Source organism: Mytilus galloprovincialis, chromosome 14 (genome assembly GCF_965363235.1).
Source record: "Mytilus galloprovincialis chromosome 14, xbMytGall1.hap1.1, whole genome shotgun sequence".
NCBI lineage: Eukaryota > Metazoa > Mollusca > Bivalvia > Mytilida > Mytilidae > Mytilus > Mytilus galloprovincialis.
Window position 1 is genome coordinate 66115787 of NC_134851.1, and position 60948 is coordinate 66176734.

Consider the following 60948-nt stretch of genomic DNA (forward strand, 5'->3'; position numbering starts at 1 on the left):
TACTCGATCATTGATCTCATGCACAAATTCAGTTTCCACTTTTAACAGTAGTTCGATAACATCAGTATATCCATAAATAGCAGCAGTATGTATTGGTTTATTTCCCTAAAAACATAAAATTATTAAATGTTATGCAATCACAGAGTGCATGTGCTTCATGGAGTTTATGGAGGCTTTCTTTTTAAAAGTAAATCATACATTTTAGGCGTCGTAATAGCGTTTCGAATATTAACAAACAAAGTAGCGTTAATGAAAAGCGGTTGGCAGTCAAATATGAGTAAAAACAACTATTGTCAAAACAAATAATAAAAAAAAAACTACAGTATTAATAGCAACATACGAAATTAAGTTATATGTACAGTGTAGTACTAATTCTAAGTATACATAAATATATGACATTCCATACACAGGCTGTCGGTATCCTTTAAATTTGATTCTTTCTCAGACAGTTATATTGACCAATGCATTATTCATTTTGGCATCGAGCATCAATGGAGATATTTCACTTGTCACCATAGATACCTGGATTAACACTTTGTTTGAATGCGCTTGTTGTGGTCTACAACAGACTCATCAGCGACGCTTTAATGCAAGAAGTTTAAAAAGAAAAATACAAATATAAGACGAAGACCATTTAGTACCTTAAAAGGTTTTGCAAATAAGCTTGTCATCTACATCTATAATATTAAGTATTGAATATGACAGTGGTTTTTTGTAAAAGGCTTGTTTGATAAAGGCTTAGATTTGATTTTGTCAGTATATAGGATATTTTTTTGTTGAATTTATACCAATCGGTATTCCTATGTGAAACTTGTTTTCCTTAACATTTTGAAGAAGTAATAGTTCGTTAAACAGTATAACTATGATTCAAATAAATGCGCATTTGGACAAATATGAGAACCGTTTAATTTTTTTTCTTCAAATCTATAAATTATGTATATGTTACATCTCTGATGTAAAATCACTATGCAGAAGTATTGGTTGTAGATCAGTGGGAAATGGTGTGTTGCAATCGTGCATGCACATGATGCATATGATATTGTCACATGCATTTTTATTTTCTCTCCTATATGTAAACATTGAATATTTTAAGCCAATGTCGACATGTATTGTCATCAGCAACAAAACAATAATACATTTATACCCAATGAATTTGAATATCATCCCATTAGAAAACGAAAACCTGCATCGGTAATTTCCCTATTTGGTATTTGATTTATTTTGTCTTCGTGTAAAGGTATATTGCACTGTCATGTAACGGTGTGTGCTTAACAATCTTATAAAAAGTACTTTTTTGTCATAAAAAAGGACAACATATCTAAATAGGATGTTTATTGTTTTGTACTCAATCTAATGAGACACTGGGCATCATGATCCATTTTTTTTTATATTATACTAATTTAAACATGTATAAATTGAAAAAAAAGTCCATACCTATAATTGCATTGGATAATAACCACATCTTTTGGACGTGTACATTAAAAACATTTTTTTGGTAGATTTGTTTAAAACAAACAACGTTTTCCAAAAGATCAAAAAGGTAAAAAGTTATATTTGAAGAAAACGCATTTGACTAGTAGATCGAACAACGGAAGTTATTAACACTACTGAACACCATTGCAATTGCTAAATAAACGGGACATCAAATAAACCAAAATATATTGGAATTTTTATCTAATACCAAACAGAAACCAATAACCCTGCGGAAAAGATGGTATACCACAAATATGACGCGAAATTAACTGTACATCATATCTGTATTTCGATTTTAGAAATCAAAACGGGCAAATGATTCACCTCAATGCAATGGTTTACTATACTCATTTACATGTATACGCAGTAGACAAATGGGTTGTGTAACACTGAAACCGGAACGTATATTCAAGAAAATAATACAAGCAAGGAATGAACAGATATAATTGGCTCCAAAACATGTTATAGATAGGTCATCATATGTTTTCTTTTATTCACAGTGGCTGATTGTTACTTCACATGTACATGTACTATTAGGACATCTGAAAAAGGGCAACTGAAGGAAAAGTACTTTTATCACAAACATCGAGCAAATATTACGGTGAAAACAGTATAACTACGTCATAGCTAATTTTAAAATCATAATTTGTAATACTCACTATTCGATCTTTGATGTTTCCCATAACTCCCAGCAAAATCAGTTTTTCAACGCATTCTTTTTTCTTGTGTCGTATAGCAATATGTAGAGGAGTTTCTCCCTGTAAATATATCTTAATAAGTGATACGTCTAAAGTATAATAACATTTAACAAAAGGTTAAGATGTCTTTTTGTATTCATTGGTAAATATTGAAGGTCGTCTAAGGAACAATTATACAGTTAAAAGTTGTTTTCCTATGAAAGAACTTTGAGTTGCTCGTTTCTCGTTTTTTTTAATATACAATGTATAGATTATGAAGATGGTTTCCTATTTGTATCGTTTTACACTAATCATTTATTTACTATTCATAGATTGCTGTTCCGTGTGATCCGAGACTCCGTGTTGAAAGCCTTTTTTTATCTATATTATTCACATTGTGATATATCGGGATTGCACATGCGATTTCATATATTTAGTAAGTTTAAATAATTATAATTCACTTACGGTTTTGAAGTGTCTTCGATTGATTTCATCTTTATTGTTGAAGAACGATGCTTGCTTTTTAGAAAAATGTTCATTGATTAAATCTCCAACAAGTTCGTCAAGATTTTTTGTGTTTCTTCTGGGGGGTACAGGCGGAGGGAACTTATCCATCTTATCTTTCTTCATACATCCTGTAAAACGTATTTAAAAGACAGAATACAGTTTTACATTTATATTTAGTAAAGTTATAATAGTAGTGAAATCCAAAACAATAACATATAAAACATGTAAAAGGAATTCAATTTTCCTCCGTGTTGAAACTTGCACATCTTTATACCCCTTTTCGCTGAAATTTCATTATGTATCTGTGTATTATAGCACCAACATGTTGTTGGTGTCATACTTTGACGAAAAAACGTCAATGTCCGCCTGTAATTGTTTCAATCAAATGTTTAAAATGAAGGAATGCTTTAAAATATATTAACGTAGTGTTGTCAAATCGTACAGTTTTGACTAACCGGTTACTCGGATCATCGTTACATCGATTAACAGGTTAACCCGTAATTTAAATAGATATTTGAAGGGCTTAGAATCATATTCAAAACAGTGTAGCTGTGGCCATTGATTGACAACCTTAAATTATCCCATTGACTGGGGCAGATTCGGTGAACGTGTGTCTGTAACGACAACTGCTCACTACTTACTTATTATAGAATTTAAACTGTGGGGTCACCAAAGGTTCTTAACGCCTTTAATATTAAAATAGTTCAAAAAATTAATCAGGAATAACTTTATGTTTTGATTTATATTATTGATATAAATCAAAACATCGTGTTATTCCTGATTAGTTTTTCTAATTTCTTTATTTAGGTGTTGAGAACCTTTTGTGAACCCACCGTTTGACTGCCTTTAACAAGTACATAGTGAGCAGCGGTTGTTACAGACAAACGTTCACATAATCTGCCCCAGTCAATGGGATAATTTTAGGTTGTCAATCAATGGCCACAGCTACACTGTTTTGAATATGATTCTATCTATAGAACACTACAAAAATACTTGTTTATAATACGATGAATTGGATTTCGTCCTTCGGTATTATAAGGCTTGTTGTGAGTATTTTTACGCGAAGATTGACTTTTAATAATCCAATAAACCGTATTAACTATGGCTGTTTGTTATAACAGCGTTTGTCTGAATCCGATATTGTTTTGGATTTTTCACTTGATGTCTCAGAAAATGATATGGAAAGCTTCAATTTGAAATGATTTAGCCTCATTCTGTTACCCGTACCATCAATTATACATTAATAATATTCACGTTGACTTGCATGTCACAATTTTTCAGTTGTCATTTCGTTTACAGTACAAATATATGACAAAGAAATGCACGATGGAGGTAGCACATTCAGATGTAGGTCTACGCAATATAAGATAAAAAAAAAAATAAAGTAATGAAGTAAATCGTAAAATTTAATCAGATTTCTGATTTAAAGTTACTGTTTAAAAACATGTATACTAATTATGTCAACTTAAGATATCCCCTTAAGCTGATAGACAAGTTGTCTAAGTTTTAATTAAGTTTATGTTTTTTTATTACCAATTGCAATCAATATACCAGATAATTAATCTGAACAATTAATTACCATGACGATCATTTTTAAATAGAAAAAAAATAATTTAATGAGTTTAAAATAAATTTACACCAAACCTATTGAATTTTTTTAAAAAGTCCAGTTAACAGGTTAGCGATTGTGGTATTCGATATTCAGTCCTTCCGACGGTTAACCGGTTAACCGTCGTTGACAACACTCCATTTATTATCATCAATCTGAAGATTTTTTTTCAATTTTCAGTAAATCTTTAAGTCGTTTTTTTTATGAAACAAAATTACATAGCATGTTTAGCTTTTTAACTTGTTTTTTGTAACCCTTTATTAATAACAGTTATTCCTGGGTTAGGGATTTTTGTCAGATTTTTGTTCTCATTTGGTTTTTACTACGACGAGGATAAACTATTTTGCCAGCTCCAGGGGATTTAAACTATTCTTATCCCTTCATGGTATAATTCTATTTCTTCCAACAACAGTTTTACAATACAATATACTAGATTAACGGTTGAAGACATTAAATGCATTTCACTTTTGGGTAAATACAGTTTGACTTCAAAACTGATCGCTGCAAATGATATTTTGCCTGACTGTTCACTCTGGTTTCACAATAGTGACATATAAGAAGAGGATGCATGACATATCTGAGAGAGTGCAAATGTTTGGCATGCTTATGTAAACGGGTTATATAACAGAAATAGTGTTATCTTTAACATGTATTTGTTAAAAAATTGTGACCATATATTTCAATAATAGTAAAAAGTGGCAGGTGGGTGTGCTCCATCTGGTCGGTATCTGGTTTTATTGCTGATTTTGATAACATGTTTGAATTGCATTTCTTCTTTTCATGGTTCATTTCATTGTTATCCATGTTATCATTGTTTTTAAATTTAATTTACTTATTCAGTTCAGCTTAAGGCCCTATGATTAGCTATACAACCCTATTCTGTTATATTATACTATATTTTATGTAACATATTTGACGTTCCAAATTGTGTTTTAGTATTGAAACGCAACTCTCAACTTCTTCATTTTTGACGTTTTAATATTTATAAGGTTAAAATAACAATACATGTGTCCATTCACACAAGTTTTTATTTTTTTTCAATCGAGAATGTAAAACGTTACAGGCTTGCCATCATGAAGAAGTAAATGTAACACTTCAATGGGTTTCTTATTGTTGGCTTGCATTCCAAAAAACATTACACTGAGAAAGGACATTTAATCTGTTGAAATGTTTGTCAAAAGGATATTTTTTTTCACATATTTGTTTATCATTATCTTCAATCTATATCGTTTGACAAATTCGAAACTTGTTTAAATGTTTCCTCGTTTGTGCCGTGTGTGAACTCAAAATATCAAATATTCTTGGATTGTACATGTAATAGATAAAAATGCCATCGAAACTTAATTAACATCCTTTACAAAATTCGGATTATATTTAACATGATTTTGGTCAATATGTCTCTATTTCGTTATTCACACGTTTAGAACATTTACTCCCCTGGCTTCAAATATTGAGTTTTTAGCGAACATGAAATAGGTAAATACAGAAAAGTGCGTTGGACGCATCACATCTAAGAATGACTATCTTAATGTGTTTAACTTTTGCCTGAAGCATAAGTAGGTCCGAGTACACAGATTTTTCGTAGTGCATTTCTTTTAGACAATAAATGAAAATAAAAAAAATTCCACCTGCGCTTTCTCAATAATATTTTTACAGTATGTTGTACTACTTTTGGGACAAATTATATCAAAATTATAGAAAACTTCATCAGCTCTAACTCAAAATATGGACAATTTTATGTTAAGGGGTCTTGAAATCTTTTGACAGCTTCTGAAGTGCTAATTTTGACTTTTTTTCCGCTACACCTAATCACTACTTTACATTATTATTTATGACCTAAATTGTTTTACAGTGTCATTTCACCACCCAACTTGCTATATGAGGCATACAATATGGAGAATTAATTTTGGAAGGGGTATAACAAAAATTGGCAAGTAACACACTGTCCACACTAAGGACTATATTCGTGGACAACGAAAATCAAAGGACAATAACTGTGTACTTGGACCAATAAAGCATACTACATGTTTGGTAAGAATGCGCCGCTGGCTTTACATTTTGAGGTTTGAGCGTACATGATAAAGGCACATAACAAAAATTGTACTCGGTTACATGGTTTAATAATAAAAGTAAAAACTATTATGGGACCTCATAGTCTCTGCTTGGTCTGAAATAACTTATATCACAACATAGTCTTATGAATACTGAACACGCTTCTAGCGACTAAGCCCGTTATCATAAACTTGTACATATAATTGTTTGATAAAAGGTCAGAGAGAAAACAGTATAGAAACTGGACTGACATCATGTCAAGTATGACACAACCTGTTGTAAATATATATCTGATTAAATACTGTTGCTAATGTTAAACTCTTCCAATATTGAATAGCGTCATTAAACTTATACTAGCGTTATCCCTGTATATATATGTTCATTTAATCATTCCCATTAATTAAAAAAATGCTCAATAACATATTTTTCTATTGAAAATGTATTCTCCTTGGAATTTTAAGTAACAATGGTCTATGAAATTGATAAAAAAAAACATAAAAATATTGATATCGAGAGGTATGCTATAAACCTATTTACTCCAACTGCATTCTACAATACACTTTACTGAGGACATGCAAATATGTTTTATCAAGCTAGAAGTAATAGAACAAAAAATAACTATCTCAAAAAGGTAAGTCAATTGTCTTTTCAACAAAATTGCACTTCAAACTTGAAGCAATCAGGATTTGACTTCTATATGTTCTTAATAGAAAATTTGAATGAATTAAGTTAGATTATTCTGACTGTGTTACTGTTTTTGTTGGGTTTGTTTTTTGTATTGCATCATAAATCCTTTTTCGACCTTTATTTGCAGGTAGTACATAGCAATGATAACAGATAAGAAGAGTAGGCATGACATTACTTTAATATCAAAAACGATTAGGTAATCGGGGTATATAACAGAAATAGAGTTTCCTATATTACAATCAGAAATGGCATATAGATTTGGTCTAGTTGGTCAATATTATGAATTTTGTTAACTGTATTAACAATATGTTATTTAGCTGGTGTTTTGATTTAGTGTTTTGACTGGGGTTTTCCTTCAATCATTGTAATCATTGTATATAATGTAATAATTCAGCTCAGCTTTGGGTGATGTGATCATCAACAAAACACTAATTTCTTCAATTATCATATTCTATTTGACATTCATTAACTTTCTAATGGCTGTTAAGGTCATTGGTAACGTCTTTAATAACATCACACTTGAAATAATATTTTGACAAGACATAATACAACTGAACTTTTATTTCAGATGAAAATAATATACAAACATGACTACTTGTTAGTCTTCATGTATTGTATCACATAATTCATACGTAAATTTAAATGATTAAAAGGACAACTGAAAATCATCTGAAGTGTATCTTTAGCATCTGTGTCTTTATGGTTCAAGAGCGTATCGATGTCCAAGTTTCGTTAATCCATTTAAAGGATAGAAATAAACACCAATAGCGTACGAAATTGAATGAATTTCATCGTATATCAAATGTGTTCATCAGTAAAAATTTTGACTGGGAACATATTAATTTCACTTTAGATGCGTGCGTTTTTTTAACTTTTGACTTGTGAAGATGTATTGGAATACACTAATGATACTTTTTTATCCATATCGTTGCACAAATCTGTACACTTGAATAAATATTTCCTGTTTGTCCCGTGTGTGAAACAAACAATCAAATATTCTTGCATTGTTAATTGTTTCAAAATAATTGGATTATGGTATATATGATTTGTGTAATTTTGTCTATTTTGCTCTTCACATGTTTTGTACAATTACTCCTCTGGCTTTAAAGGATAAAAAAATAAACTAGAGTTATGAGCGTACATAAAAAAGCTAAATAAGGAAAAGCATATTGGATGGATCAAAGCTATGAAGGGCTATCTTAATTTGTTTAACTACCTTTCTTGGTAAAAGAAATATTATGTACATGTATACGTAAATCAAACTACCATAGACACGAATCACGTTAACAATGTTGAAGCTGTTATGTATGCATGCATAATATACATTTACACTTTATTTTCCTCTGTGTCCAATAAAAGAAACAAGGGTTTCATTAACACTCACCTCTCTTTCTCGAGTATAATAAGAAAGAGACTAATATTTTCAGAGCATACAACCATTAAACGTTACTTTACCCTCTCTCTCTCCTCCCCTAAACAAAGGTGTTGTCAGCAAAGTGGTTTCCATCTTAAGTGTGCAAACTTCACCGTAATAAAGTGCGGAAAGTAAATGAACCAAGATAATTAACATCAATCAAAAACTTATACAATACAAATTTTGAATGTAAATATAGAAAAGAAGATGTGGTATATTTACCAATATGACTACTCTCCACAAGAGACCAAATGACACAGGAATTAATAAATATAGGATATCGTACCACCTTTCACAACGAAAAAAGCCCATACCACAAAATCAGTTATAAAAAAGGCCTCGAAATGACAAATGTAAAACAATTCAAACGTGAAAACTGACGACCTAATTTATGTATAAAAAAATAACGAATAAGAAATATGTTACACATCAACAAACGATAACCATTGAGTTACAGGCTACTGAATTACGACAGACACCTACATAATGTGACGGGGTTAAACATGTTAGCAGGATCTAAAACCACCCCCTAACCTTGGACATTGGTGTAACAGTACAACATAAAACTGAACTATTAAAAACAGTTGTAAAAGGCTTAACTAATGCTGTTTCCAATATGCAAATTGTGCCTACCTTAATTTCATTCTGTAAGGTTTCATCTTTAAAGTCAATGACAGTAGTTATCAACCGAATGCGACATTTACCTGTCAAGTTGCCTGCGTGATTATATTTCACGGAACTTAAAATTTTGTATAAGTTAAGTTTTTAGTGTTAAAGGGATTTTTAAAGAATAGGTAGAGTGTTTTTTATTACCTTTTATTCATGTAGTAATATTTATTTCCATATAAAATTATAAACAAATATAGTAAATCGTGTTTACGTACTGTGTTGAGTAAAAGATAAAACAATATGTTTGTAATCTGCTGATAAAACATTTTAACGTGTATTAACATTTGTTTGTATGTATGTCGACAATAGTGGATAAGTATAACATACTAAAATCAAGAACTATAGTTCTATTTCAAATCCACTTTAAATAGTTATCAGTACTAATAATGTGATACGCCTGACACGCGTTTTTTTTCTACACAAGACTCATCAGGGGACTCTCAAATAAAATTATTGAAAAGGTGAAAGAAGTAATGTGTGTAAAAAAAAAAAAAATCCACAGATGTTCGGAAAAAACAGATTTCCAGAATATAACAAATTAAGAAATACTATACCTCAATTAGTATTACCATTATATAGTAAGAAAATGTCAATAGAATACACTTATTTTTGTTGACATTAATAATATCGGGTGTAGTTTTTACACAACTTTATTTAGTGCATATTTAGTGTATATTGTTGAGATATAATGCTTATCATATTTTGTTCATGTTATTCGGTCCTCGACTTGTGGGACCGGCATGCCCCTTAATATTTTCTGTCTCAATTATTAGACACTAAATATAATCATTATGCTAATTACCAATAAAAACAAACAGGAAAAACAGTAGTTTATTGATATCCAGACTTAATGATATGACACTTCATGCAAAAGCAATGGTGCCGATTACAGATGATTTTCTTATGATACAGTTAAGTCTAACAAGACAGGGGGTTTCCCAATTCAAACATAAAAACTGACAGAGTCAATGAATTACTGACGAGATGCGCACAGCTAACCTTACTTTGTTTTACCCTACAATTAGGTGTCTAACCATACACAAACAGTCCAACAGATGTCGCTACGATGTATCTGAATACTACATAGATATCGCTTGAAGCTCCACCCATTGCCGGACTACGTTTGTGTATTGCTATTGACGAGGGTTGTATGAGCCTTCGTGACCGCAGAGTGTGTATTGCGGTCGTATTCCAATGACGTATTGCTTGACCCTATGTTTGTTTTCAAGCATTTCCTTAGGGCAGTGACAATTTGAACCATTGTCTGATAATAGACAAACATAAACAACAAGATTTTCTACGACGCCAATCATCGATTTCAAAATGTGAATGTGGCCATGTATAACAAAATCAACCATGCCAATATCAGCATGCATGTTAAGTTCAGTTCAGGTCAAATTTATGAAGCGAAGGACAACTCGTATACTTTTTGTTTCCAATTGGACAATGTTTTGTTATTTGTTTCAACTGTTGATATTAGTTTAAGGGGCCAGCTGAAGGACGCCTCCGGGTGCGGGAATTTCTCGCTACATTGAAGACCTGTTGGTGACCTTCTGCTGTTGTTTTTTCTTAGTCGGGTTGTTGTCTCTTTGACACATTCCCCTTTTCCAATTTTATTTCATGTTAAAATAGATAATTATTCACTTTGTCCGATGCATTATTGTTTGCCGTTCGAGATGTGTATACTATTAGCAGTATTTACTTATTTAAGATTCAGAAGACAAGGCGCTCCAATTGAGTAGACAGAATGTTTAATATAAAACAAAACAAAAAGCAGGAGCAAGGGCAGGTATGTATTAGCGTTAATTATGTTTTCTTCTCCTTCTTGTGTTGAGCAGCACACCAATTGCTTGATTTGTACAGTGACATATATAGCATGGACAAACATAGCTTATATACCGAGTTTGTGTTTTTAACCGAACAATGTAGTCAAGGTCGTTAGTAATCTCTTGTTTTACATGTGACTGTCATTTCGTGGCCTTTTATAGCTGACTATGCGGGATGGGCTTTGTTCGTAATTTGAGGTCGCACGATGACCTGTAGTTGTTAATTTCTGTGTCATTTGGACTCATAGGCAATCATAGTCCATCCTCTTTTTATATATACAATGCAAATTTGATATAAGAACATGAATATCTTGAAGCAACCATTTTCGGTAGTTTATTTCTCAATGTAGAATATTTGGTATAATTCTAAAAATAACTCTTTTTCACACATTGGGGCTGGCTTGCTATTTTCTTGTCTGATAACAGATCTGTGATTTTTAATATTTGATGTTTACCCTTCTTTTGATATAATCTAAAAATTCCTTCATCAGTAACTGTAAATGTGAAGTTGAATGGTTAATTAATATTAATAAGTGAGGCAGCAACGGAGTAATATTTTTAGATTTTAGGAAAGCTTTTGATCTGGTTAATCATATAATTTTATTGCAAAAAGAAATGAATATTATAATGTTTCAAACTGTACATTTGACTGGTTTCAGTCATATTTGGTTGAATGAAGTCAAAAAGTGCAGGTCAATAACGTCCTGTTTGATTTAAATGCATAAAAACTGATGTACCACAAGGCTCTCACATTGATCCTCTGTTATTTATTTTATGTATCAATGATTTACTACTAAACATAGAAAATTAATAATTATATTTCTATGCAGATGATTTTACATATGAGCCAGTCCATGCGAAAAGGTACAAAAACGAAAAATTTACGAAATTCTAAAAAGTGTGCATAATTATTGGTAGTAGACTTGTAATTTATAAAACACATTTACTTTTCCTCATATCATCAAGCTGTGAGCTACACGCACCTGCAAGTGCTGAGACCCCCCCCCCCCCTTAGTTTTATCAAGATTTTTAATGAATTATTTCATAAATTTCAATCATTTTCAAAGTAAGGTTTAAATGGCTTGATTTGCCAATTGATAATGTTAACCCCGGTAGCAGTGGGGATAAGGCTCTCGCTTACAATGCTGATATCAATGTAATTAAACCGGGCAATGGTTCGAATCCCGTGCAATTGAGGTTGATTTATATAATATTAAATAACTTAACATAATCTTAAATAACTTAACTTAACTTAAATTTCAATTTCTAAAACACAAAATGTCATAGTTTTTGTATTTTCTCTCATGTTTTAATGTTGTCTTACTTTCTTTGAACCTGTAGAACTGACTAAAATTATTGACTTCTGTCTCTGTAGTATCGTATTTTTTAAAGTTTCTGGTCGGTAAAGCATTAGTCGGGGGAACAAATGATTTTACACTTGCTCACATACCAAAAATTCAGATATTTCTACGTCTTTTTCTGTTTTGATTGACAAATTCGGGATAGAATTGACAATTTTATGAATGTTTACATTAATGTAACTTTTTTCGGATAAAATCGTTTTTCAAAAATACGATAACAAACTTTGATAACGTGTCCTGTAAAGTTTACCAAAAGGACTTTTTGTACCTTTTCGCATGGACTGGCTCTGAGCCAGTCCATGCGAAAAGATGCAAAAACGAAAAATTTACGAAATTCTAAAAAGTGTGCATAATTATTGGTAGTAGACTTGTGATTTATAAAACACATTTACTTTTCCTCATATCATCAAGCTGTGAGCTACACGCACCTGCAAGTGCTGAGACCCCCCCCCCTTTTAGTTTTATCAAGATTTTTAATGAATTATTTCATAAATTTCAATCATTTTCAAAGTAAGGTTTAAATGGCTTGATTTGCCAATTGATAATGTTAACCCCGGTAGCAGTGGGGATAAGGCTCTCGCTTACAATGCTGATATCAATGTAATTAAACCGGGCAATGGATCGAATCCCGTGCAATTGAGGTTGATTTATATAATATTAAATAACTTAACATAATATTAAATAACTTAACTTGAATCCCGTGCAATTGAGGTTGATTTATATAATATTAAATAACTTAACATAATATTAAATAACTTAACTTAACTTAAATTTCAATTTCTAAAACACAAAATGTCATAGTTTTTGTATTTTCTCTCATGTTTTAATGTTGTCTTACTTTCTTTGAACCTGTAGAACTGACTGAAATTATTGACTTTTGTCTCTGTAGTATCGTATTTTTTAAAGTTTCTGGTCGGTAAAGCATTAGTCGGGGGAACAAATGATTTTACACTTGCTCACATACCAAAAATTCAGATATTTCTACGTCTTTTTCTGTTTTGATTGACAAATTCGGGATAGAATTGACAATTTCATGAATGTTTACATTAATGTAATTTTTTTCGGATAAAATCGTTTTTCAAAAATACGATAACAAACTTTGATAACGTGTCCTGTAAAGTTTACCAAAAGGACTTTTTGTACCTTTTCGCATGGACTGGCTCATATCATAGTAAAGGTAATACAGTAACTGTACATCAGTAAACTGCCAACCTTTGAAACGATATGTATGCAATTGAAACTGGTGTTTGAAAAATTACATAAAACTAAATGCAAAAGAGAATGTAAATCAATCTTAGTTGTTTCAGAACAGAGACTTTATTCAACTGGGGACAGCTTAGAAATCAATATTTCAGATGAACTAATAGATAATTTATATAGAATCAGCTTATAACAAAAAATAAGAACATATTTACCTTTGCATATACGTATTAATTCTTCTAATGCTCATATTCTGCCGTTTTATGGAAGTTTTTCAAGAATTAAACTGATGAGAGCACTAACAAGACCGGACAAACAAATTTAAATGGACACACGGACAGATGCACGGCCGGAAAAATATACGGATGGGCGGATGAACGCCCGGTTTTCCAAACCCCTCGAAATGCGTTATGCGTTAAAATCAATCAAAATATTTTTTTCCAGATAAATCACTACTTGAATTTGCGGAAATTACATTTACCGTTTTAAATATCGTTTCTGCCTTGCAATTGTATAACATGGTTCTAGTTCTGAATACTTTCAGATACCTCAAAGCCGTAAAACAATTATTAAATTTTAAAGGGTAATATAGTTAAATCGTAAACTGCCTTTCAATGGCAAACACAATCAAGTATGTACTATTTATAAATTTATAGATTAAGCTGGGAACGAGGGTAATAAGAGGACCAGACTGGAATCATAAATATGAAGACAACGGTGAAGGATTTTTAGGAACAATAGTAGCATTCGATTTGGCCGAAAGATGGGTCAAAGTAATTTGGGATACTGGGAGAAGTGGACAATATAGAGCTGATACTGGACATTATGATTTAAGAATATTCGATAATTCACCAACAGGTGAGTTTGCTAGCTACTTAAAACTATCTTTTAGTGATATACAGTCTTTAAATAGACGGAACATATCTTAATTGACTGCAAGTAGAGATGTCTTACACTGACAAAAAAAATACTGCCGAGTAAAATAAAGGCAACAGTAGTATACCGCTGTTCAAAACTCATAAATCCATGGACAAAAAACAAAATCGGGATAACAAACTAAAACCGAGGGAAACGCATTAAATATAAGAGGAGAACAACGACATAACACTAAAATGTAACACATATAGACAAAATCCCACGAGAATAACAAATATAACATATATATATATAACATCAAAACCAAATACATGAATTTGGGATAGACAAGTACCGTGACACGTCTTATCGCAATGTGAATTTACACTCAAAAATAAGAGAAAACAAACGACAAAACGTTATAATGTAATACACACAGAAACGAACTATAATATAACAATGACCATATTCCTGACTTGGTACAGGGCATTTTTAAAGGAAAAAATGGTGGGTTGAACCTGGTTTTGTGGCATGCCAAACCTCGCACTTTTATGGCCATATGAAATATAACATCAAAATGACAACACAGGACTACAATATAAATAAATTGGAGAACACAATTGACAAAGAATCACACGAACAACAGCCAACAAAAGGCAACAAGTTTAAAATTTTAATACGCCAGAAGTGTATTTTGTCCACACAAGACCTATGTGTGACGCACAGATACAAAAGTTTGAAAGCCGAAACGAGTACAAAGTTGAACAGCATCGAGGACCAAAAGATCAAAAAGGGTGTGCCAAAAACGGCAAGGGTTTTCCGTTAAGTTACCTGAAAATCCCTATAATTTAGAGTAATTTATACTTTTGTAAACAGTAAATTTAATAAAATGAATATTCAAAAGATGTACATGATAAAGCTGAAGTATTAACTAATTACAGGAAACAACTGAAATACATTTACATAACCAGACATTTGAAACACAAAAGTAGACACATCCGAATTACTTACTAAAAGTCTGAAAATGGACTGAAAGAATGAAATTGAATAATGATGTAATGTTTAATATTTTGAGAGTTATTCCGAGCAATTTATTTGTTTATATAAATATTTGTCATGATAAGATATGATACAAACCAAGTAATATATTGTTTTATTTTTTTCTGACCTTTTTGAAAGAGCAGAGCTACAATGTTTCTCTTTCTCATAAAAGTAATTAAAGATAGTAAGCGGGCATGTAAAACTTACAAGTCGAGGTAAAACTGACAATGCATCCGGAAAAGGAACGAACACCAACATGAAAATAAACGAATACAAATATCATTCTTATCTTACTTACTAAAGATGCGTTAAATGGAAAAAAAAACTTGAACCCATGAAAACTTAGTGCACTCGATAAGGTGCTCTGGCATATTTAGTAGTTCTAACTCCACGTGTGACATCATCGTGCTATTTGCATTATAACAACATCAGATGAAAAGAGAAACAAATTCAGTTAACGACAACTGGAATATCACAGAATATCTACAACATTCATTCGTTAACGTCCGTTCAACTCTCGATGAAATGACATCAAATTTAACTCTTGGAACTAATGACGTAATGTTTCCTTAATATTTTAAGTAGTTAATCTCGTTTTAAAGCAATAATCCTCTTGCATGAAAGTTATGACAAGAAACGCAAGCTTTTGATTTTAATAAATATCATACCCTTTGAAATATATACTCAATAGGCAGATGGTGCTATAAAGTTGCTACACGTATGTAGTAATAGAAAGTCCACGAATAGGGATTTGTTCATTCAGAAGTGAAAAACCTTTAATGTAGACCCTTTGGAAAATATTGGTTTCCTGTGGAGTTTACAATTGAAGAGCATCAAATGATTGATTGATTATTTTTTTGATAATGTTCAGTGTCTAATATTTCATGCATGTTCAGGACGAGAACAAATTAAATATAAATACAATAGGTAGGCTGATTTATAGAGGCTCAGGGATTAAGGTCGGAGAAATTTATACTGCAAAATGAAATTAGGGTATTTTGGATAGGGCCTCAATTTTAGCCTTGAAACATGCCACCAACCTACCATTCAAAGAGTTGTTGAAAATGTTATTAACGTGCGAACTCTCTTTACTCGAGGCATTGTATTAAACGTCTCATTCTGACCGGTTGTTGATGCATATATGTATATCCTGCACGGCAAAACTGGCTCACCACTTTGCCAAGGGTCTACTGCCAGTGGGATAAAGACCAATTGCGACCATATTTCTATTCTCGAGTCATTCATGAGGGGAGCATCATAGAAGCATGCAACTTGTGTAGAAGATATGCATTTTAGACGTACTAGAGTATGGTATCTGACATTTTAACGAATTTGTATTGTTATAAAAACTATATTGCAGGAGAATTGCATCATGGAACAATGTGTTATTACTGTTCTGATAGTCCAATTCATGGCATGAAATGGACATGTACACAGTGTAATATCGATATGTGTACTCCATGCTATATGAATGACAAACATGACGAGGCACATGGGTTTGAAAGGACAGATACTTTAGAATCAAAAAGGTTTGCATAGTCCAATTTATGTATCTAACAAGAAAATCCACATATTTGTAGCACCGCAAATTTTGCATTGTATTGCAATGATATCAATGGCACAGTATGCTTGATGTATTGAAATGAATAAATATCCAAAAAGTCAAATGTTCGACAAACGGTTATTTAATCATCTATAACAAGTAAACTATTATAGCATATTTGTATTTTGTACACAAATCATGCCGCTAGTTTTTTGTTTGCTAGTTTGAATTGTTTTACACTTTTCTTTTTTGGGCCCGGTGACATATGGTTGTTAATTTCTGCGTTATTTGGAATTTAGGAGAGTTGTTCCAATAGTTATCATGATACGTCTTCTTAATTGGATATTAACAGCAGTGACAATCATTTAGTGGGGATCTTAACACATATTCAAAGGTAGCATTGAACGCAGACCATACCAATCTATAGCTTTACTATTCAGTGGAAAAAGCTCCTACCATCATGAGATCTATTTTAGTTCTAAAAACTTGTATAGTAATGATTGTCTTTAAACTGTAAACTAAATTCGTAATTTGCATAATACAAACAAAGACACACAGTGTTGATCTTAGATTTTATGCAGTACCTAATCGCTTATATACAGTCAATCACAGTTAAGAAATATAAGTACACTTTTTCTTACTAAGACATCAATGAAATATATAAAACGGGTTAAATGTATGTATGTCATTACGCTTTGCCAACCTCGTAATATCAGAAGAAGTTTTTCAGTAAGTTCCTGGATATTGTTCAAATATTGTTTTAGTGTTTCAATGCTTGTTTTACCATGGATGATGTCAACAGGAATACTTAAAAAAACATGTTATACACATATCCTCTACAGTAATAAAGGGGTTAAATATAATAATGAAAACAGGATTATAATTTAAGTGTACTTCGAAATTCAGATCAATCTACCTGAAGTTATATATATTCTTCAATAGTTTATTCCTTCAAATGTACAGTGGATATCGAGCATGGCGATTATAATATACTTATACTGCATCTTCATTTGTTCATAAGCATGTGTGAAACAACTGGTAGAAAAATGGCTGACATAGAATTTCAACAATGATCAAACTCAAACTAAAGACAACATTTGACCAACTAATTTACAAAAATAATTAGCTAAATTCCAGATTGACGAGATAGCTATTGAGAGTTGGAAATTGTGATATTCGGTGCGGACTTGAAATCTTTTTACATAATAATCTTATTACACACGACAATGTTGAATATAAAAACCTTATTTTTATATAAAACATTTACAGTGTGAATTCTAATTTGATAGGATGTACTAAACCTCCTCCTCATTTTACTATTTGTAGACAGCGAATTGGACCACTGACTAGTTGCACAAAACGGGTGACTGTGAAGGGAATATTTAAGGGTGCAGAAGTAGTCAGGAATCCTAATTTGACACATGATTTAGAATCTGACGGTAAGACAACACAATTACATTAATTGTTATCTTAATAGTTAATATTATGAAATTTCATATATGAATATATATATACATGTAAACTTGCATAATTTGGTAAATTATTGAATTATTATACAACTTGCTCCTTAAACATGTGTGAAACATGTAAAATATCAAATTAATATATACTATGTTTCTTTATCACAAATAAATGAATGTTTGTCTTAAATAGATGAATTCATCTTAACATCATATAACGAAAATAAAAATGTATAGTCGTGTTAGAAATTTAAGTCCTTTGTCAATTATTTTCTTGTAAACTAATTGTTTGCATTTAATCAAATACAGTTCTAAAATCCTGTCGGTATTATTTTTTGAAATTTCATATCGCTTAACTGTTGACTCTTAACATACTTAATAAATAATTTAAACGTAAGTAGATTTTTTGTTTGCTTATGTTAAATTTTCTTTGTTGTTATCTCCGTGACAGATGGTGATGTAGGATACGTTGAGGAGGTCACACATTGGCAAAATAAATATCATCGAGGTATTGTGAGCGTTTTCTGGAAGGCTAATAATACAACACAGTCATATCGACTTGGAGCAGAAGGTTGTGTTGATGTTTTTTGTAGTCGATTGACAGAAACTGCTTCCGGCGGAACATGTTACGTAGATAATCTTCCCGTTGTTGGTAGGATTTTTTTATATTACGCAGTATTTATAGCTAAAACAAAAGATATCAAAGAGATTTTAAAACTCATATTCAAAATAAAGTAACAACACTGTGGCAAAATAAAACCAAAAGCGGATCAGACAAACAACAGAAAATAAAACACAATTTTGAAAACTACAGATTTTGGTGATATTAGGAGCTCTGAAAAATTGCAAAAGGGACAGAATTGTAATTGCATCAATTGAAGGATATTCATAAGCGTCCGCAATATTATGAATGAAACATTATTACTTAATTACTTGCAAGTATTTTAACAACAACGTTCTTATTTGCATCAACCTTCTTTCAAAGACACAATAAGGGGAAATACAAGTTCTGGAACATCATTTTAACTGAGAGGTTAGTTGGTGCTGTTGAAATGCTGCTACTTAGAAATAAGAAGTTTACAAATAGGAAGATGAAATCATCTCCTGTTTCAATGTTTTGTTTTTGAATTGTCCACCATTGGCAATTTTTAGATAAAAGTCAAGATAATGTCGAGTTCAAAGGGAAGGTTATGTTAAACAAAGTCACCAAATTTAAACTTATTAGTAGGATAACATTATCTAAACAACCGAAAAAAAAGTTTATCAGATAACATTGAAAACTTACAAAAATGCTAGCAAATTAAATATGTATTTTTTCGTCAAGAGGACTTTATCGTATTTTTTTTATTATATATTCTTATACATATTTCCAGTGTGTCCATGTAATTATCTTTGCGTATTGAACTCATTCGTAATTGAATATTTTACATGAAATAGTGTCTACACATGGAATAAAATACTCAATTATAAGAACTAAATAATATATTTAATCAGACTTATCCCAAGGAGTTTAACGAGTTTTTAAGAAAGTGATGTGGCACAATGGAGTGACCCGAGAGAAGCTCATCGTGAGCTTTAAAGCTTTAAAGAGCAGCTCAAAATACTTATATATTTTCAATATGTATATGCCCCCGAAATTAAACATAAAATAAAAATTTGTTCTACTTCAACCTTAACTCTTTGCCAGCTTCAGAATTCATTTTAACCGCAATAGTATGATTTGATACTGTTCACAGTCCCATGTTATGGCTCTATGTGATGAAACATATATATCATATCGTTGAACCTGTATGTCAACAAATCAAATTATCTATGAATATTATATATCTCCCCAAAAGAGGTTTGGTTTGAGAAACAGCTGTATTTAAAAAGTGCAACCTTTTAAGTAATCACAGTCGCAAACAAAATTCCGAAATAATGTTTAATTTCATGCATTTATCATACATGTTGAATCGCAATATTTTGATTCTATATTTAAGAATTCAGTAGATTATCCAATGAGAATGCAGACCATGTTACTATTAACGCAGGTATTTATATTTGACATGAAAATTAGAATTAATTTTGAAAATGCATAATATTTCATCGATGTTAAATCACTGAATCATTCATTACATTAAAAAAAATTAGACCAAAGATAATACGAAAAAAAATATCGATATACAAATCCTAGTTTTTTGTCCAGAAAGGAAACTCATTAGCCTCTTTTGTAATCCTTACCTGTCAGAATAAGCAAACATTTTTTTTTCAGACGTTAATGTTTGTCATCAAAATGGGACAAAGTCTCAATAAATTATTTAAATGCAGAATTTCTAACGACTGGTCCGATGAATGAAACCGAAAACCATATTTAATAAAAATGATCAAATACACCATGTGCTAACAATAAGACAGTATACGTAGTCAATACAATGTTTGACGCGGTTATATAAGTATTCATAGAGGTTTTTTCTTTTGTTAAAGGTTACACACTTGATAACTATATTCAACCAAGCACTTTCTTCTGGAAGATTTGAACAGTTGATATGCATTCGTTCTGATGGTTTTGAGAACTTTTTAGAAGTTCAATAATTTTCTTACACTTTTGTCACTCTATGTTGATGTTTTATTGATTCAGTTTTTTGACATTGACATCACCATAAAACTGTATTTGTTCAATTTACATATTAACAGATGAGTATCTTGAATGGCAGTTGAAATGGCGCCAAATATTACGGATATCCTCAACAGCTGTAACCAAAGACGTAAAAATAGAACATCATAGACCTGAAAATGAAACATGGAAAGGTACAGCATAGAATGATATTGAACATATGTTTTATTTGACTGTGTGTGTTACATTTTAATGTTGTGTCGTTTGTTCTCCACTTATATTTAATGCGTTTCCCTCAGTTTTAGTTTGTAACCTGAAATTGGTTTTTTTTCTATCGATTTATGTGTTTCGAACAGCGGTATACTACTGTTGCCTTTATTTAGACTATCACAGTCCTCATTACAAAGCCACATTTATAGAACTCACACCAGAAGATAGTGTAAATTAATGCCCGTAATATTGTGAGTTTGCCTATCAATTAAAAGAACACTGGCTGATCACGTATTCTGTAATAATTTAACCATTTAATCTTTACTTCGTGCATTTGAAGTGTATGCAATTCCCTTATATTATGTGTGTTGCCTTTATTTGTGTTTCTTTGTACGATCTTTTAAAATAGATAAAGGTTTGTAAGTTAATTGGACACATAGACCATCGTGCATCCTCGATATACGGGTGATACCAACGGGCTATCCATAATATAGACAAGCGTAACCATAGTTGTTAATGTCTGTGTCATTTTGGTCTCTTGTGGACAGTTGTCTCATTGGCAATCATAACACATCTTCTTTTTTACATTTATATTTTATAATTGCTCAAATCTCTCAGTATTAATAAGCCTTTTTTTTTCTAAATCATGTAAATCGTGTCTTTGCTATTAGGAATTTTACATCACATAATCCATAATTTCACTCATTACTTTCTATATTTAATCATACAGTCATGCCAGGAATATCATTTAATATAAAAACAATATGGGTAGGTTTAAAAGTAATATAATCACGACAGAAATGTGAACAAAGAGGTTAGACGACCACTCCTGGCCCCCTAAGTGTTTGTGTATAATCAGAGTAATGTAAGTTTTTTTTTTGTTGCATTTCCGTGTTTATGTTGTTCCGATGTTTCTTCTTATAGTTGATTTGTTTCCCTCAGTTTGAGTTGGTAACCCCGATTTGTTTTCACTCAAGGTATTGATGTCTTTTAAACAGCGGTTTACTTGTGTCTATTTGAAATGAATATATTGGAAAAACCATATAAATCTAGAAATGAAAATACAATATTTTAGGCATTTTTTAAAACAAATTATGGAAATTGTTTGAAATAAATCAGATTCATTTATTGGTTTTATTTATCATATTCGTATTTACTCAATTGAATGTCTGAGGTCAAATGGAGTTACATTAACCCCTTTGTATCGTTTTGTCTCATAAAAGGACACAGAACTAAAAAAATGACAAAACACATACTTCCAACCAGTGAAGTCGGCTTAGACAAGAAAGGAAGTTTACGTTTTACTTTCAGCTTGAAACATATTAATCTATCAATTAAACCAGAAGAAAATTGCGTCGAAAAAATGAATATAGAATATCTGATGTTTGCAATAATGGCATATAGAAAGAACTCGTTGATGAATTCATCCGTTTATAAAGTTATATTGAAAATGGTTTTATGTTACTCTTTATTGCTTTATGTCAGTTCCAAAAATACTTCCATTTAACTATTCTTATCATTTTGCAGGACACTGGCAAACACAGAGTGTGTTGCTGGAAGTATTTGCAACTGAAAGCTATAAAGATACATTACGACAGGCTAGCATTATGTGTATGTGTAATCATGAAAATATTGTCAAGTTTCTAGGCATTACACATGAATTACAGTGGATAATTATCGAATGGTTTTCCCCCAATAATCTATCCGAAATGTTATCGACAGATGCGAAAGAAATATTCAATATATCAAAAGTAGTGGATATTGCAGCACAGGTAAACAAACATTGTTTAAATGCATTGTATGTTTTTAAAATGATATATGCAGTCTTAATGTCCGCCAACAACTGAAATGAATGGACATACATGATATCAGTTAAAGTTGAATTCCATAGCTCTTCATAAGAAAGATGACATAACATTTTTGGGCATTTTTGTTTCCTCTAATTATATTAAGTGTGCGTTAGTTATGTTTCTAGGTGAATTTCAAATATTACATATCCAACATCGAAGGAAATATACAATGTAATGTTTTGTACGAACATTCAAATGTTTCAGAAACCTGTGACGCATATAATAAAGTAACCACATTACTGACCTCCAAGGAAAATTCAAATCGGAAAATCTCATCTCAAATTTCAAAATCTAAATCTCAAACAAATCAAACTACTGGAAAATAACTGTTCTATTCCTTTCCATACCATCATTGTCATGAGAATTGTAAAGACGAATATTATAAAATAATTTCGAGATTGCATGTTAGTTACTGTAGTGATTAAACGATGATTTTTTTAAATTGTTATAACGCAGGAAATTCAACCCACCACAAACCATACATATAAATTAGGTTAAAAGGCAAAATAGGGATACAGCAGTAAACATTGTGTTATAATTCTAATTACTATTTATGCAAAAAAACATGTCAACAAAGAAAAGGAAAATGACATAAAGACAGACCACATACGCAAAAAGTAGAGACAAAAACAGAAATATGCCCACCGCCAAACAACACAGTGGTGGAATGCATACACACAGAGGTATCGATAACACTAAAATGGCAATTCAGCAGAGGAATGTTTATTCAATGTGAAACAAGACAAACCGATTATAAAACCAATAACTGTTCGTTATCGCGACGAGCGAGTTGCTACAGGAATAACAAAATATATTTTCATGAAGATTGTTAAACAGATTTTTGAGACTTCACATCTTATCGACTATGTGTAATTTATAAAATGCAAGGTATTACCTGTATAAATGACGGCTGAATCAGTTCAAAGGTACATGCAAAACAAAACTGAGCATTCAACAAAAGTCCTCAAATCACTTAGTAGAATATCAAAATAAACATTTGAGTTCATTCAAGTGTATGTAGATGGTATTCAGTTCCAGTTATATCAGTAGCACACTTGGTTTTACGTGACATTTTGAGTTGTGGTGAATAATTGTTTAAATGCTTAAAAATATTTTATGAAATTGCCATAAACGGGCATACAACGTGTTTCAATAGATATTGACATTTGTTAACACAGGTTCCTGCTTTCTATAGAAGTCAAGAGAGTGTTTAATTGTATTTACGTGGTAGTAAGATACCTTCCTTGAAAGCAAACTGTGTCGTACAGAATGTCAGCTAGAAAGATTATAAAACTATAACTTGAGTACTAGTATGTGTTAACACCATCATGCATCTTAATTCTTTCGTTTAAGATTGCAAATGGAATGGCTTATTTAGGTACCAACAGAATAATACACAGAAATTTAAAAGCTTCACAGATCTTAATCGACCACAGATTTCAAACGAAAATTTCTGGTTTTCGTCTTGCTGTTATTCCACCTGACGACACAGATGTAGTGATGGATGCAACAACTATGAGTTAGCCTTTTTTATTACAATGTGTACAATAACCGCTTATACGTTCACAACGAGAGCACAGATTGTTATTCTTGGAAACAAGACACGTTAAGTTAACATCCTATCTAGTTCAAACACACATTATATTATTTGTCTTGCTTTATTTACCTTGTAAAACAACACAAACTTTTTTCAATAACGGTACAAGCAAAACAGGTATGTTCTATAAGTTGCCAGCGGGAAATTAATAGGAAATGTTGCAAACGGTACGTAGCCGTTTTCAATTGATAAAAACATATGCAAATTACATGAAATAAGTAATACATAGATATCTCAGACCAATTCAAACTACTTTATATCACTTGACATGTGTTTTAATTTGATAAACGATTGCTTACTTTACAAAATGCTTTAAGTAGTCTATTTTCCATGTGAAAATACTGAATAGCTTCCTATGTATGCTTTAACACGTTTTCGATCAAAGTTTTGTATGTTGCTATGAAGCTTCCGACTATATTTATTTGTGTGTACTGCTTACCTCCTCGGATGATATAACTACAACTATGCACCAATTTACAGATTTAAAAACATTGCCAATTTGTTGGACTGCAGTTGATGTATTTATTTGTCGATCAATCACAGTTAAAGCCGACGTTTGGTCCTATGGTATCCTTCTGACTGAACTGGTATCACATGGACGTCTGCCATATGCAGGTATGTTTTTATAAATATTTCTCTATATGTATGTTGACATCTTTTTTCTTTTGTGTCTACTTAAATATAGAGCCCCATGAGGTATCAAAAGAGCTAAACCTTAATGATATACGTTTGAAATACACTGAAACTTATATACTAGTAACAGACACTACAAAAGTGCAAAAGTCTGAAAAGACCAATTTTTGCCTTAATCTGCAAAACCACTAACTCGACATTCACCAACAGTTTAACTTGTGTCTTAATGTTTCTTGACAAATTCTGATTTATATTAAACATGTGAAATTTGTATGAAATTCTTGGCAAATTCTCGACATTCTGACAATGTTCTTACAATTTCATGGCAAATTCTTGAAATTTGAAAACTGTCTTGAAATTTCTAGACCGATTCTTCACATTTTAATTGTTTACCAGTATGGCTTAACACAATCTGAACATTTTAATTGTGTCTTAAATTTACTTGACAATTCTAAGTTTAAAAATCATGACCAATATACATGATATATCTTTATATGTATTTCTCTTTATATGATATACTGTTTTTTCAAGTTACACTTATTACAACGATAACAAAGGCATGTTAATATTGTTATAATTATAAAAATTGGTATATTAATATTTTATAAGTACAGATATTGGTATCAAATTGATACTAATTACTATTAAGAAATACATTTGTTGGTTCTATGATACATATATCATGCATATATAAATCAATTTTAATGTGGATTTATAAATAATCACAAATGTTGATGCATAAATCTTATAAACATTTATAAATGATTAACAGCAATCATGCTGTAGACATTTTTCATTTTCTTGCATACTATTCAATGTAAATATGGTAAAATAACATAAGTATAACATATACGAAAGTGTGGCTTTTCATAATTAGCAAAGTATTATTGTATCCTAATTCTTCGAAGTTTAGTTCAGTGATGATAGAAATGAGTATAGAACGACAAAAATAAAGTGTTTAAACAGTGCAGAATGTGTCTATACACAATTCAGGCGAATTTATAGAAAACAGACGAAGACCACCAATTTGACTTCAATGCAGCAAGAAACTCCCACATCTGGAGGCGTTCTACAGCTGGCCCCTAAATAAATATGTATACTACTTCAGTGATAATGAACGTCATACTAAACTCCTAATTAAACACTAGAAGCTAAAATAAAAAATCATACAAGACTAACAAATGTCAGATGCTCCTGACTTAGGACAGGCGCAACACAAATGTGTATGTATACATTTTTGGCTGCTCGGTCTCCATTCTTGTCGCATTTATCAATGTCCGTCTGAGTTTTAACCTACTATACATTTTTGCCTGCTCAGTCTCCATTCTGCATTTACTATTGACATACAAATAGAACTATAAAAACTGTAGTGCAAGTAGAAGGTTTAACTAGCTATACAAATAGGTTTTATTCTGTATTAACATGTTGTCAATGGTACGTTTTAATATTTTACTAACATGATGGAAAACATTATTGCATATCCTTTTTTTAAATTATGAAAATAACAGGCTCTTTTCAACTACCTTACTTATACATATTTTTCAAGGAATCTTTAAAGATGATCTCGAGCTTTTAAAGAATATAAAAGAAGGTTATAGACATCCACAACCAGAGAATTGTCCAGATGTTATTTACAACATGATGCTGAAATGCTGGAAAAAAAGACCAGAGGACAGGCCAACTTTCGATCATTTATATAATTTTTTCGATAGTTACGTTGTGGCCGCAGAACCAGTTTGGGCAGGTAATTTTCAAATATAGAAGTATACGAAATGTTACATACGATATAAAAGACAAGTGAAATACCAGCATTCAAACTGGTTTTTTTTTATCTTGATTCAGCCATTAGTTATCATCAAATTATTCATCATGCACTTCAATAGCATTCAAAGCACGGATCTTACGATAAACAACACTATTGTCATCTCAAAAGGATTCAAATGATGATTTCTTTTTAATATTTCAAATACTAGATAATGACTTTCTAACGTTGATGGCTCGACAAGTCAGTTTAAACCAGGTGATTGGGTTTAAGAATAGATACAGAATCAGGTTCTGACTTTTATTCTTGTACCAAACCAAAAGTGGTAAATAACTGAAAATACAAAATAAAGTACAATCTTACAATGAGTTAAACAATTATTAAAGTTTAAAATTCATCCGGTAAGGAGTAGCGACGTAATACGAGATGAAGCATTATAAAGCTCCAACACGACGTAGTCCAGAATGTAGACATGAATTACTCCCAATGTAAAAATAGATACATTATACTTTTGTTGCACAGTTAAATGTATCACGGGCAATTTGAAGTCATCAGTTTAACTTTTCAAATGTTACTCACGCTGATGTTAGCCACAAATTGTGATAAAGAAGGAATCCTGCGACAGTCCTTTATCCAGTGATGATACGTGGCAAGGTTGATTTGCAAAAGACGGATGTATAATATTGTACGGTGTAGTCTAGATCAAGTTCCAGACATATAATACTTATCGTGAATATAATGACTCTATAATTACACACAATATATAGATAAATTAGGGAATCCAAGGCAACACACTCGTACAACAACTGTTTGTTGACTTTGAGTTTTACCATGTTTCTGTTATAATATGTAGACGTGTATTTTCTTGTTTGTTTGCGTATTTGTGTGATTGTTTCATACGGTTTAATTTTGGATAATTTCGGACCAGATGTGCACCAGAATACGTTCGATTTTCCATAACGAAATAAAAATACCAAGCATGAAAACAAAATACGTATTGAAAACGCGGTTTGCGATAGGTCTTTTCTTACATAAACATGATAAAGAAAATAAACAATACCGATTAAGGAAATTTATCAAATGGAGAAATACAAAGCTCAACAACATCTAACGAAAAGATAGACATTTTCTGACTTGGTGCAGGATTTTTCTTATGAGTAACATGGCGACAAAGTGCAGTCACAAAAGTACTGAACTCAATAGGACATTTTCTAATCAAATTTCAAAATCAAAAGCTCAAACACCTAGTTTTAAGAGTAGCTTAATGTATGACATGAATGAAAGTCGTACAGAATTTAATTATATGGACAATAATATGTGAACAAAGCAAATGGACATTTCTCATGTTATAAGTAAAATGTCAAAAATTCGGGAACAGCATCTAATATTTTTTTTTTATTACCTAATAAAGAGTATTTTACTGTTTTATTAATATTTCAATATTATTTGCTATTTTTCTGCCATTTTTTTTGTTCCATGGTCTATTACACTGAAAATCATCATTCTATTGCACCTGTGTGAAGTCTACTGCACCGACCTGTAATGACCTCTTATTCTGAAATCTGATTATTTGAAAGGTATTCATGTTGTCCAATCAAATGGGTTTTGTCCGTTTATAAATTTTGAAATTATTATGAAACTAAGGTTTCAACTCCCTCAGGCAAAGTTGGCTTTAGATGAATTTGGCTATTTATTTTAGGTATTTTTAACATATAGCTCTTCAACGATTTTCGGTTCTTATACATCTTCGGATTTCAAATGTTTGGCTTTGAGCGTTCCTGATGAAGGTAAATCCAGAAAAGCGCTTCGGACGCAATAAATTATTAAACGTGTTGTTTTATATTTTTACATCACTGGGTCAATACCTCTGCTGGTGGACTATCAGTCCCCGAGGGTATCATCAGCTCAGTAGTCAGTGCTTCGGTACTGACATGATTAAACAAACTTTACTAAAATTGTCCGTTTATAAATTTTGAAATTATTATGAAACTAAGGTTTCAACTCCCTCAGGCAAAGTTGGCTTTAGATGAATTTGGCTATTTATTTTAGGTATTTTTAACATATAGCTCTTCAACGATTTTCGGTACTTATACATCTTTGGATTTCAAATGTTTGGCTTTGAGTGTTCCTGATGAAGGTAAATCCAGAAAAGCGCTTCGGACGCAATAAATTATTAAATGTGTTGTTTTATATTTTTAAACGTATGTATTAGGTAATAAAACAGTAATTGAAGGTGTAACAGTGCAACAGATGGCTTTGGGCAATAGAACAATAAGCTGATCGTCATGCCTCGGGAAATATATTTTCATCTCTTGCATAGTTACGTATTAAGTAACTGTATAATATTCTTCATCTCTATAAAAACAAATGACTATTTCAATATAGAAAAAAAAGCAAATTTCAACTATTTTTTATATACATTATAAGTTGATTAAATCATTGTAGATTGTTATTGCAAATCAAAAGATTAGCATAACCTTATGAAGATATCACGTATGATTCTAAAATAACCTGAAAAATACCATGGCAAAAAAGATAAGTTTAAAAAACATACGATACAAAACACTAAAAATAAACCTGTACAACAACAGGGGTGGTCTTTGATAGTCGGAAAGGGAAATCATATCATGTCCGCATGTAAACTTCAACATTTGTAAACATATTCATAGTGCATAAATACATTAGGAGTTCAATGACATACGTTTATGATATACTCAAACTTGAAATGACTTTTGAATGTTGAATTTATAAAGGTTTTAGAATTGTCAAAAAATAAACGTTTTACAAAAATCAAAAATTGTATAAAACATATATATGGATAGAATCAGTAATGTAATATCACACATTGGGTTGAAGTTAACCATACGACCATACAGTGCTACTCTATAGATTTTGATAGAAATCAGATTTGGGATCATATACAATATATATAAAAAGATAAAAACAATATCTCAAAATTGAATGCATACAAAGGGCTTTTACGGCTTTATATCAGAATAAACAGAAACGCTCAGTACCGAATATTTGTAATCCAACGATGTTGATGAAAGGAACTAAGCAATATAGAAAAGTCCTTACACATACATGTATATGATGTTGTTACGTGTCTCTTGAATGGCTGCAAAATCTTGGTAAAGCATTCTGCATTTTAAGGTCAGTCTTATGATTTAGTTTACAGACAGTCGAAACCAATATCACTGGACACAGAAAATTGGAGAAATGGCGAAAACGAAAATTATACAGAGATAGTACTTGATGAAGAACTTGGTAAGCATGTGCACTCTTAACTCTCTTTTACTTATACTAGTAAAATATACGTTAATGACGAGTTGGACTATATCATATTATTGGAGCTGACATATGCTCTTGACTAGAGAGAAACATTGGAAGCACAATTTTTTCTATATTAATAACATATCAGTGGTTAGTCTAATATATGAAGGGAAATACAGAAACGAACTAAGCAAAATATAAACCATTTCAAAGTCCTTTTAAATAATTGCCGAATACTTAAACATGGTAAATTGTTCCACTCTCGAATAGCTGCAGTCAACACCTACAAATGTGTACTTTTTTTCAACTACTCTAATGTTGTAGGTTAAGGTAGACCAAATTTCAAGTTAGATTTTTCTAATTCAGTTCAAAGACAGTCAACAGTAACATCACTGGATACAAATAAAATTAATAGTTATGAAGATCTTGGTAAGTACTAAAGAATGGAAACTTTCAATTTGATTCGGTACTTTCGATTTAGTAATGTTAAATGAAAACGCATTTGACTATTAAAACTGATGACTTGTGATTCACTTTTGGTTGCAATTTTGATGGTATATTGCAAATGTGAAGAGCTAAAATATGACAGTATTTAAACATTTTAACTAAACAATTCAAATGCGTATATGAATATGATGAACGTAGATAGCTTAAAATTATCCTGTATATATAAAAGATTTATATTGTTGAGAACACTTTCGATGGTTTAGCCATTGGATCCGGAAAAGGTAGTCCGCATTTTAAGCATTTTAAGCGAACACTTTTTTTTAGTTCCAAGAGATTCAAATTCCGCATCAACGGATACAGGAAAGTATTCAGAGATAACTGTAGATGAACAACGAAATGTAAAATATAAGTCAGATCTTGGTAAGTATTGTAAATAGTTATCAAAGGTACCAGGATTATAATTCAGTACGCCATACAAGCGTTTCGTCTACATAAGACTCATCAATGACGCTCATAAATGTTTAAGCTCGTTTTTTCTTATTATTAGATTTCATGCAGATAAAAAACTTTTACACACAGTACACATGTTTTGTTGTTTCAAAAATTATCTGTATAAACTATTTGTATTGTTAACACTTGAGAATTTAGAAAATTACACAAAACAGACATACACAATTTAAACTCATCCTAACAGTAATCTAAGCTCGAAATGTATAACATTCTGTGCAAGTGCACAACCTTGGGCATCATAGCATATCAAACTTGTACACATATGTACAAACTAATATTATTTATTATACCTCAGTTATCATTTTCTATATAAAATATGTGCACAATATTTCAACTATTCTTTTCAAATTGCAAGCCTTGAACTATTGGACCGATCAATAATTTCAAACTATTGCAACTTGATGAAACTATTTGACAGCAAGCGTCATTATATTTTACAGAGTTATCAATGTATTTAAGGACTTGGCGGATTTTAAAAATTCCGTGGAAAAAATGACGTCGCTTTTTACACATTGTATCTATGAGTTAGTTTAAGACGTAGCCTTAGCACCTCAGAATCTTTATGTTTAGTGAACGGTTGGGTTACTGCTTTATATATTACTACTGTTGATTTATAACCGCCATTTATTGTCTGTTGTCTCTTTTGATATAATCAAACACTTACTGACTGGATTTCGTGAAATAGTAAGTTTATCGTCCCCTTTGATACGACTTTTGCTCTCTGCGACGCCTTATGACAAAAATTGCATCGCGAGAGACTATAAACTTCCTATTCTACTCATATCCATATATATATAATATAAGTATACAATATTACATAATGGTTGAATGGATACTGTTATTAAATCATATTTTCATCCCCAGATTTTGGTGGGATTCGTGTTGCTTAGTCTTTAGTTTTCTATAGCGTGTCTTGCTAACTATTATTTGTCTGTATAACTTTTATTTTTTGGCCATGGCGTTGTCATTCAGTTTTCGAGCTATGATTTTTACTATCCCTGTGGTGTGTTTCGCCCCTCCTTTGTCTACATAATACGTGATTATTTATCATCTTGAATATTGTAGCATTTATATGTTTCCTGTAACATTATTAATATTCAAACCGTATGTGAAAAAAATCAGTTATTCAGTGCAATTTATTAGCAGGTTTATGTGGATTTCAATGCTAATGCGAATGAGAAAATATAATTTGAAAATGTTCGTGCATTCAATACATTGTACCGTAATACTTCTTTTTATAATCTCAACTTTCCAGACAGTTTTATTTACATGAATCATGGAGAAGATGGAACCAAAAATGACAGTTGTTCAAATAGATCGTCATACGCTAATGTTGAAGAATTACATGAATCTGAAGCCTCAGTACGTACAAGTACGTTGAAAATTAAATGTTATCAAGTATTAAAACATATATCAAGATTGTTTTTCTGACAGGATCGATCATTTGAATAAACGTATTCTAAAAGGTTACCAATTCAAAACTGTCATTAGATCTCTGAATATTGTTTATTTTGGTATTAATATTGATTTTGATATCATTAAACTGAAAGCAAACTTAATATAGATTTGTATCTATAAACATATATTCACTTTCATAGATTTACAATCTGTCGTTTCCTGTATCTTTGCATATCACGAGATCATGTTTTTCTCTGACAGTTTATGAAGTCTTTACACTACATGTAAATCCGTTGGATGTTGGCCATGCTATGATTGAAAAAGTTAGATATAATTAATCTTTGATGCATCATTTTGTTTTGTATTTAGTTGTTTTTAGCTTTGAACTAGCTTGCATTAACTGCGAGTTCTATCAAATCGATACTTTGATACATGTAGTGTCTTTCTATTGTTGAGATTTACATGTACTCGACCAGGTACCGTCTGTGTTTTGTTATATGTATTTCTCTCTGTACTATTTTAATTAGAGAAATATAGTTCGTTCTTACATAATCTTGTGTTCTACCGTTATCCCACTGTAACAAGTTAAGGAAGGGTTTGGATCCCGCTAACATATTTGACACAACCACATTATGTATATAAATGTCTGTTTCAAGTGAAGAGATTACAATTTAGTGGTTGTTATTTGTTGCTGTGTAACGTATTTTTTTCGGTATTTTTTTCTTAAGTTTAAGTTTGAGTTGTCTAAAATTTGTGATTTAAGGTCCTTTTAATTATTGCGTTACTGGCTTTGCTCATTTTTAACGGCTGTACGGTGACATATAGCTGTTAATTCTTGTGTCATGCGGTCATTCGCAGTTATACAACATATTTTTATTTTATATTTGAATATTTGTTTAACATTAAATAGACACATTCGGCTTTTTTAAAGTACTAGTATGTATATATATATATATACCTAGATAATTGAGCTGATCTGTAACAATAACATCTCCATGCCTTATATATCATGTACTGTAGTACGCCGCTAGATTAAAACTGAAAAGGAAAGGTAACACACGGCCACTGAAAGCTTTATTATTGTAGAGCCCAGGTGGTCGTGTGATCTAGCGGGACGACTGCAGTGAAGGCGATTTGGTGTCACGATATCACAGTAGCATGGGTTCGAATTCCGGCGAGGGAAGAACAAAAAATTTGCGAAAGCAAATTTACAGATCTAACATTGTTGGGTTGATGTTTAGACGAGTTGTATATACCTATATTATGTATATTATGTTTATATTAAGTCATTTATTGATATAAACTATATATAAAACAATATGTTGTGTCCTTTAATGTTGTGATGTTACACCATTTTCTACATTTGCAAATGCCTGTACCAAGTCATAAATATGACATTCGTTTGATGTTTTACCATAGGACTTTACCATTTGATTTGGACCTTTCTGTTTTCAATTTTCCTCGGAGTTCAGTATTTTTGTGATTTAACTTTTTTCATGTAAAGGTGAAGGGTGGTACCTATTACAACGTTTAAACCCACTGCATATTTATATATAGAATACACCATTATTGTTCCTGTTTGAATGTTTTTTCACTAGTCATCCGTCAGGCCCTAACCACTTACTAGCTTGCTGTTCGTTGTGAGCCAAGGGTCATGAATACCATACTTTAACCAGTAATGGTTTACTTTTATAAATTGTACTTGGGTGCAGAGTTTTCTCATTGACACTCATTAACAGATTGTTATACCTATGTAATGAAAATGTGGTATGCAAAAAGCAAAATAACAAAAATACTAAACTCCGAGGAAAATTCAAAACGGAAAGTACCTAATCATATGGCAAAATCAAGTGATCAATCATATGGACAACTGTCATATTCCTGACTTGGTACAGGTATTCTCAAATGTAGAAAATGTCGGATTGAATCTGGTTTTATAGCGCTAAATCTCTCACTTATATGACAGTCGCATCAAATTCCGTAATTAACGGTTACATATGTTGTTCACTAGTCATCGTTCATGCCTTTACCACTTACTAGCTTGCTGTTTGGTGTGAGACAACATGGACAAGGCTTCGTCATGAATGCCCTTCATTGGCACTCATTACACATCTTATCATATAGATGTAGTGAAACGGTGGCAATCAATATACGTTTATGCGTCTGACAATGCGATATGTAAAATATATGTTTGATATTAAAAAAAAAATCATGCATAAAATACATTTCGTACTTGTACTGTTATTTTTCTTTATAAAATCTTTATTTTTGCAGACAGAACAATATATATGAATCATGGGGATAGCGTCAAGAGATATAAAGTGTGCTCTAGTAAATCGGCATACGAAAATGTTGTAGAATTACATGAATCTGAAGCTTCATCTACTGCAAGTACGGTTGAAATTATATTTAATTAAGTATTAAAACATATATAAACATGTATCAAGATTGTTTGACTGACAAGGAAAACATGCATATCCATATATTATGGTATACATTGTTCTGTAAACAGTGAGAGAAATAACAAAATCTTCAAAATAAAAAAGAATGTCGACGTATGTTTAAAAGAATTTCCTCTTTCAAATTTATATATACACATTTTTAAGTGTATTTTCTTCATGTTCCTTAACATGTTAAATTTACTTTTTACTGCAGTGAAAGTTGATACCATTAGTTCCCTCCGTTCCCTTCGTTCTATGAATTCTGGTATTGTGTAATAACGTGAACAAATTCATCTTAGATACAAGGATTGAAAATGCTATATTTCATATGCTATACGCTTGTCTTGGTTCAACACTTTTATTACATATCTATGTTTTTACAATAATACACCACTTTTAAATCATTTTGAATGTTAGAAAGTTTTTCTGTTACATTAACTTATACCTCTGATTTACGTCTTCAATCAATTAAAATTTTAAGGTGGTACCCAACACTTTCACTAAAATTAATTTGGCTCGTTTGATTTTCATAAAATTTTGTCAAAGTATTTACTTTGACACTTTAACAAAAAATTTTAAAAAAATGAACCAAGCGTTTTATCAGAAAAATTACACTGGTTATATAGCAGTTTGACAAACACTAATTTTGATCATTGAGGAGCTTTATATTGCCTTCACAACGCAACGTAATTAAAACGTTTAGCTGATATCACAGAGTTATCTCCCTGTAGTGTTAGGTACCACCTTAAATAGATGATTATGTTAGTTATTTATGGACGAAGTCAAAACCACAATCTCTTAGTTGATTTTACTAACACTTTTTGGCTGCGAAGAGTCTATAGAAAAAACGTATAACGAACGTATCGCTATCGGTAATTTCTCGCATACAAATCAACAATCAAATACAATACAATCAAATATTACATTACAATAGTTACCATTAATAGAAGAAGTGACCTCATAGTACCCCTTTTCATGAGGTATCACTGAACGTTACAGTAATGGCCACTATATGAAGTTAAACAAGAATTCGCCATTTGTGTAGTTTGTCAAAACATCCTGAAATCTATTGATGATGCTTGAAATTGTTTTTTTTTATACATTGGTTAGTCCTTACATATAAATTGCTAATAAATGCATACGCATTGTATCTTCATAGTCATAGCACACTTACCCAAGTTTTATAATTGCTATTTTAACCATAACTGTTCATTTTTCAGACCGTCATCAAGGAGATAAAGAAGGGGATTCAAAGATGTTAAAGGGAGATGAGGTGTCTTTAGATAAATCTAGATACGACGCGTACGACGACTTCGAACTTGGGGGTTCAACCGATTCTGAAGACTGAAATTTTAATTGTATCTTAGGTCAATTAGAAAACAAAATAAAACGTGAATATTTTAAACCAAAGATTGTGTATCTAATGAATAAAAAACATATGTTTAAAAAATAGATATGGAAACCCTTACATTTTAAATTGTGTTCGTAATTTTAAAATAATAATTGCTGTTATAACATTTGTAAGACATACATCATTTCTGAAAGAAAAACCTTTGGAAAAACATGTGTGTACTTTATATTAATCAGCCCCTCGACTAATGTATTGTATAAATTTTTATTCTGATAATGTGACGTTTTTGTTTTATTGATTTAAAACTTGTTTTCTCCATCTTTCGCCATGTCGCTGGAGTTAAATACCACTTTAGAATACAATGACTGTTCATATTTTTAGCTGCGACTATAGTTTGGTAAAATGAAGACTTAGATATAAATTACGAATCGGCATTTATAATACATAGGACAGGTCATTTGTTCGTTCTTCCGTCCGTCCATTTGTTTGTCCGTCTGTTCATCCGTTCGTCTGTCCCGCTTCAGGTTAAAGGTGTTGGTTGAGGTAGTTTTTGATGAAGTTGAAGTCCAATCAACTTGGAACTTAGTACAAATGTTTTCTATGATATGATGTTTCTAATTGTAATGCTTAATTACATACTTTATCTCGGTTCATTGAACATACAGAATGATAATGCGGATGGGGTATCTGTCTACTATGGGCACATTCTTATTTTTTATTTTTTTTGTTAATACAAAAATGAGTTGAAGACATTGTTAGTACAATTATTTGTAAAATACATCAGCAACATTTCATATTAAAAATATCCTTTTGCTCATATGAATATATTAAAAGCGATTGTATAAGAAGAATTTCACATTTCTGATAATGTCGTAAAACAGATTGGTGGTTCCTTTTTATGTTAGCCCAACAATTGTATATTCACACTTTCTCCTTTACAGCTGAACATATATTAATGATATTTTTATTATAATAATAAAATTAAAAGTGTTATTAACTAACAGTTAGTGTTACATTGTTTTAATTGGAGTGAATATATTTCCCTGATGCAGTGTTCTAATTCCGTGCTTGGATTTGGTAATACTCTTTGTTTTGTTTTTTTAGTTTATACATGTTTGTTTTCTCATTTTGTTTTCATGTTTTCCATTAGCGAGCCAGCTCGTGTTTACATTTGTAAGTCTGTTGTTTTAAATACCTTCAACACATTCTAACTGTTATATTGTCTGTTTTGTATTAGAAAACCGTCAATTAATGAACCAATTGCGTTTTCAATATACATGTAAAAAACAGTTTTCGGATGGAATCAGTGTTTGTCCGAATTAACGCCTTTCAATCTCCACATATACATATCACAAAGAATAGTTCCTGTTACGCTATCATGGCTATGTATACGTCAATGAGAACATAATCTGCAGCAGGATTGTCATTTGATGAAGGTGGCATCGAGATAAGTTGAATAGTTTATATGTTTATATGTAGATGTATTGAATCTTTTGATAAAAAATTTATAAAACTCTTTAATTTATTACCAGTGAAATTTGCAACCTTTTAGAAAAAGTGTATGCAAAGGATGAATAATCTAACTATGACCGTTTCTAAATTTCAAAGCTTGGTAAACAACATATCCGTAAAAATGAGGATGTGGTACATGTATCCGGTTTAATATATTTTTTTTTCCATGTACAACCAAATCTATGAAAGAATTTAGTAAATGTTTTAAGTAATTTGTGGTAACGCAATCCCTGACTTAATTATTTACCATTAATATTTAGCTTATGATCATTGAATCGAAAACGTCACAACAGACACGGGCATAGCGAACGATTTGTGAAATATAAACCCCGTAAGATGGTGCCAAAGGAACACCATCATCGAAAAAAAGAAAAAATTGACAATAAGGAACGAAACATCGTCCCTTGTGTCGTAAATTTCAGTGTAGATTTTCCAATGTGAAACTGAAATATGAAAATCAAGGAATGGATAGTGATTGAGATCTCACAAAACATGTTTAACCCCGCCGCTTTTTTGCGCATGTCCAAAGTCAAGAGCCTCTGACCTTTTCTATGCATGCATGTGTTAGTTTTTAAGTTCATTTATATGTTTTGGGGTTTAGTTTGACGTCCATTTTCACTGAACACAGTGTTGTTTAGGAAACAACTGAGGACCACCTCCGGGTACGATATTGTTTCGCTGCGTTGAAAACCCAATGGTGGCCGTGGGCTGTTATCTACTTCTTGGTCGGGTTGTTGTCTCTTTGACATATTCCATTTCCATTCTCAAGTTTATATTGTACATATTTGAAGTGCATACATATGCATTATTTTTAGGTTTTATTTTCAATCGAATATAGAAACACTGGAGCAAACGAAGCCATAAATATATGTTGTATAAAACAACGACAATAAAACTGATAAAACCGTCTTACAGGACAAATGTGTTAATAGTTTATCTCAAGACAGAAAAATTGCTACAGGAAAAAAATTGTAACATAAAGGAGAAAAAATCCTACAAGACACAATTTATCCTTATACATGTATGTATAGTGGCGTGATGCGTAAGGTCTAACCCCATTTTTGATTGGAAAATATATATTTTATCGTCTAAATGTACTTTAGATCGCTGTACAGCCTTCAATACTGATCAAAACTCATATCGTATACTATAAAAGTCAGCAATAAAAGGCCCGAAATGAAAACAAAATGATAAACAATTAAAAATTAAAAAAAATGCATGACAATTCAATAAACTTCAATAAAGGAAAAAGGAACACAACAGACAGCAAACAAGGACGATCACTGCATTAGTTACAGGCTCCTGACAGACGCACACATACATAATGTACTTTGTCAAATACACAATGACATCAATAATTCGGCAGGTTTAATCATTATCTGTGCTCTTCGGACCCTCCCTCGAACAGAGACGAGGATTTTACATCACAACATAAGAACAATATGTAAATATCAGTAGGAAATGGTATAACTTATCATATTGGCACAACTTACAACTAGTATATATATAAAGACATAGGACAGGACGTACTGACCACGCAGTTAATGAAAATCTAGTTCAAAGACAGCAACAACAACAAAATAAATCAAGTCATTTTTTTCTTTTTCCTTTAAAAGCAGGAACAAAACTTAAACGTCATTACACAAATGCAAAGTATAATATCTTGATCTCGTATATACAATAATTTATGATCTATCACCTAGTTATATTATTTGATAAATTACCAAATTTACAGTTTAGTTAGTTTGCTTTAAACTGAAGCAAATATATAACTTTGTCGACTCGCAATTCTTTATACTATAGATATTGAATAAAAAAGACGTCTTCGTTGTCATTTATAAAGGGAAATGAGTATGGCATGCACATTGCTTTTCTGAGCTTCCTTTGTAATTTCTTAAAGAATATAATCTGTAATTCTGTTCTTTTATTATTATTTTTTTTTTGATAAAGGTACCGAACGTGCAATTTTCCCTATTAGTCTTTGTAAAATGTGTATGAACTATGAGCCGAAAATCGTATTTTGTTAGCAGTCAGTACTTCCCTTAGATGGTCGTAAACCTCCCTATTTTTATATTTTTTTTAAAATCCATATACATTGTACTGGTATTAAGTGGATTTCGACAAACTATAAGGAAAAACTGTAATTTCAATTTTTATTTATATACCCCGAGCCTCCTTAAATAATGATTTTTTTTCTTTTTGATTTAGTCTATAAATTTCAGGCGCGTAGCTACGGTTACGTCAAAACGACCGGGCGAACACTTGAAATTTGTTAAATAAAAATATTTAATCTCAATAAATTAAAAAGATCTGGTTTTAAGCACATCAGTCTTTTAAATCTTTCCTCAATTCCTTGTAATTGCGATTTGGCCTTTTTGACTTTTTTGGATTCGAGCGTCACTGATGAGTCTTTTTTAGACAAAACGCGCGTCTGGTGTACATACAAAATTTAGTCCTGGTATCTATGATGAGTTTATTTACTACCACTGGGTCGATGCCACTGCTGGTGGAGATTTATTTCCCCGAGGGTATCACCAGCCCAGTAGTCAGCACTTTTTGTGCTGACATGAATTATCATTGATATGGTTACATTTATAAATAACTGTTTACAAAATTTAGAATTTTTGAAATACTAAGGCTTTTCTACCTCAGGCATAGATTACCTGAGCTGGATTTGGCAAAACTTTTAGGAATTCTGGTCCTCAATGCTCTTCAACTTCGTACTTTATTGGCCTTTTTTTTTTTTTTTTTTTAACTTTTTTGTAATCCAGCGTCACTGATGACTCTTTTGTAGAGAAAACGCGCGTCTGGCCTGGCGTACATTCAAAATTAAGTCTTGGTATCTATGATGAGTTTATATGGTACCATATATCATATATTTGTTCATTTTTCTGTCTGTCGAAGTCTGAATCTTCTGGGAACATTTCTTACTTTCCTTTCGTTTAAAGCATTTCATAATCATCGGGGATTCGATATATGCTTTGAATTTCAGTCGAGCCTACATTTATGACGCGAAAACAAGAAATATAAGTCAGAGAACCTATATTTCATTTGAGGCGACAACATTTAGGTTCAATATGGTGTAAAAGTGTTTTGTTTGGTTTTTTAATATAAATGATCTTGTCAAACATTAATGAAATTTTACGAAAATTGGACAGAAGCTTTTTATTCTCAAAAGATTATCCAGACCTTGAAATGATGAATTTATATTTTTTATTTTCCTATATTCTACCGATAAAAGGAATTTCTGTTTGCATATATAGTCTGTGGTTGAAGTTTGTTACACTTCAATAACTTTGTTAACCCTTCATTGAATTTTATGAAACTTTTGCAGAATTTTTTTGTGATTAATGTCTGAAGCAAAATTTTGAAAGTATATATTTTTTTCTTTTTTCAATTGACATACGGACTTATCTTTTAGCAGTTAACAGACTCTCTGTGATTATTATGTTTTACATAATGATTTTGGAAACCTTCATATGTTGTCATGAGACTAGGGTAGAAGTTAATATACCAGTTCAAGAAAAAAAAATCTAAAGAAAATGTTTGATTATTGAAAATCCTATTATACACTGATAAAAAGATTCAATTTTCGCGAGAAGCGGCAATCTAGCGAGAACCACGATTTCACGGAACCCTTTACAAATTTTCACAATGCATCTAAACATCTTTGCAAATTAATCATTTCATATCCATTAACGACATTTGCACAACAATCGGCCTTATCCCACGGTTCCTTTAAACATATTTTAAAGTAACCGGTTTGGATATTTGCTCTAGCACCAATGGCCATTAGATTTCAAATCAACACAATGAATACATTAAATATAAAAGATCAAAAAAAAGTATTCTATAAGGCAAAAAATTAAGGTGACAACTTTTGCACTCAGAGGAATTGCAAACTTGTCCCGGAGACTGTTGTGTGTTCAACTTGCTATTGATAATTTTTTTTATAAAAGAAATGCCCGTTTTTCGAAACCCACTGCTAGAAGGTGTTATAAGCTTGGTCCGATTGGGCTCTCAAACCCTTCGCCGTTGTTGGGGCGTACACTTAAAAATAGCCTAGCTACGCCACTGAATTTGACTCTTATAAATGATAGGGATGACCCTTATTCAAGATACATAATCAGTAACAAATTTGAGAATTGAAATGCGGAATTTTCAAAGAGACAACAATCCGATAAAAGAGCAGAAAACAACCAAAGGCCATTAATCGGTCCTCAACACAGCAAGAAAACTTGCAGCGTGGGTGGGTTTCATCTGGCCTCTAAACAAATATTGGTACTACTTCAGTAGAAATGGACGTCACACTAAACGAAACATAGATATGAACTAAAATTCAGCTTGAGCAGCAAGGCAAGACCTTCAACTAATTCCAAAGGAAACTTAATGCCTAATTTTATAAAACAAAAACACATTCAAGTGTTGTCATAAACTACGTCTCATAACATTGCAATAAAACGTAGTTAGGAAGCTACCGTTTGATTTTAGGGGGTATAGAATGAAACTGGGAAAAAGGCAGGTCATGAAATTTGATTCAAGAAAGGCAGGATGCGAAACTTTGCGAAAAAGGGCAGATTGACAATTTATGTAAAAAACAAAAGTCAGGATAATCTAATACAAAAGGCAGGACCGAATAGAATGAAAAATAAGAAAGGCAGGAGAGAGATTGAAAAAAATAGAACAAAATTTTTCATCCTAGATCCCTCCCCCTTATTTTTACCGGCCTAAAAATCAAATGGTAACTCTCTCAGTCAAAGTTTTACATGAAGATTTGCTTAGAAGTTGACTGTCATGCATCTCAAATCTCAATAAGACTGTGTTATGTCCCTTGATAATTATGCCTACGAAAAGACACTGAATAATGTGTTAGTTTTATGCGTTCTGTGTGATTTTAATTTGTGGAATATCATTGATTCTTACTTATAAATGATGTCGATCATAAAATCAATAGTATTGTCAACAAGAACATGTATGATTTGTTAAACAGGTAAATAGGACAACTGTTTTTGTGGCAATAATAATAACATTAAAGATTGTGAACTTACACATTTGATTGAGACAGTAACGAACAACACAAGAATCCAGAGAGCTTGTTATGTACAGTTTTCATCTTAAACCTACTAGAAGTGGGTCACTTTTTATCATTAACGTCAATGGCAGCTATAAAGTTTGAGATAGAATATTTTAAACGCCTTCTAAATATATCTCTTCAGTTGCATACTATATACTGATACATTTATTAATAATTTTTTTAATTTTACCATGCTTTGGAAAAGACATTTTCGAAGGGTGAACTAATAAAAAAAATAACACAGAAGTTAGCTCCTAGCTCATTGAGCACAAAGGCATCATGTCAGGCATTGTCATTACTTAAAACCATTAAATATCTTCCACGACATGTAAACAAAATTTTTATAATGATACTGAAACAGAAATGAAAGATCGATCCTTCACTATTTTTGTGGAAAACCCAAAAGTAAGAAATCACTACCACAACGAAACATAAATACACCTATGTAAATAGTATATACATGCGTATTCTCAGAAACCATCTCCCATATCAGAATCACATCATGCAGAAATAATGCGTTCCTCTCCTAATTTTCAACAAGAGTGCACACGCTAAAATGTCTCGCCTTCTTTACTAACCATTGATATTATGTTGATACTCCTAAATATAAAGCTTTATTACGACTGTCGCATAAACTTAACATGAACCATGAAAATGAGGTCAAAGTCAGTTAAACCATATACCAGGCAGACATGTACAGCTAACAATACTTCCATACACCAAATATAGTTGACCTATTGCTTACAGTTTAAGAAAATAGACCAAAAAACAAAAACTTAACACTGAGCAATGAACCGTGAAAACCAGGTCAAGGTCAAATAAAACCTGCACGACTGACATTTAGATCATAAAATATTTCCATACACCAAATATAGTTGACCTATGACATATAGTATTAGATAAAAAGACCAAAACTCAAAAACTTAACTATAAGCACTGAACCATGAAAATGAGGTCAAGGTCAGATGACATCTGCCCGCTAGACATGTACACCTTACAATCATTCCATACAACAAATATAGTAAACCTATTGCATAAAGTATGAGAAAAACAGACCAAAACACAAAAACTTAACTATAACCACTGAACCATGAAAATGAGGTCAAGGTCAAATGACACCTGCCAGTTGGACATGTACACCTTACAGTCCTTCCATACACCGAATATACTAGACCTATTGCTTATAGTATCTGAGATATGGACTTGACCACCAAAACTTAACCTTGTTCACTGATCCATGAAATGAGGTCGAGGTCAAGTGAAAACTGTCTGATGGGCATGAGGATCTTGCAAGGTACGCACATACTAAATATAGTTATCCTATTATTTACAGTAAGAGAGAATTTAACATTACAAAAAATATGAACTTTTTTTTCAAGTGGTCACTGAACCATGAAAATGAGGTCAAGGACAATGGACATGTGACTGACGGAAACTTCGTAACATGAGACATCTATATACAAAATATGAAGCATCCAGGTCTTCCACCTTCTAAAATATATAGCATTTAAGAAGTGAGCTAACACCGCCGCCGCCGCCGTAGCCGCCGCCGGATCACTATCCCTATGTCGAGCTTTCTGCAACGAAAGTTGCAGGCTCGACAAAAATCAAATATGTGGTACACACTGAATCATTATCATTTGGTAATCAATGAAATTAGTGTCTCCATGACAGTCTTGGACATTAAAACTAAATATTGAATACATAACACTGCTAATGCTTAGTGATCGGTTCTGGCTGTCATGCATGGTGCAACGCAATTAAATATAGAACCTTATATATGGGAAAACAGACAACTCATTCTGTCAAAAAACATTCCTAAACATCCAAACATACTTTTCATACTGATCTGTGTCCACACTTATTATTAAACAAAAACCGTAATTAGAATTATAATTTAAGCTTACATTTTTTTACAATCTTAAGAAAAGGCAAACCGAATAACTTAGTGCAGTTGCAAATAACATGCCAATATTTCTAGAAAGCACGAATTTCAGCCTTATGTAAATTCTGAAAAACTGAGCATGTGTGTATCTGAATAACAGATTAGTCAAATCCTAATGAATTTATTGTAAAGAAGTTATAAACAATTTAAGTTATTAGTGTATACAAGATGAAAGATCATTAGTTGTAGTTTGTTATGGCCAAATAAACAATAAAACAGCAGATTTTTACACATCTTTTGGTATTTATTTTTTAAAAATCACTCAGACAGATACTTGGTAATTTTTTGGGGGAAAATATCGATTTTAGTTGAAATGATAGAACATTTTTTGAGTGAGAACTCACTTTTTCAGACAGTAAAAAAAAGAAAAAATTTCAATTGAGAAACTTAAGGTAATAAGGGCTGGGGGTAATTTTCCTCTAAAAAAATTCTGACACCAAATTTGAAGGAAAAAAAATATATTGTGGTCACGCAGATGACAAAAAAAAAAAACAAATATATTCTGAATCCAGTTTCCCCATACTTTATATGGTTAAGTTTTGACGGGAAAAAAAGATTTGATAGATAGACTAAAAAAATCTGACTCGTACAAAAAAAAACAATAACCCCCGCCCCCCCCCCCCCCCCCCCCCCCCCCCCGCCTTTTGAACTTTAATGGTTACTACCTATCGGCCTACCTTATAACACAACAATTCAAGTTTTGCAATAAACAGCGTCTTTATAAAATTACAATCAAACGTAGTTAGTTTACTCAACGTATCAAATCAAGATCTGTTTAAGTGAGAGTGGCTCGGAAGTGGGCTGTCCTGCAACTTAATTCCGTAGGACTGAATTATGTCCCTTGACAATTACGCTAATCAAATGACACTGAAAAATGTGTTCGTTTTGTGCATCCTGTAGGATTTTAATTTGTGGAATAGCATTGATTCTAACTAATATCGCCTGTCATATTTGCAAAACAAGGTTATTGTCAACTTGAATATGTATAATTTGTTAAACAGGTAACTATTACAACTGTTTTGTGTGGCAATTATATAATAACATGTCTGTTGACACCGGCAAGTTTGTTGGCCATCCCTATAATTAATAAATAACCTACTTCTAGTAAGTTTGAAATGTAAACTGTCCCAGACATGCTTGCTGCTGGTATTTTTGTATCGTTGGTTACTGTCTCTAAGGAACATGTAAATTCATAATCTTTAATGTTATTAACAAAGGTATCTTTTGGGGGCTGCAAAGAACAAAATTGTACTCCGAAGAATTAATCTTAAGATTGCTAATTAAGTCACAATAATATTTAAAAAAAAAATTAACAGGATAAGTTGGTATATCCGTATTTGCTATCATAACTATACTACCTTGTCTATAAATATCGGTCTTGCCATTGTGAACTATGATTTCAACGTGTGTTTTATGAAAATTGATATCACTCATTATTATAAGCAAGAGTTCTTTGTATCTAAAAAATCAAGCATGCATAAGCCAATTATAACATACAAAGTAACCTACAATAGGACAGGTTAGAATTATCATGATACAGGTTAAATAGGAAGTTAAATTCTTTCTTTTGTATGGTTTTCGCCTATCCTTCAAGTACAGAAAATCACGACCAGGTCCGTGATACAAGCGGCCAGGTCCGCATATTAAACACATTTACAATGTACAATCTACTGTTACAATACCAAAAAACAAAAATCGGCAAGGTCCACATAAAGAAATTTTTACTCAAAATTAATTAATTCATTTTAGCATCAAGTTTCAATACAAACATGGAAAGATATGCAATATCCTATCCTTCAAGGACAGAAAATCACGGCCAGGTCCGTGATAAAAGCGGCAAGGTCCGCATATAAAACATATGTACACTGTACAATCTAAAGTTACTATATGAAAAAACAAAAAAGTGGCAAGGTACACATAAAGAAAGTTTTACTCAAAATTCATTCATTCATTTTAGCATCAAGTTTCAATACAAGACATGGAAAGATATGCAATGTCCTATCCTTCAAGGACAGAAAATCACGACCAGGTCCGTGATAAAAGCGGTAAGGTCCGCATATATAAAACATAATTATGTACACTGTACAATCTACAGTTACAATATAAAAAAAAACAAAAAAGCAGCAAGGTCCTCACAAAGATATTTTTATTAAAAATTCATTCATTCATTTTAGCATCAAGTTTCAATACAAGACATGGAAAGATATGCAAAATCCTATCCTTCAAGGACAGAACATCACGGCCAGGTCCGTGATAAAAGCGGTCAGGTCCGCATATTAAACATATGTACACTGTACAATCTACAGTTACAATATCAAAAATCAAAAAGCGGCAAGGTCCGCATAAAGAATTTTTTCTCGAAATTCATTCATTCACTTTAGCATCAAGTTTCAATACAAGCACATTTGAAATAAACCTATAATCGTTTAAAACCGAATTCTCAGCACATCCCCTGTTCAAAAAAATAAATTTAGAAGGGGTTTTATACTCAACAAAGTCTTGCACTAAACCAACAAACTTGCCGGTGTCAACAGACTCCAGTACAGGGGTGTGGAAATGCTATGCCCGACTCGCCCGACTCGTACATTTGAATAACCGGACAAGTAATTATTTTTGTCTTGGTTGCCCGTGGACAAGTAAAAACATATAAAAGACAAAGTTCAAATCCAACAAAAACATAAAATTAATTTCAAGACGTATAAAGATGTTTAATTTATGCAAAAGAAACCAATGTTCAGCAAGTAAAAACATCAATGTTCATGACGATAAATATTACAGGACCAATTTACTTGATACCGGAAATAGATCGATTACCAAAATAAATAAAAAATAAGTATGCGCACCCGAGTCGCGTTACATTGCATTGGCTTTTTCCATTGACCTTGGATCGTTGATTAGGTTTTATCTATCATTTACCGAAAGTGTCATTTCTTTAAATTTTGTATCGAGATTCAGATTAATAAATACTTAATAAAAAGCTGGGCAGGCAAGACAAAAAGAGTCATAAGTCGTGTAGAAAACCTTAAATGCAAATGGAGGACACCAAGTATTTGAAGAAAAAAAAACGGAAGCGAGAATTTCAGACATCGTGGATATCAGATTGCCCCTGGCTATTTATAGATGAAAGGTCTACATTATTTGTTGTCAAAGTGGTGAATAGAAGGGACGCTTTAAAGTCCATGAAGACAATAATAAATAATCTAGAAAAGAACAAGTGTGTCAGTTGAGAGAAACACCACAAAATCTATAGTTTTATCTGTTATTTGGTTTACATTTCTTCAATCACTGTCCTCAAATTTAGTAAATGTACCTACTGGCTACAATCTTTATTCAAAAACTGCTGCAAAATTGTCCTTCACATGTCATTTCATGGGTTGGTTTGTTGTTAGGTTTTTGTCCCATTGGTGTTCACCCATTTCCTACTTTCCTATTTTTTTTTACACATATTTAAACATGAATTTCTTTTATTTGCTAAGTAAGAATCATATATTATCTATCAAGAAATACTTCAATATTTATTGGGATCATCAGGGCAAGTAAATTAATTTCCGGACAAGTAAATTTTTTAGTTTTACTTGCCCAGGGACAAGTGCTCACAACAAATATTTCCACACCCCTGCAGTATCTGCCAGAAAACTGTCGATTTCAAGTAAGGGATACCCAATGTACCGTTAGCTTTAATAATTGAATATGTTTTACAGTGTAAGCTATTAAAGATACATGTGACAAGAGCAAATTATTATCGATTGACCAGTCAAACGTGAATGCATCAATTATAAAAATATACTTTTTGTTAAAGGATCAAAAAGCTTTGAATTATACTATTAGCAAACCGATCTAAGCTAAAAGGTCCCAATATTTTATTAAAATAATGGAAAATTCTGTCCGACAACGACCAATCGTCAAAATCAAATATTTTCCTATACTTATCCGCGGAAGTATTCAAAGTTCTTGGTATCCACTCAATTTTCAAACACATCGAATTTTTTGTACAAACATAAAAAATCTCCATAGCTAGATTGGGCAAATCCAGTTTCATACTGCCAACTTCGAATATTTTATCTACGTTTTGGTAATCGGTGAGTAGTTTGAAATTTATTTTAAAATGATCAGGAAAGCTTTCCAAGTCAAAATCACTGCCTTTAATTCTCGCCAAGTTGACCTTGAGATTTTAGTGAAGAATGCCAAAATTCTAACTCTTTAATAGACACAAGATCTAACTTAACTCTAGAGTCCCATCGATCATTTACTAAATGGTGTGTCTTGTCAAAATTCTACATATATTACCTAATGCGGGTAATAATGCAATGATTTTACCAATATCCGCTGCAAATTTCATTGCAGTCGTATAACAAGGATTTATAAGTGTCACTTTTCTATGAAAACACAAGAAACTTTTATGATTCAACATGCATATCTATATCATGTATATGAAGGTACCCCGATGATGTCTTGAATCAAACCTCGTATTTAAATTTAAATAACATTTCGTATTGATGTACGTGTCTTGGGTCAAGAATCAACACCGATAAAGGATTAACAACAAAAGGGGGAGTGCTAACTTCCTTAGCGACTCCCGTAAATACCAAAAATACAGAAGTAGGTGCATCGGTAATTTTCCACAAAAAAAAAAAAAAGCCAGATTCAAGTATATTCTATTCTATTCTATTCTATAGGTAAAACTAATTTTTTGAACTCGGCCATGCAATAAAAGTTTCTCTTTCCAAAATTGTAGGCTATTATACAATCGACCTTTAACATTATAAAGTTGTATTAACTCATTGTCATACTCATATGTGTCTAAACATAAATTAAGGTTTATGTACCCTTCTTGGTCTTTCAAACTAAAAACTTTTTGATACCAAAATAAAGTAACAAAACAGAGGAAACATGCCAACTTTAGAGGTTTTCTCTGTAATTCATATTGGGGGAAAGGCTTCTGACTTATTATTTTTTGTTAAAAGTTGTACCTAACGAAGCTATTTCAGTTTATTTATTGAAATTATTGCAAAATTTATAGAAAATCCAGCACATTGAAATCACACATTTCGGTAATCTTGTATACATATAGTGATGCATGTGATTATGATAAATACCGTGCTAGCATTTATTCTTGTTATTTCCCCCCAGGTAATGCAGTACCTCGGTGTTAAACATGTGTCCCTATGTGTTGATAGAGGCCGCCATGTTTGGGTTTTAAAGAAAACTATTGACGATTTTTGAACACACGCACAGAAGAATCGAAATGGGTTAGTTTTGATATTTTTTCACATACATTTCATGGCAATCATGTTCAGCCGGAACTTCTGACTATTCCATTGAAGTTTAACTTACAAAGTATAAAAAAAATATTTTTCTTGAGCATGTTCGTAATGTTTACATTTTGTCTTTCCCGGTCTGATTGATAAATTACTACGCGGTATTGATATCTCATTTAATTTACATCGTTTTTCGAAAAAAAACATACTAAATTCTTCTAAATTGTTGTTTAACGAAAATGATACATGAATTTTTGAAACAAGATAAAATATAAAAATATTTCTTTAAGAACTATACTATTACGCATTTATTTCCGGAAGTGCTCTTAGGCTACAAAAGATGAAAACATTGTGAATTTTAGAAAATCGTTTATGAGAATTGCATTCTGTGTAGAGCATATATTTCCATTTTGGTAATATCTTTGCATAGAGCAAAGTTGTATATAGATCGGGTAAGTGGTTTTGATGAAAATAAGTAAAATACAATCGAATGCAACGGGTTGATGAGGGAAAACTTCCGGTGCTAAAATAACTTTTTAATTAATTTATTTTGTGAATTTAAAGGTATATTTTGCTTCAAACACTTTTACAAAGGTAAGTATAGTCAGAATTTCAACTTTAAAGTCTGTATTTCTATTTCCAAACATGTATGTAAACATCATACAATGTATGGATGGCCTCATCTGTCATAAAAGTCTTACCTGCTTACACATGTAAAAGTCCTAAACACACAAGCAAGAATAAGATTAGCAGAAGTATATATTATTAGTCATAGTGACATGAAGTATCAAAAGAGAACCAATAAGTTTGGTTTAGGAGGTGGTGGTCATCGTTATAAAAGAACATGTATCAGAAAAGGGAAATGTACTTTAAAAAGGGGGAGACCTATGTTCTCATTCACATGTAACAGCAACAGAAAATTGAACGGTAGAGCCAGAAACAGACTTAAAATTTGCATTTCGAAATTCAAATTGAACTATAAAATCAATAAAGCAAAACAACAACCATGTTTTGATTCTGAATATGATATTGTATATAGGGATACAAATTATTTGAAAGCAATTTTGAAAAAGAAAAAACTACCAACGCAGAATGGTTACCGATTTATTGATCTTCAACAAATGCAGTCATTCATTTCACAAGTTACAATGCATTCAATATCATGTGAACGTGCTGTTGAAATTGCATTGAAAGGTATTTCACCATACACAGATTTAACAGAAATAAAATCTTATGGGATAGCTTGTATCCTTGGCATTAAATGTAAAGGGTGTAATTATATACACACCATGAACACTAGTTCAAGACTACAAACGTCTAAGGACAAAATTAATCGTTTTGATGTTAATGTAAGAGCTGTGTGGGGAAGTATGGTCACTGGTAATGGGGCATCTCATTTAAATGAGCTGTTAGGGACGATGAACTCACCGGGTTTGAGACAAGCTACATTCGGTAGCATTGAAGAAGAAATAGGTCAGATGTGGCATACTGTATTAGAGGAAGAAATGCTAGCAGCAGGTGCAGAAGAAAGGCGTATTGCCATTGAAAATAACAACTATAATGAAGGTGTACCCAGCATAACTGTAATCGCTGATGGTGGGTGGAGTAAAAGGTCCCACAAACACACGTATAATGCTTCAGGTGGGGTAGCAATTATAGTTGGTAAACAAACTGGCAAAATTTTATATATAGGTGTACGAAACAAATACTGTTATATCTGCAGCAGGGCATTAAATACTCAAACTGAACCACCAGAACATGTATGTTTTAAGAATTGGTCAGCCTCCAGTCAGGCTATGGAAAGCGACATATTAGTTGAAGGATTCAAGCAGGCGGAAAAGGTACATGGTTTGCGATATATGCAGTTAATAGCAGATGGAGATTCCTCAGTATATGCGAAAATTCAGGAAGAAGTACCCATTTGGGGTAAATTTGTGACAAAAATGGAATGCTCAAATCATGCTTGCAAATGTTTACGTTCAAATTTGGAAAAACTGGTAAATGACAATCCAAACTATAAGGGTCAAAATAAGCTAACCAAGACAACCAGAGTAAAGATTGTTAGTGCAGTTAGATGTGCTATTAGAATGAGGTCCAAGGAGTGTAATCGATCTGCAGCTATAAAACTTTTGGCACATGACATAAGAAATTCAGTTCATCACATATTTGGCAATCACAAAAACTGCAGTAATTTCTGCAAAGCTAATGAGAAACGTAATGAAACATCTATAGCTAGTAGTGATAATTTAAGTACAAATGACATTCCAGACATTTTTGAAAGTCAAAGCTTACTTTGGTCAGAAGGTACATCTTTATTAGCTCAAGAGGAATCAAGGTTTAGTAGCAACTTAATTTATACTGATTTAGACAAGCAAATGCTATCAGATATTACACTCCTATTGAATAGACTTGCTACAAAGAGTGAACGACTGGTAGGAAATGATACTACAAACATTGCAGAGTCATGGATGCATGTCAGAAGTAAATTTGATGGGGGTAAATTTTATAACTTGTGTAATCGTGGGTCATGGCATGCACGATGCTACGGAGCTGCTGCAAGACAAAATCTAGGTCCAGCATGGGCCCCCCAAGTTTGGTCTAAAACAACTGGCAATGAAGCAGGATTTTATTTTAAAACAGTATACAATAGACGAAAGAAACATCTTATCAACACTAAAATCTATACAAACAAACCAGAACAGAAAACAAGGAGGTGGAAAAGAAAAATGAAAAGCTGGACTGACAGTACCACCAAAAAAGCAAGATATGAATATGGTCCTGACTCAATGGAAGTAACTAAAGATGTAGAAAAATTAGAACTTGACCAACTTAAAGATAATTACATATCTCATCATATTGAACTAACTAATGATCAGATATTGGCTATTGAAAGACAAACAAAAACCCAATCTAACTCTCAAGTTTGGAAAACAGAAAGAAAAAAAAGACTCACAGCTTCTAACTTTGGCAAAATTGTAAAACGAAATACCAAACTCAAAATTAAACCACTTATTTCAGAATTGTTATATTCAAGTTTCAAAGGAAATGCTTATACAGTAAAAGGACTGCAAGAAGAAAGAAATTCAATTCATGAATACATTTTGAAAAAAACTGAATCTGGGGTAAATGTCAACGTTGAAAGTAGTGGACTTATTATCGACAAAAATCACAAATTCCTAGCCGGCAGTCCAGATGGACTTGTCAATGAAAATGGAGAAATGGGCCTTATAGAAATTAAAAATATTCTGCAGAAAAAGAATATGTCATTCATTCAAGCAACGAAAAAAGTGTCAAATTTCTGTCTACAATATACTGATGAAAAAGTCCAGTTGAAAAAGAAACATAACTATTACTTTCAGTGTCAAGGTCTTTTGAATATATCTGGTCTACCCTGTCTTGACTTCATTGCAAGGTCTACTAGCCCTTATCAGATTCACATAGAGAGGATATACAGAGATGAGGTTCTTTGGAATGATACAATGCTTCCAAAATTAGAAGCTTTCTATTTTTTGGCATTATTACCGGAATTAGCTGCACCACGATATAACAAAAGTCCAGGAATTAGAGAACCTGGTGATTGGGTACGACATATATTGCTTATTCATGTTATTTGCACAAATTGGAATTAATTGATTACTATGACAATTATCAAATTTATAAATTACATGCTAATTAATTTCCTAATGTTTCTTATCCAAAATAGGCTCAGATCTTAATCAATTGATAGGAAAGAGTTTCAGTATATGTATTAAATATTAAACTGAAGAACAAAAATATACATGTAACATAAAAAGTAACCAGCTATGAAAATCCTTTATAAATAATCAGGATTAGTTCATTTATTAAGATGATTAACTTAAAACGGGACTTGACATGACATGGTACAGTAATTTTACATGTTTTACTCATGATAAAATGTATCACATTGTGGGTGTTTGATAGAACTTTTAATTACCTATATCTAGTCAGTAAATGTACATGTTACACATGTACTCAAACATATTTTTTTTTAAATTGCAGTACAGTCATGACAGTTGTATCTTTTGTAAAACACATGATGTGAATATAGTACCCCCTCTGAGCAGTTGAATAGTTACATAGAATATTCTATTAGTGTAAGCAGAAATAAGCAGAAAAAAAAATATATTGAAGCTCTTCAGTAATGTGTAAAAGAGAGAAAAAATCCTGCAAATGTGCAATTTGACAGTTGTATTTTTTTATTTGGCTGCCCTAGAATTACAAAGTGTTTCAATTTAAGTTACACTGGTAAATCTATGATAATAACTTAATATTCTCCATACTTAGGATACTAATTTCAATATCATTTTAATTTGTTATCTTATTTATTTGCAGTTTTTAGTCAACACTTCCAAGAAAAAAACATCTACAAGAAACAGAAGAAATCCAAGAAAAATAGCTGTAGCCAAGAAAAAAACTACAATAAGAAAGGATACTGACAATTCAACAACCAACAAAAAGCAGAGTTCTAAGTAAGAAATGTATATATTTGTATTCAGATATATTTATAATCAGTACTTACCATGCTTATAGAGTTCACAAGGACTTATAATTGGCAAATGCTTGATACATGTATGTAAGCAGTTTGATATACATAATACTAAATGAACCAGTTTATTATTGTTATGGTAATTCAATAAAAACCAAGAGTTGAACTTGATACATGTATCAAACAACATGTAGTTATCAATAGTTCTTGTGGTATAACTGTCTATCTGAGAAAATATAATCATGATAATTCCACAAAACATTGGTCTGATCTTTACATTTTTCATTCAAATTTATTATTTAATAATGGTGACAAAAAAAAAGGATTTAGGTGAAACATTTTTATGTCTTGTATATATTGCAAACATCACATTTTTTTGCAACCGTACTGCATCCAATTTGAAACCAGCAATAATTTTTCAGTGGAAAACAGTTCACATGCCAGAGCAATAAGATAATGATTGTAACAGATATTTCCCTTATCAGTAATTGATATCATTAAGATACAGTATAAACTCCTCATATAAATTACAGCTGACAGCCTTAATGGGGTTTGGGATGATTTCCATGTTAATACACATAAATGACATACATGTAGAAGAGGCGTTAATACATTTTAATATAAAAAAATGAAATTATAATGAGGTGTATAGCACTCAAAACATAGATATGTCAAAGAGACAATGAATGAGACTTTGAATATATATGCAGACAAAATTCATGCATGCTGGGGCTTACAGTCATAAAGATATCAAGTATGAATCGTGGCCTCACATTCATTAATCAAGCAATAAAAAATTTTGTACTGAGATTATTGTTTGGACTACAAATTTAGTACTTCAAGTATTGGTAAGGTTTTCTGACAAAAAGGCCAAAGTTCACATTAACAATGGTTAAGATTTCAATGAACAATGTAAATAATGAAGCAAATGATATCACAAAGCTGTTAATGGCCCAAATTTATAAACTTTGGCATAAAAAAAGATGTATTGCACATTTAATCATTGTTAATTGTTAAATATTACACGCATGAGCTTTTTACAATATGAGATTTCTTTTTTACATCTAGGAATGCAAGTAACAGCAAAACAACTCTAAAGCCATCTACAAGTACAACTGAACAATACACTGTTAAAAGAAAAAAATCAATGAGGTGAATTTATATTTTTAACCTTAAAACAAAAAACCTTCTTTTTTTACAGCTTATTTCCTAATGCATGTAGAGTAAAACTTTGGTTAATTTGCTTGCTTTGATTGTATATTGTACAATCATATTAGGATAACAAACACTTAAATTCAAATATAAAAATATATATATTGTTTAAAGATGTCAATCTTATTTTCAAAGCTTGCATAAACAACTATACACACAAAGCAAGCAAGCCAACCAAAGTTTTACTTTTCAAGCATTAGGAAATCAGCTGTAAATAATGCAAAAAATATTTATTTGTTGTTTTTCAAAAGCACATTTTGATTTATAAATCCTGGCTTCTTCTCCATTCACTTCCTTTTAAAAATTGTCTAGATGTTTTGTAAAACTGCTGTGATTCAACTGTTTCTAACATTTAGTTTGTGATCCCTTAATATAAAAGTGTATAGACTTTTGAATTCTAATTATTAAGTATTTAAGTGTCTAAAATGTTAAAAGATTTCCAAGCTTTAGTCAGTTTTGAAATTTTTATTCATGAAATTATATTTTTTTTTATCAAATAGGAGTGTATACAAAAGAAGATGTGGTATGATTGACAATGAGACAACTCTCCACAAGAGATCAAACGATACAGAACTTAACAGCTTTAAGTCACTGTTCAGCCGTCAACAATGAGCAAACCTCATACACCATACATGAAAGGCCACAAAATTACAAATGTAAAACAATACAAACAAAAAAACTAACAGGCATAGAATGTACAAAAATTAATGAAAAAAAATACATAACACAGCAGCCAAAAAGTAAAACCACTGAATCTGACAGTAACTTCATACCAAGCATAACAAGAATTTGTAATTTTATACTACTGAAGATAAACAAATTGTTGAAATGCTGTCTTTTCTTTCTTTTAATAGCATATTTTTGTTTTGTTTACAGTTTTTTGTATTTACAACAAATTTTTGTTTTTGTTTTGTCAAACATGTAATTTTCATTTTAAGTATAAATTCTCTTTCGAAAATTTATTTTGTATACACCTTGAGAATCCAGTGCTTGCTCTCTAACCCAAAATTAACTAAAAAATTTCACCAAAGCATATTTTCTGTATAAAATATGCATATATTATATACCTTTAAATACCTTTAAATACCCATTCAAGCAATTCATCAAAATCAATTCTAAAGAGTATAACTGTATTCATGTTTTAGGCTACTATTTGATTAACATGTTCGCTTACAGATAAAAAATATTGTAAAAGAAGGAATAATAAAATTGATAATGAAAATTGTGAATGTGGCGAATGTATCATTGGGACAGCAAGTTGTCCATTGAGAAGACTGCTGTAGGCCACTTATGGGTCTTTAACACAGCCACAAAATCATGCACCAGGGGAAATGTTTCAGCTGTTCCCTATTAAACAAAAAGTGTACTTGTTCATGCATGTTCAAAACTCCAAAAAATAGAAATGAACAAAAATTATAAACATACAAGACTAACAACTCAAAAACACTCTAAACTTGGACCAGGCAACAAAAACTTGGACCAGAAAACATTGGACCAAATACTCTGTTAAACATGTTTTATAAGATCACAACACCCCCCCCCCCCCCCTATACTAATGCCATTGTAGAATAGTAAACATAAATAAAAGTGTTGCATCCTATAGTATAAAAATTAATTTCATAGACAAGACTATTATTCAACAGTATTGATATGATTTTAGGTGTTCGAACACTAAATTTGTTGGTCGTAGAATCAAACACAAGTGGATGGTTAATGAAGAAGAAATTTGGTATGAGGGAACAGTTTTAGCCGCAGTTACCGGAAAAGATGGTGAAAGATTGGCAGAATATGACATACTTTATGATGGTGAAGATTCCAGTTGTATAGTGAACCATTTAATTGAAGATTTCAGAGACTCATCAGTGCAGTTTATTGATTTGTAAGGTATGTATTACACCTAACAACAGCCTGGATATTGTACTTATTCACACTTCAAAAACACTGCTAGAGTATAGTGTTTTTGACCCACCCATTCATCTGTCATGTTCAAATCTTTTTATACCACACAACAGAATTTCATCATGATTTGAAGATTATATGGACATATTATGTAAATGTGCATATCAACACGAATTATTGATTCAAACTTTTAGGAGTTATGCCGCTTTGAATTTTAAATTTTGTTCAGGATATATAATTGCAACAATTTGTCAGTGACACTCCTGTGAAACTACATGAAACTTTGTAGTTATAAGGACACATAATTATATTAGATGTACGTTTCATTATGATACTTTATTCTGATTGGCTAACTGCACATCACGTGTTATTCCTTAAGCAATTGCATTACTCAATAAAACATTTCATTCATGATAACATGTGGTCCCACAATAAAGTGCACAGGTGAATTAAATAAAACAATTATAAAATTTGTGTTTTCATGATCATACTAGCTTAAAAATGTAATTATAAGTATTGAATACTTCTTTTTGTAACTTCATAGGGTTGTAAAAGCGTTGACCGTGCGCAAATATTTAGAATGAAGCGCTTCATACAAAATGTACTTTGGTCAATGCTTTTACACCCCAATAAAGTTACAAAAAAAAACATTCAATTCTTAAATGAAAATAAATATAATATGTAGATGTACTAGAAATTTACATCAGTTGACTTTAGTAAATTATTTTAAATCTCCACATCCTTTATTCAGTCATTATATGATTTGGATATAATGTGACTATAATTATTTGATTATGCTTTTCTAACTATAGAGATATAGGTTCCTTTTGTACCCTTCATATTTTTCTGTTGATACATGTATTATTCTTGAGAGTTTTTAGACTTTTTTTATTTCACTTAATTCTTGAAACATAAGGTATGTAAGTACAATATTTAACAAACAAATAAAAGAGAACTATTAACATATTAGCATTAAGCAAAGTCTCACACATTATTTATTAGTATTTTAGATTTTATCATATGCTATTGTTATTGCAGGTTTATTTTTTTCTTTATGGAACTCCTGTAAACCAAGACTTTTATAATGGCACCAAACATAGTTTTTTCTGGAATATCAGAAGTTTTTGATGAATAAAGAAGACTATGAAGAATTGATTTATTTTGGCAATATAAGATACTCATTGATGTTAATACACCTGAGTGTTAACCACTTGACATTAGATGCTACTTTTAAACTGAGTTGTATTTATATACCGGTGTGTATTTTTACTTTATAATTAAACATCATTTAGTAAAACTTTTGATATATACTGATTAGTTGATTGACATTGAATGTATTGTTTTTATTGGTACTGGAATTGTAAGACACACATTGATTGTGTCACTTGAATTTTGTTTTTCAAAAACTTTCTGAATCTTTTGAAGGAAGTCATATAAAATTATTTATTACATATAGGCTATATTTGGTTTTAATTTTTTGTTGTAAAATTTTGTTGAAATTTCACTTAGAATTTGATAATGTAATTGGATTTCGAACACATTAGTGTACTTGCATTAATTAGAGATTTTTAAAAGTGTGACACATACATGTAGGTAGAAGAGTAAAGAGTTACTAGTAGTCTACGGTTTGTAATTGATATGTATATATACATGTATTATATTAGACTTTGTAAATACATACATTTTTAAGATTTTGGAAAAGAAGTAATGTTTACTATTGAAAATTTGAGACATACATATTTTAATATATACTTCTTATTTAAACCATATATAGTGATGAAACTTATATAGAGACATCATATTTTGTGTTTCTTATTACTCACTGAAGTTTCCATAATTAGGAACAAATGTAATTATTTGAAATACATTCTTTATATCTGAACACATAGATTATGATGTTCCTATAACATATTTTTTTTACTGTAGATGTTAGATATATAAACTGGTTCCACATATTGGGTTATTTTTATCACTATGTTTACTTGTGTAATAAAGTGATGTCAAAGAACCTTACACCTGTCGCTTATTGAACTCCTGTAAAACAAGACTATTATATAACTTTTTCAATAAATTTATCAAAAACAGTAGATTTAATTATTTATTTGAAAGAAAAAAAAAGTTTAAAGGGAAGGATTTCAAACCCATTTTACAATATTCAAGTTAGCCAATAAAAAATATAAGATTGTAATTATCACACAACACTTTATATATGAATTCCACCAATCTTTGTTTTATCATTAAGGTGCATTATCTCCCTTTTTGTATTTAAAATTTTGTTTTGTGGTTTTCAGTAATTTCAATAGCCCAAATTATGGAAAACTATATTTCAAAAACAATTTAACATAAATCATATGTATAATAGACATAAATAAACATGTTTAAGGAATTTTAAATTATTTTCTTTTTATTTATATCAATATGACACTCCATACTTTAGTATTAAAAAAGTAGTTCCAATAAAATTTGTACTCCATTTTTTTTTCAAGAGACCCTTTATATGATTTGAATTTGTCAGTTCATGAAACTTATTTATCCCAAATAAACACTAGCATGATATTGTTTATGTTTCATTGTTTGATTTTCTCAATTTTTTGTATAAATTGGTGAAGAAATGACAATGGTGTATTTTCTGCAAGAATTGGTGACTTTTTATGGTAATATGATCATTTGGTGATGAAACTAAAGAAATTACCCATGCCAATGAGTAGAACATTTTATGAGGAACATTTTGGTGTATCATATGTATATATTTGAATTGAAATATTGAAATAACAATGATATGTATTTTGCTTGTTAAGAAGGGTACATAATCCTTAAAGTCAATCAAAGATCATACCTCATTTGGAACTGCTGGTGTTGTTAGACCGCTTATTTCTGGACAATTAGACGACCAATGTCCTGTGGAAAACAACGAGAAAGCATCAGCTGTAGGGATGCTAGTAGGATTTTCATCTTCACTCCTATAATGACTTCTTGCAGGTGCACATTCAGGAGAACTTTGGACTTCCTCGTCAGACATGAAGTAGAAAAAAGTCAAACAGACCTTAACAGCAATTGAATTAAACGTGTAGACTGATTGAATGCAAACCGTCGAATGATTTA

The 60948-nt window shown here is 31.4% G+C and overlaps 1 protein-coding gene and 1 long non-coding RNA gene across 2 annotated transcripts; both read left to right on the top strand.

Annotated features, from left to right (window-relative positions):
- Positions 1-32509: 32509 nt before the first annotated feature.
- On the top strand, positions 32510-36809 carry LOC143058776 (uncharacterized). The gene is made up of 3 exons (XM_076232219.1): positions 32510-32621; positions 34922-35038; positions 36309-36809. The coding sequence occupies exons 1-3, from the start codon at positions 32519-32521 to the stop codon at positions 36434-36436; spliced, it is 348 nt and encodes a 115-aa protein (XP_076088334.1). The 5' UTR covers positions 32510-32518; the 3' UTR covers positions 36437-36809.
- Positions 36810-50542: 13733 nt separating this feature from the next.
- LOC143058519 (uncharacterized) lies at positions 50543-60621 on the top strand. Its single transcript, XR_012973101.1, has 5 exons — positions 50543-50680; positions 54582-54718; positions 55804-55887; positions 57608-57831; positions 58885-60621. It is a non-coding gene; the product is annotated as an uncharacterized LOC143058519 (long non-coding RNA).
- The last annotated feature ends 327 nt before the right edge of the window (positions 60622-60948 follow it).

Bases quoted from the DNA above. Each gene is read 5' to 3' on its own strand.
- LOC143058776 (XM_076232219.1), top strand. From the start codon at position 32,519: ATGAATCATGGAGAAGATGGAACCAAAAATGACAGTTGTTCAAATAGA. The intron at 32,622-34,921 runs GTACGTTGAAAA...TTATTTTTGCAG, and splicing joins TGAAGCCTCAGTACGTACAA to ACAGAACAATATATATGAAT. The intron at 35,039-36,308 runs GTACGGTTGAAA...TTCATTTTTCAG, and splicing joins TGAAGCTTCATCTACTGCAA to ACCGTCATCAAGGAGATAAA.